The sequence below is a fragment of the Salmo salar genome, chromosome ssa14 (genome assembly GCF_905237065.1).
Source record: "Salmo salar chromosome ssa14, Ssal_v3.1, whole genome shotgun sequence".
Lineage (NCBI taxonomy): Eukaryota > Metazoa > Chordata > Actinopteri > Salmoniformes > Salmonidae > Salmo > Salmo salar.
In genome coordinates, this window is record NC_059455.1 from 79,688,631 (window position 1) to 79,760,719 (window position 72,089).

Here is a 72,089-nt window from a genome sequence, read left to right on the forward strand (position 1 = left end):
CTGGTCCTGCTCACATTGCCCTACCCTATGCTTTGACCTCTTTCTCCCCTCTCTCTCCAGATGAAATCTTGCGACTTGTGACGGCCGGCCGCCCAACAACCTGCCCGCTTGACCCTATCCCCTCGTCTCTTCTCCAGACCATTTCCGGAGACCTTCTCCCTTACCTCACCTCGCTCATCAACTCATCCTTGACCGCTGGCGACGTCCCTTCCGTCTTCAAGAGAGCGAGAGTTGCACCCCTTCTCAAAAAACCTACACTCGATCCCTCCGATGTCAACAACTACAGACCAGTATCCCTTCTTTCTTTCCTCTCCAAAACTCTTGAGCGTGCCGTCCTTGGCCAGCTCTCTTGCTATCTCTCTCAGAATTACCTTCTTGATCCAAATCAGTCAGGTTTCAAGACTGGTCATTCAACTGAGACTGCTCTTCTCTGTGTCACGGAGGCTCTCCGCACTGCTAAAGCTAACTCTCTCTCCTCTGCTCTCATCCTTCTAGACCTATCTGCTGCCTCTGATACTGTGAACCATCAGATCCTCCTCTCCACCCTCTCCGAGTTGGGCATCTCCAGCGCGGCTCACTCTTGGATTGCGTCCTACCTGACAGGTCGCTCCTACCAGGTGGCATGGCGAGAATCCGTGCTCTCACCACTGGTTTCCCCCAGGGCTCAGTTCTAGGCCCTCTCCTATTCTCGCTATACACCAAGTCACTTGGCTCTGTCATATCCTCACTGGATATCATAAGGTGAATGCACCAATTTGTAAGTCGCTCTGGATAAGAGCGTCTGCTAAATGACGTAAATGTAAATGTTAATGTAATAGCAGTAGCGGTAGTAATAGTAGTAGTAGTAGTAGCAGTAGCAGCAGCAGTAGTAGCAGCAGCAGTAGTAGCAGTAGCAGTAGTAGCAGTAGCAGTAGTAGTAGTAGTAGTAGTAGTAGCAGTAGCATTACTAGTAGTACTAGTAGCAGTAGCAGTAATAGCAGTAGTGGTAGCGGTAGTATTAATAGTAGTAGTAGTAGCAGCAGCAGTAGTTGCAGTAATCCAAAGGGGTAGGCAAAAGAATGGTCGTGGACAGGCAAAAAGGTCAAAACCAGATCTGAGTCCAGGAGGCACAGAGTGGCAGACAGGCTCGTGGTCAAGGCAGGCAAAATGGTCAGGTAGGCTGGTACAAAGTCCAGAAACAGGCAACGGTCAAAACCGGGAGGACTAGAAAAAGGAGAATGCAAAAAGCAGGAGAACGGGAAAAACGCTGGTTGACTTGGAAACATACAAGACGAACTGGCACAGAGAGACAGGAAACACAGGGATAAATACACTGGGGAAAATCAGCGACACCTGGAGGGGGTGGAGACAATCACAAGGACAGAAACAGATCAGGGTGTGACAGCAGCAACAGTAGTGGTAGTAATATAGTAGTGTAGTAATATTTAATATAAAAACACTATATGCCATTTAGCAGACACTTTTCTCAAAAGTGACTTACAGTCATGCATGCATACATTTTACATATGGGTGGTCCTGGGAATTGAACCCACTACCCTGGCATTACAAGCACCATGCTTTGAGTAGTAGTAGTCGTAGCTGTAGAAGTAGTCGTGCAACGTAACCTACTAAAGGAATAAGTGCGAATAGAAGTAAAAGTAGTAGTCGTTGTCAACATAGTAGTAGTACTATTATTATTCTGTAGTACACTGAACAAAAATATCAATGCAACATGCAACAATTTCAAAGTTACAGTTCATATAAGGAAATCAGTCAGTTGAAATAAATTCATTAGGCCCTATTCTATGAATTTGACATGACTGGGAATAGAGATAGGCATTTGTTGGTCACAGAGAGCATTAAAAAAAAAGGTAGGGACGTGGATCAGAAAAACAGTCAGTATCCGGTGTGACCACCATTTGCCTCATGCAGCGTGACACATCTCCTTTGCATAGAGTTGATCAAGTTGTTGATTGTGGCCTGTGAAATCTTGTTCTACTCATCTTCAATGACTGTGCGAAGTTTCTGGATGTTGGCTGGAACTATAACACGCTGTCGTACATATCGATACAGATCATCCCAAACATGCTCAATGGGTGACATGTATGGTGAGTATGCAGGCCATGGAAGAATTGGGACATTTTCAGCTTCCAGGAATTGTGTACAGATCCTTGCGAAGTGGTGTCGTGCATTATCATGCTGAAACACGAGGTGATGACGGTGGATTAATGGCACGACAATGGGCCTCAGGATCTCGTCACCATATCTCTGTGCATTCAAATTGCCATCGATAAAATGCAATTGTGTTCGATGTCCATACCTTATGCCTGTCCATATCATAACCCCACTGCCACGATGGGCACTCTGTTCCCACCGTTGACATCAGCAAACCACACAACACTGCCATCTGCTCAGTACATTTGAAACCGGGATTCATCCCCGAAGAGCACACTTCTCTAGCGTGCCAGTAGGCATCGAAGGTGAGCATTTGCCCATTGAAGTCAGTTACGAAGCCGATCTGGTGTCAGGTCAAGGCCTTGGTGAGGATGACGGGTATGCAGATGAGGTTCTCTGAGACGGTTTCTGACATTTTGTGCAGAAATTCTTTGGTTGTGCAAACCCATAGTGGCTGGTCTCAGACGATCCCGTAGGTGAAGAAGCCGGATGCGGAGGTCCTGGGCTGGCATGGTTACACATGGTCTGCGGTTGTAGGGCCGGTTGGACGTACTACCTAGTTCTCTAAAACAATGTTGGAGGCGGCGTATGGTAGAGAAATGAACATTCACTTCTCTGGCAACAGCTCTGGTGGACATTCCTGCAGTCAGCATGGCAATTGCACGCTCCCTCAAAACTTGAGACATCTGTGGCATTGTGTTGTGTGATAAAAGTTTACATTTTTGATTGGCCTTTTATTGTCTCCGGCACAAGGTGCACCTGTGTAATGATCATGCTTCTTGATATGGATTATCTTGGCAAACGAGAAATTCTCACTAACAGGGATGTAAACAAATTTGTGCACAACATTTGAGAGAAATCTACTTTTTGTTGGAATATTTCTGGGATCTATTATTTTATGTTGCATTTATATTTTTGTTCAGAGTAAATGCATTGGCCTATTGTAAATGTCCCGAGCTATGAAAATCAAATGAATCCTATGAATCATGCTGCACCTCATGAATCCACTGACCCACTTCTCCACCTGGGTCAATTACGGGACTATTACTGCAGGCAGCCTGGGTTATAGGGACTGGTATCACTGCAGGCCAGACCTGGGTTCAAATCCTTTAAAAAAAAATTCAAGTACTTTTAGCATTTGCTTCAGCCTGTCTGGAGTGCGAGATGGGCAGGTTTTGCAATTGTGTGACTATTCTATTGGTTCCATTCCATTGCTAAGGTCAGTTACAGTAAACACAGTATTTGAAATGATATCAAATTAGTATTTGTACCCAGGTCTGACTTTTCTGAGCTTGGTTATGGCAAAGACAGAAACAGACTGACGTGGAGGGCCACCGACCTTTCTTCTAATCCCAAGACATCTCCATTAACAGTACAGTATGTGTGTGAGAGACTAACTTTGCACGTTGCTCCTACGGCCTGCCTGAGACAGTGCAACTCAACAACAGATTCTTCATCCAAAGTGACATGCCCTCAACCTAAAGAGGTCCCACTTGAACCATAAAAATGTCATCTAACTGTGTTTGTTGGTATGATTCTCCCTTGAGAATTTCTCAGAGCAAATGGTATGACTTCTCTCCTTACTATTGTCTGTTGAGTATCAAATACAAATCCAGACATTCTAAGTGTGGTGGGTACTGTTCTTCACATTATAAAATTGAGCTGATGTTTTTATTTGACTAGTTTGGTTGTTTGGTGCATATTTTCAGATCCATCCATGAACTTCTAGCTGTCACAGCTATGAGAGATGAGGACGTATATGACAAATGGCGTCTTAAACAACTTCTGACTCAGTTCAGAAAGCCCCCAAAGCCTGAATGTCTTGCAGGCCTAAGTGAGATCCAGCTTATTATGTTATTATAATTTTTTCCCTTTGAATTCCATTGTGGTTGTATGTTTTCTGTTGCCACACCATGTAATGTTTTCCTGAAAAATGTGTTGCATAAATGATTGGCCTAGACTTCATTTATCATTTGAGATGCACGGACAAAAATTCCTTCTTCCCTGCGATGAAAAAATTATGTTATCTTCAATAAGCAAACTCTTTTCCTGGGGGACTTTCAGACTTCATCAGTGGCGCCTTATTGTTGAATTTCCATTCTCTTGGTTTTGAAGATAAAATAAAGGCTGTCTGATGCTGTGTGATGTGGTTTCGTCCAAGAGCAAAACAATCCTTTATTTTTTAAGTAAATCCCATATTCCCAAATGAGTTGATAATTACAAACAGGATTGACGGGATCTGTGGCTTGTGCAGGGCTGAACAATATGGTCGCTTTGTTGGAGGACATGTTTTATGAGCTTGAAAGGGGAAAAATAATTAGAAATCCTTATGACAGTTCTTGAGAGAAAGGGAGAGAAAGGGAGAGAAAAAAAGACAACTCGCAGCTTGACTTTTGACACTGAAGTGCTTTTGACACTGGGCTTGTGTGTGTGTGCACGCATGCACACACATGTGTGAGAGTGAGTGTGTGTGTGTGTGTGCATGCGTGTGGGTGGGGGGCAGTGAAGGAAAAACATTACTTCACCCACTACTTCAGTCATTCCATTGTGTACAGTACCTGTGCGTGTGTTTGCGTTTGTGCGCATAGCGACTCTCCTCACAAGAAGTTCACAGACTAATCCATTGTTGGCTACACTCACCATTTTCTTTAGACACTCTGTCATTGTAAATGAATTTGGTTCAGACTGGATGCTTAAAAACAATGCCTTTTCAGCCTGTCAATACCTCAGAAATAATGCCATTTTAATAAGACTAACAAAATTATATTCTAGCCTTGAACTTTCCTTTCTGCTGGGGCAGCAATAAACTAAGAATGCCTGTTTTTCATTGCATAGATTTTGTGTAGGATGAACTTAACACTGTTGGGAGGTGTGGGAAGAGTTGGAAAAGTTCAAGGCGCAGTTTGTGCACTTGGGGCCAATTCCGATTTAGGAATTTACGCCTTTCCTACATTCGCCTTTCCTATGCACTTCTCTGTTGTGGCTACCTTGCAGGCTCTGAATAAGTTTCATTCAACTGCTGAAAACCCTCCCACTTGCTGGCCAGAAGATCTTCTCATGGAGTTTTCATTCAATAGGGTTTTCAGTACATTTATCTTAAGCCATCCATTTAAATACGGTGTACCTTTAATTACAATTTGGTATAATTAAAGGTCGAGAGTACAGGTTCAGAAAATAGGGATCAATGAAAGAAGGCCATTTATGCATCTTCATCTCAGTTTCAGCACCAAAATTACTCTGATATTGTAGATTATTTTGGCACATTTTAGGGTTAGGAAAGTACAGTATGTATGAATCATAAATATATTGATAAAAAAAAAATACTGTGATATGATTCATCCTGAAAGTTATCATATTCAAGTTCAATCCATGAAATATTGGAAGGTGGAAAAAAAGTGTACAATAGGGGTTGAAAAATAATCCTATAAATCTACCCTAATCCTCACTAATCATGGAACTGTATGACAACAGTCCAGTCATGTGAACCTCGCACTAGGCTCCAGGTTTAACCTTGTACACGTGGTCTGAGTGTGGTGTCAGGAAAATAACCTCACACTCAACGTCAACAAAACAAAGGAGATGATCGTGGACTTCAGGAAACAGCAGAGGGAGCACCCCCCTATCCACATCGACGGGACAGTAGTGGAGAAGGTGGAAAGTTTTAAGTTCCTCGGCATACACATCATGGACAAACTGAAAGGGTCCACCCACACAGACAGCGTGGTGAAGAAGGCGCAACAGCGCCACTTCAACCTCAGGAGGCTGAAGAAATTTGGCTTGTCACCTAAAACACTCACAAACTTTTACAGATGCACAATCGAGAGCATCCTGTCGGCCTGTATTACCGCCTGGTACGGCAACTGCTCCGCCCACAACCGAAAGGCTCTCGGGAGGGTAGTGAGGTCTGCCCAACGCATCACCGGGGGCAAACTACCTGCCCTCCAGGACACCTACACCACCCGATGTCACAAGAAGGCCAAAAGATCATCAAGGACAACAACCACCCGAGCCACTGCCTGTTCAAACCGCAATCATCCAGAAGGTGAGGTCAGTACAGGTGCATCAAAGCTGGGACCGAGAGACTGAAAAACAGCTTCTATCTCAAGGCCATCAGACTGTTAAACAGCTGTCACGTCCTGACCATAGAAAGCTGTTATTTTCTATGGTAGAGTAGGTCAGGGCGTGACAGGGGGGTTTTCTAGTTTAGCTTTTCTATGTTGTTATGTTCTAGTTTTTGTATATCTTTGTTGTTTTTTGGGGGATGATCTCCAATTAGAGGCAGCTGGTCATCGTTGTCTCTAATTGGAGATCATACTTAAGTAGTTGTTTTTCCCACCTGGGTTTGTGGGAGATTGGTTTTGAGTTAGTGTATGTTGCACCTCTTCGTCACGGTTTGTTGTTTTTTGTTCTTTAGTTTATTTGTGTATCTTGCATAGTTTCACAGTTCCAATAAAATATGTGGAACGATACATACGCTGCACTTTGGTCCGCTCGTTTCGACGAACGACGTGACAGAATCTCCCACCACCACCAAAGGACCAAGCAGCGTGCCCAGGAGGAGCAGGGATCCTGGGCTCAGGAGAGAAGAGAGTGGAGGACATCCTGGAGCTGGGGGGAGGTAATGGCAGGGGACAAGACCCTGCCATGGAAGCAGGCGGAGATAGCGAGAGAGGAACGGCGACAATTCGAGGAACTAGCACGGCAACGATGGAAGCCCGAGAGACAGCTCCCCCACCCCAAACAAATGGGGAGATTGCACACGGGGAGATTGACGGAGTCAGATTGTAGACCTGAGCCAACTCACCTTGCTTACTGTAGGGAGCATGTGACAAGTCAGGCACTGAGTTATGCTGTGATGCGCACTATATCACCAGTGCGCATTCATAGCCCGGTGCGATCTGTGCCTGCGCCCCGCATTTGCCGTGCTAGAGTGGGCATTCAGCCAGGACGGATTGTGCCGGCTCAGCGCTCCTGGTCTCCAGTACGCCTCCTCGGTCCAGGATATCCTGCGCCAGCTCTACGCACTGTCGCCAGTACGCCTTCACAGCCCAGTTCGTCCTGTGCCAGCGCCCCGCACTTGCCAGTATATCCTGTCCCGGCTCCTCGCACTCGCCCTGAAGTGCGTGTCACCAGTCTGGGGCCACCTGTCCCGGCTCCACGCACTAGGCCTCCAGTGAGTCTCTCCGGTCCAGTGTGTCCTGTTCCTGCTCCCCGCACTCGCCCTGAGGTGCGTGTTACCAGTCTGGCGCCACCTGTGCCAGCCCCACGCATCAGGCCTCAGGCGACAGTTCCCAGTCCAGAGCTTCCGGCGACAGTTCCCCGTCCAGAGCTTCCGGCGACAGTTCCCAATCCAGAGCTTCCGGCGACAGTTCCCAGTCCAGAGCTTCCGGCGACGGCCTACAGTCCGGAACCTCCTGAGAGTGCCCACAGTCCGGAGCCTCCAGCGACGTCCTCCAGTCCGGAACCTCCAGCCGACGTCCTCCAGTCCGGAACCTCCAGCGGCGGTTTGCAGTCCAGAAGCTCCAGCGGCGGTTAGCAGTCCAGAAGCTCCAGCGGCGGTCTGCAGTCCAGAACCTCCGGTGATGATCCAGGGTCTGGTGACACAAAAGCGGAGGGATCAGCGGGTGGTGCAGGGGCTACGCCCCGAACCGGAGCCGCCTCCTCTGCTGGAGGATCTGCGGAATGAGAAGGTTCTTCATCCTGCACCAGAGCCGCCACCGACATTAGTCACCCACCCTAACCCTCCCTTTTTTTCTTTTTTCCTTTTTTCTTTTTGGTTGCGTTCGGAGTCCGCACCTTTGGGGGAGGGGTACTGTTGTCACGTCCTGACCACAACAGCCATCACTAACATTGAGTGGCTGCTGCCAACATACTGACTCAAATCTCCAGCCACTTAATAATTCAAAATTGGATGTAATAAATGTATCACTAGTCACTTTAAACAATGCCGCTTTATATAATGTTTGCATACCCTACATTACTCATCTCATATGTCTATACTATACTCTATACCATCTACTGCATCTTGCCTATGCCGTTCGGCCATCGCTCATCCATATATTTATATGTACATATTCTTATTCATTCCATTACACTTGTGTGTGTATAAGGTAGTTGTTGTGAAATTGTTTCATTACTTGTTAGATATTACTGCATGGTCAGAACTAGAAGCACAAGCATTTCGCTACACTCTCATTAACATCTGCTAACCATGTGTATGTGACCAATAAAATTTGATTTGATAATGATTCAAATGGGCTACACGTCCCAAATTAGTGCACAATGTCAGCGTAATATGATCCACTAATGCTAGCGACCCTGAGGAACAACTTACACAGACGTGACAGAGGAAAGAAAGGTAAACAGAATGGAATGATTCAAAAGGTAAGCTACAAATTGAAGAAAGCTAACACTAAAGTGACAGTTATAAATGTATGTGGGTATTAGTGATGGTTGCACCTGATAGTGGCTGATATTTAACATGATACAAACTGTAAAATAAAACAAAGAAAAGCCTTGGCATAGGCTATAATTAAAACATTCTAAAGCACATGCATCAACTCAGCAGGCTCAGCCCTACAGAAGTCTATATCCTGGGTGTCCAAATTTCATCCACGCAAATTATGAGGGCACACAATTAAAATTTGGAATAACGGCACAGCTATTTATAACATATTTCACTGTCAAAAATGGACCACAATACGTTTCATGTTGATATGATTTTCAGTTTGCTTCCATACTTCTGGTTTCACATTCATCTCCAGGGATCACAAGGAAAAATGTTCTAAAACAATTTCTATGTGTATTTACAATCCCCTTCTCCAAACGGGTTACTCATTTACCTAGCTCTTATCAATAGCTCATAAACCATTTAGAAATGACAGTGCATGGAGAACGCTGTTATTTCTATCGGGAAAAATAAAGTAGATGCTTTTTCCAATTGGAACAGGCAGGTTCACTCGACCTTATTCATGGTTTCATTGCGTAAAGTTGGTGGAATTATGAGGGAATTAAGTCAAGGTCAGAATACGGCATATCTGTAGACACACCTCCGCCACAGCCTTTATTTCTTAGATCTCCACCCTGAATGAATAGCGGGTGAATAGCATGCTATTCTCGTGCTTATGTTCAAGGTCAGAATACCGAAAGAGAGAAAAGTTCATAAAAAGGGAGTTATGTTCCATTTACTCACGCTCAGCTCGGGTCGGAATTGGGGCCTTGAGGAATAGTGTAGTATACATTGGAAGCTGAAATGGCAATGTAAATGGCAATGTAAATTCAGATTTCGAGTTATTTGTATTTGAACAAGTTTCTCCCTTAGTCTTGACTATCATCATGGTTCCTCTCTGTTCATATTTATGAGCAGAGTACCAAAATAAACGTTTTAACATGGACATAATGCCTTATTAAATGTGTGACGTGACTCCATAATGGCTAAATTTAAAAGACTGTTTAACAAGATGGAAAAGCAGTGCATTAATATTGATGGCTTATTATCATTGTGTGCACGGATGGTAATAGAATAGGTCAAAAGCTCACTATCAGAATATGTTTGTAATTTATTTATTTTTCTATTCTTTTTGAGTTGCAGCCCACAGGTGAATATGATATTATATGAATTTGTATACTGTACCTGTAACCACCCTCCCATGATTTTCTTCTCTCAAAATAAATACAAATTTGGTATGTTGGTACTCCTGAGGTCAAAACTGTCTCAAACATTTTCCTTGGTACTACAAATGAGCAAAGCATGTCAAAAGGAGATAATGTTGAGACTTAAAAAACTGGAGGCCTTCAAGCTAGAACTCCAAGATATTTTCGTGTGACATTTAAAGGACAACAGCCAAGTTTTGCGCCCGGACATCTTTGGGCTTGGGGGCAGTATTTTGTCATCTGGATAACAAGCATGCCCAAAGTAAACTGCCTGTTACTCAGGCCCAGAAGCTAGGATATGCATATAACTGGTAGATTTGGATAGAAAACACTCTTAAGTTTCCAAAACGGTTAAAATAATGTCTGTGAGTATAACATAACTGATATTGCAGGCGAAAACCTGAGGAAAATACATCCAGGAAGTGGGATCTTTTTGATGTGGGTGGTTTTCAATTGAATGCCTATAGAGTATCTAATGGGTTAGGACCCAGATTGCAGTTCCTATGGCTTCCACTAGATGTCAACATTCTTTAGACATTGTTTCAGGCTTGTTTTCTGAAAAATGAAGAAGAATGAGACCTTTGTCAGTGGACTGAGGAAGCATGCAATACTGGTTAGCGCGCATGACCGTGTGTGCGCCCTTTGTTGTTTTTCCTTTCTATTGAATACGCTATTGTCCGGTTTAAATATTATCGATTATTTAGACAATTGACAACCTGAGGATTAACTATAAACATCGTTTGACATGTTTCGACGAACTTTACCGGTACTATTAGGATGTATTTGTCTGCATGTGTTGACCGCCTTTGAGCCAGTGGATTACTGAACAAAACTGAGTTTTTGGGATATAAAGAGGGACTTTATTGAACAAAACAAACATTTATTGTGTAGCTGGGACTCTTGTGACTGCAACCTGATGAAGATCTTCAAAGGTAAGTAATTCATTTTATCGCGATTTCTGACATTCGTGACTCCTCTACTTGGTTGGAAAATGTTTGTATGCTTTTGTAAGCAGGGCGCTGTTCTCAGATAATCGCATGGCATGCTTTTGCCATAAAGCCTTTTTGAAATCTGACAAAGTGGCTGGATTAACAAGAAGTTAGTCTTTAAGCCGATGTATAACACTTGTATTTTTATGAATGTTTATTAAGACTATTTCTGTATTTTGAATTTGGCGCTCTGCAATTTCACAGGATGTTGTCGAGGTGGGTCGCTAGCGGCACACCTGCGCCAGAGAGGCCTTTGTGGCAGTGAAAAACGCAGATGATGTTATGTATAAAGACAAGGTTTTCCTCTCTAGCATGCAATGAGACATGGATCTGTGGTTTTCAGGGAAGAAGCCAGAAACGGATTGACCATAAGTCAGGTCAGAGACAAATGCTAGATGGGCTGGTCCTAAATTGTTGATGTTGTTGCGCAGCATGGTCATTATCTGGCTAATAATGGGGGCCTCAGTTGTGAAAAATGGGCCAATGTGGGGGTCTTGAGGAAACAAATTGGCGGATGTGTGTTTATTTCTGGTCCCAGTCCATTCCTGGAAGAAGTAAGCATGAGTAAATAAAGCAGGGGATGGGAGGGTGCCCTTTAATTGTCACTATGTGTTTTAGCCAAGTGGTGGGAGGTATGAAGGTGACCCTAGCTCGCCGGAGAACCATTTGCTCCCAATCTGATGGGAGATGCTGCAGGTAAAATGAGGTCAGCGCTGGAAATGAAAAAAAAATATTTAAAAAAAGATATACTCTGTCCAAATGTCAGAGTATAGCATCTCTAGAAGGCCAACGGCCCAATGTGAAGGTGTAGTTTAAATAATGCATCCACTGTATAGGGGTGGACATGTAGGTGTATGTGTTGTGTTGCACCCATTGATCTCCAGTGAGGGAAAGGTTGTCACGGCAATCTATGGTTTTCATTTTCTTCGGTTTACATTTTTTTCCCTGAAAATCTCTTGCTAGACATCATGGTCAGGCAGGCATCTCAGATAGTTTGAGGTTTACTGAATTGTTGGATGGACATTTCAGAAGTCTCCAAGAAAGTTGTTGTTCTTGTTATTTTGACTCACCATTTCCCAAAGCCACTGGAACGAGATGAATAACTTCATTATTTCACAACCACACAGCCTATGCTGTATGGCAGGGCTATTCAACTATATTCTTACCCGGGCCAGATGTAAAAAGGTTAATTGCATTTTCCACATGCTATTATTCTTAGGAAGAACTGTATATAAAAAGCAACACACACACACCAATAAAGTACTTTTCTTCAAATGAAATGTTGCTAAAAGTAATAAGGAAAGAAGTGGAGGGCGAAGTTCAGCCAATTTTTTATCATCATTGAAAATGCGCAACGCTCGCTCACCATTTTAGAAAGCTTCTTAAAAGTAAGTTGGTCATTTTTAAATCATCAGAAAACTAAGCATCTCAACAAATAACACAAAGATATGTCAAATCAGGAAATGCCAAATTCCGGTCTGAAGGATGTATGCTTTGAATTAATTTCCCTCAGTCATAAAGTACATTTTTGGTCACACTCCCTTCTAACAAGTACTTGTGAGAATCAGATAGGGAACCTGATGCCTAGTGGCCTAGTGGTTAGAGCATTGGGCTGGTAATCGAAAGGTTGCTGGATCAAATCCCTGACCGGACAAGGTTAAAATCTGTCTTTCTACCCCTGAACAAAGCAGTAAACCCACTGTTCCCTGGTAGGCAGTCACTGTAAATAAGAATTTGTTCTTAACTTACTTGCCTAGTTAAATAAAGGTTAAATTGTTGTATTTTTTTTAAAGGCTGCATTCTGCAATAGGTGCATGGACAGGAGTAACAGCAACCTAATTTTGTTGACAGCATTTTACATAAAACAGTGCTACCATGCTGCTCTTTTTACGGTTTTATCAAATAATCTAAGAACATTCTATCTCTCCGTTCGGCTGCACTCTAATCTTGAGGGGCGTTTCTTTAAACATACATCCAATCCCCTTGATCCCTCACATTACTAGGCCAATCATATGCTTCAATGTGCCGCAGTTCACAGTGCTGTGGCAAGACAGGACAATGATAGAGCTTCTTCTCGTGATGTTGAATTGCACCTGCAGATGCTCTGATTTGAGCACAGTTGAAAAGTTAACGCACTAATGGACTAATTAGAAAAATAAAAGCAGTAGATTTCAATGCATGAGATATAAGGCATGTGCCGTGAGAATGTGAGAAGAGGGTCAAATGCGTGTGTCTCACGGCCAATGCTTGAGAGTTGGCAGATCTGTCATTGAGCGGTCAACTGAGTGACCCGTTTTTATGATTGACGGCATCTGTTGATAGTGTGACCTTGTACCAAGCATTCATTACTGTCATCCATTCTCAAAATGAGTTAGGGTATTCACATCTGGTAGAGAACTATAAATTGAATCCAAACACAAATTCAATATGTGTTCAGTGACAGTCATCATGAGATCAAGTATTGCATTTTTCATGAATCAGAAGCAATAGGCCTTGGCAGAGAAGCCCATTCTCATTTATGACACTGCCGTAGAGTGAGATATGTGATAGTCACTCAAAATGCCAGCTCATTCCTTCAGACTTCCACCTGACTCTGCTTCAGGAGGCTTGTAAGGCCAAGAGCACCACTATAGGATACAGCAGGGCCATTCAACTGGCAGGCCAGATCCGGTCTATTTATTCATTTACACTGGCCATTCTGAACATTACTAAAAGATCCGCCAAAATCCAACATTCAGTGCAAAAAATGTCAAGCACTATGGTGGTAGTCTATAGCAGTGGCTCCCAAACTGTGGGGCGCGCCCCCTATGGGAACTCAGTCCGGCTTTCAACTTACTCCTGAAAGTTGTAATAATAGGATGTGTTACACGTCTCGGACTGAGACGTGGCCAGCAGATAATAGGCCTGAATTAACAGGGTGAATGATGTGATGGAGAAACGTTAGTAGTGTTCAGTATTACATGCTGACCAAACCGGACGCGTGTGTGCATCCACGTGCGCCATCGTGTGCACGTTGATTTTGTTCACACACACAAGTTGACATATCAAAACAAACTCTGAACCAATTATATTAATTTGGGGACAGGTCAAAAAGGATTAAACATTTATGGCAATTTAGCTAGCTAGCTTGCTGTTGCTAGCTAATTTGTCCTGGGATAGAAACATTGGGTTGGTATTTTACCTGAAATGCACAAGGTCCACTACTCCAACAATTAATTCACAGATAAAACGGTAAACCGAATTCGTTTCTCATCATCTCTCCTTCTTCCTTCAGGCTTCTTTTTCTTCTTTGGACTTTATATGAAGGTTGGCAACCAACTTTACGGTGTATTTCTACAACCGACTGGAGTGAGGACCTCAGTTAATCTTTCAATCACCCACGTGGGTATATGCTCCTAAAAACCAATGAGGCGATGGGAGAGGCCAGACTTGTAGCGCTTTGAGTGTCACAAATAGAACCAATTTCTATTTTAGCGCCTGGCCATGCCGACGTTAGGTGGCGCACGCGAGCAGTGTGGGTGCAATGATTGAATAACATTTATTTAGCAAAAAAATATATTTGGCATGTAAAACCATCAAATTGTGCATAAAAAGGTGAATTACATTATACAGAGCTCACTGTACTAGCAGTGTCAATTTCCATAAAGCTAGATATTTTTTATTTTACCTTTATTTAACTAGGCAACCTCCAACCTTTTGACAGCATGTACTAAAGACAATTTAATCCACACTTGCATTAGTCCCCTTGTTTGGTGATTGGCATTTAGGCTGCGACAACAAAAAAATGTAATTTTTGACATTTTAGTATTGTGCACATGCTAGACAGAGATGGTAGGGGGACTTACAACTCATAAATACATAATATGTTTTCTATGTAGAGTCAGATGATGGCAAGGATATTCAATTAGCAAGCATAAACCACCTGAATATTGATATTGAATAGATTTTTATTGAAGGTTGGGTGATTTTGAGAAATGAATTGTTATCACAAGAACATTTTCAAACACCCAGCACTTGTAGATCAGGGGTGGCCAACCTTCCTGGAGAACAAGCAGGATTTTCTTCCAGCCCTATTATAAAGAGATATTTCACCCAAATTGCAAAATGTTTGTGTCCTTACCTTGAAAGCAGGACAAGGAGACTGCAATCTATTATTTTTGTTACCTTCTGCCATCAACAATCAATATAACAAAATTCCTGTGCAGAGTCTTGGTGTAGCTGTAACACTCCCCGACACATCTTGCATACCATTTTCTACCTGAGAACAGGGATCAATCCCACCTTCCCACTGTTTCTAGCACATTTAATCCCCCCCAAATCTCAAAGTACCAAATGTCCAATTTCGAGTGTTTATTTAATGTTCAAAGCAGCCTGAATACACCTGGCCTGTGGATTTATTTATTTGTATTTTCCACCATGGTCATAGGCCTCTGCCAGGTCAAAATATGTAGAATTGAAGGAAATTAGCTTTAAAACAGTACACTTTTCCCTGTACCCCTTCTCTCGATTGTGCCAGGGGGGTAATGAAATTCACATAGCAAATCTCACTCCAAGCTTTTTTCAAAAGTTGCCATCCCTGCAATTATATCATGGCAGAGAGATCTAAGGCATGACTCTATCTCTCTCTCTCATTCTCTATCCCTTTCTTTCTCCCTACCACCCCTACCTCTCTGGCCTTTTTCATTCTAATTCACCACCAGGCCTGTTTCGGGGTAACACCGCCTGTCACACAGCATCACGATCAGGCAGGAAGCTGATTGATGCTCCCTGCGGTCCGCCATGACACAACTAATCTATGCCTGAGACTCTGGAAGGATCCCCCTGAGAATTACTCTGGACCCCCACCACCACCACTGTCTACCCCTCACCAACCTGGCCTGCTCCACTGCAACAGGAGCCACTGTCAGGTAGTATACTGTATGTCAGGGCATAATGATGGCCCCATGGCTTCTGGTACTGCTCTCTTGTCTCCATGGGCTCCAGCCAGGTCTGACTTCAGAGGATGTGGTAGGTCCATTTGCTATCTGGTTGTTATCCTTAGGGGTGGGGCCTGGTGGGGGGCAGGGAGTCGGGGTTCTGAGGGGGCACTTCAGGACTAGACAAACTACTAATATTTTTGCTCGTGAAGTTAGAAACTATTGAGCTCATCATGACTGAGAACGTATTACTCCTTGCAGTGCTGTACAGTACTGTATATGAGCTGATGAAGCCATAATTGCTGGGCAACATTTTACAGGCTTGTTTCCACCCTGGGCCGTGAATACATTCCCTCTGACAGTGTTTACTCTTTGTAAGTAAACAACACGGCTGCTGGTCTCCTCGTTTGCATATTGTTAATTTATCAGGAGTCTCTATGCGCTGCGGTGGCAGTACCACTCAAAACCCCTGTGTCAAACAACATGACGCAATTATTCAGCTCAAGCCTCCATGGCTCCCGCTCGCTGACATGTTAGCATTTGTCTCCAAAATGCCAGGCCACGGATGTGACAACGGTGGACAGGCCGCTGTCGGCCACCGCCTGATGCCTTCCCCGGGTCTGACAGCAGTGATGTGTGTGTGTCGCACCCAGCAGTCCCCACCTCGCCCTCGCCCAATCCCGCAGCGAGAGGCCGCATGTGAACTAGCCTTTGACAAATTGAAAGCCAACACCGACCAGTCACCAACCTTCAGGTGGCAGATTTATTTTATTAAAGATATATGCTGGACTCAATTTGGTAAATGCCTTTCTGATGAGAGAGAGTGTCCGTGAGAGCAGTGGTGGCCTGTGACAAGGAAGGTGAGGGTTAATGTCAATTAGGCTGTAGTGGCCTGCTGTGCACCAACCAAGGACCTTCTGTGAGAGTGGGACAGGACGAACTGCTGGGACAGCTGTGGGACACCTCCCAAACCTGTCGTACCTTTTGTGTTGTTATGTGTTAATAACATTTAGACTACGTTACCCAGCAGGCTAGAGATGGTTAAAGAATGCCTTGCATGGCTAAACATGGAGTTTTCTAGCTGAAGTATATGTTCATTAAAAGTAGTTAAACCTGTCATTATATAAGGAACAAACATAACACCTTTAGTATAAAATTCTCCACTTTTGTGCAGATTCACTGACAGCTAAGAAATGACAAAATACTCTGTAATTAAAAGGGCAACACACTCCATAATCTACAGACTCCTCACACTCCTTAATTAAAAGGGCAACACACTCCATAATCTACAGACTCCTCACACTCCTTAATTAAAAGGGCAACACACTCCATAATCTACAGACTCCTCACACTCCTTAATTAAAAGGGCAACACACTCCATAATTAAAAGGGAAACACACTCCCTAATCGCTCTTGCTAGCCGTTATCTTAATTTGCTTTGGAGGATGCGTTGAAAATACTATGTAGGAGGAAGTTATATTCCCTATCCTTATTTTGAAAATGAATGCTTAAATGTACAACATAACAATTTATCATGAAAAGCAAGAGTTATTCATGCGTCAGTCAAATTGCTCACCAACGTATCTGTAATGTTGTTTATTGTGAAAGGCCTTATTACTTGGTACTAGTGCATTTATAAACAACACAAACCTACCTTAAACCCATCCAGTCAATACTTCCTCTGCCTACTGTGGCTTTAACACACTTGCAACAGACAAGGGTTCAGAGAATTTACGACACAAACATCCCATTTCGTCTGAAACTCATTTTAGACATGTCTCCATTTGGTATTACAGCATTCTTCCTCGACTTCCATTTAAACAGTTTCAGAAGTTACTTATTTCTAAAAGTCTCTCTCTTTCGACAGTTTTGTTGTTGTTTCTTTCCACCTGGTGATTAGTTGTAGTGCTGGCTACACTGGCTGATGCTGAAGGTAGAGTAATGGTACTATAGAGAATCTCCACAAGCAGGACTGTATTGCAGCCATAAACCTGCAATGAAACGCACTTTTCTGTTTGTTGTTATTGACATGTCAAAAGGGTGGAGAGGGTATAATACAATACATTCAGAACAACATGAGAAAAACCTGAGAAAAATAATGTGATGCTGAAGAAAACAACTTGGGTTTTTGTGGTTTTTAAACAGACACCCAATTTTTTTACTAACAAAAAGAGATTGGTGGTATGATTGTTGTTCTGCTATTGATGTCATCAATGACACACAACAACCCAAACACAATCTTTTGAAGTGATCTTTCTTTTTTTCTTTCTTTCTTTCTTTCTTTCTTTCTTTCTTTCTTTCTTTCTTTCTTTCTTTCTTTCTTTCTTTCTTTCAAATAAAAAGCATGTGACCAGAGTGAATTGGGATCAGACAAACACACAGACACAGTCCTCCCTTCTCCTCGGGGAATATAAACACATGTACTGTATGGGCTGGTCTGACTCAGAGCATAGTTGGCCAAGCAGCATCTTTTTACCTCTGACTGTGCTGTGGATTGGCTACAGCCCTTCCCCTGGAGAGACCAGGATCATGATCCCCTGACTGCACTGGAGAGTGGGTACAACCTTTCAACTGGAGAGACCAGGATCATGATCCCCTGACTGCACTGGAGAGTGGGTACAACCTTTCAACTGGAGAGACCAGGATCATGATCTCCTGACTGCACTGGAGAGTGGGTACAACCTTTCAACTGGAGAGACCAGGATCATATTCAGTAAGACACAGCAGCAAAACTATTTGCAAGAGAAAAATGTGTGTTCTTATTGGGCAAGTTTAGGTAGTACCCCTTATTTCAGGGAAGGGCTAAACCCTTAACCCTGACCCTAACCTAAACCCAATTCTAACCCTATTTCACTCTGTTCTATCCTTACTTAACAGGATCCATGGAGACATTGGCCAGTCAACAGGCCAGTTTGCTGAATATGGTCCTTGAGGCCTGACAGAATGGTGGTCTGAATTTGTGACATAATGGTGGTCTGAAGTCATGACATAATGGTGGTCTAAATTTGTGACATAATGGTGGTCTGAAGTCCTGACATAAAGGTGGTCTAAATTTGTGACATAATGGTATTCTGAAGTCCTGACATAATGGTGGTCTGAAGTCCTGACATAATGGTGGTCTGAAGTCCTGACATAATGGCGGTCTGAAGTCCTGACATAATAGCAGTGTAAAGTCCTGACATAATGGTGGTCTGAAGTCCTGACATAATGGTGGTCTAAATTTGTGACATAATGGTGATCTGAAGTCCTGACATAATGGGGGTCTGAAGTCCTCACATAATGGTGGTCTGAAGTCCTGACATAATGGTGGTCTGAAGTCCTGACATAATGGCAGTCTGAAGTCCTGACATAATGGTGGTCTGAAGTCATGACATAATGGTGGTCTGAATTCCTGACATAATGGTGGTCTGAAGTCCTGACATAATGGTGGTCTGAAGTCCTGACATAATGGTGGTCTAAATTTGTGACATAATGGCAGTCTAAATTTGTGATATAATGGCAGTCTGAAGTCCTGACATAATGGTATTCTGAAGTCCTGACATAATGGCGGTCTGAAGTCCTGACATAATGGTTGTCTAAATTTGTGACATAATGGCAGTCTGAAGTCCTGACATAATGGTGGTCTAAATTTGTGACATAATGGTGGTCTGAAGTCCTGACATAATGGTGGTCTGAAGTCCTGACATAATGGTGGCCTGAAGTCCTGACATAATGGTGGTCTGATGTCCTGACATAATGGCGGTCTGAAGTCCTGACATAATGGTGGTCTAAATTTGTGACATAATGGCGGTCTGAAGTCCTGACATAATGGTGGTCTAAATTTGTGACATAATGGCGGTCTGAAGTCCTGACATAACGGTGGTCTGAAGTCCTGACATAATGGTAGTCTAAATTTGTGACATAATGGTGGTCTGAAGTCCTGACATAATGGTGGTCTGAAGTCCTGACATAATGGTGGTCTGCAGTCCTGACATAATGGTATTCTGAAGTCCTGACATAATGGCGGTCTGAAGTCCTGACATAATGGTATTCTGAAGTCCTGACATAATGGCGGTCTGAAGTCCTGACATAATGGTGGTCTGAAGTCCTGACATAATGGTGGTCTGAAGTCCTGACATAATAGTGGTCTGAAGTCCTGACATAATGGCGGTCTGAAGTCCTGACATAATGACGGTCTGAAGTCCTGATATAATGGCGGTCTGAAGTCCTGAAATAATAGCAGTCTAAAGTCCTGACATAATGGTGGTCTGAAGTCCTGACATAATGGTGGTCTGAAGTCCTGACATAATGGTGGTCTTCCCTTCAGGGGGAACAGGATACTGAGGCTCACACTGCATCTTTCTCTACCTGACACAACACTTCCTGTCTGCAGGAGCTCCAAGACAATTGCTTTGTTTTCCACTACTAGAGAGGACAGAGACAGAGTATGGAGTCCACTAGAGAGAAGAGAGAGAAAGAGATGGAGAGTGGGGGGGGGGCATTTGGGGAGGCATTTCGGGATACAAGCTGCAGCTTTTGCTCCATTTAAAACAAAGCAATGTTTAAAACGAAAAAAGTTGACTCTGACTTTAAAACTCCAAATGACCTTAGCATCACTAGAAGGTTCAATATAGAATTTGATCCAGCTGCTTTTAACAGCCAGATTTCCTACAGATCGATACGGGGATGATGATGGCTTTTGGCTCTTTCCTGCTTGTTTCGTCGCCAGTGATTAGTGGACTTAGAGTTTGCAGAGTGTGTTTAATAGTTTAACTTTTTCTGACTTACTTTATATAATTGTCTTAATGTCCTTCCCCCAGACAGAATGTTATTATTGGAAAAAGTCAGTGTAAGTGCCTCACAATGTCTGTCCCCGAGGTCCCGCATGGCTGTATTGTTTTCCTTGATTTATTTGGCTTATGTGAAAAATGATGGGTTTTCCTGCATTCATTCAATTATTTGTCCAAAACCTAAAATTCATGCTCTTAACACAGATTATAAAGGAGGACAATTTATAGCATCAGACTCACAGGGAAATATGGGCTTAAATGCAGACTCCACTGTGATGGAAAGAAATAATAATACTTTTTGGACACAATTGTCCCCCAAAACCCATAAAAAAGCACTATTATTTCCATCATTTAACATTGATGAATGGCACCACAATCGAGTCAATTTGAAAGTGAGCGGCCATTTCTAGCTAGCCATATTTCACAGAAATAATTGTCCCTTTTTCAATATACTTTTTTGCCATTGGTACCCCTCTCTGTGCCATATCCTTTTTCTTGTAATAACCTTCCAAGAGTGGGTTTTGATTAATTAAGGGTGCACAGAAATATCAACGGAGATTGTGTTAGGTAAGCTCGTGCTCTAAATGGGAGGAGTTCTGGAATGGAACCCCAGTGTACTCTGATAAATATAATTGGCAGATTCTGATTATTTTATTTACCAGTGATTGTCAAAGAGCACATAAACCGCTACCACAGCGTCAAAATAATGAACTGTTGGCTTTGATAAGGGGGATATCAGAGCTCAGAGCTCAACAACACAAAGCAAACATGGAGAGACGAGCAGCGGGAGTGTTGAATTCTTATCATTGTCTGGATGGTCCGCGGTAGATGAATTATCGCTTATATTTGGCACCCTGCGCCCACATTGGATCTGGCTAACTGAGTGCAGAGAATATTGGCGAGACAAAATAAATATTACGTATGTAAATATGCTTTGTTTTGTTTTTGTTGTGTTTTTTTCTGCTTTTCCATGAATACTGGCTTCCCTCAAATAGTTTAATTTATAACACAAGGCTTAATTGGGCATCAAAGTGGATCCTGCTTGAAGCCTATAGATGTTCTCTTAGCTCAAAGAACCACTTAATAACCGGACCAAAACTTTTCTTTGATTGTAAGTGCAGAACAGATCCACTGAGGCATTAGAGCCCTCATTATCATCTTCTGAAACCAGACTACTCATGTAAATTACATCTGTATCATTGTCAAATCTTCATCAGATACTTTGCCATGTGAAAACTTTTGCATTCTTCTGGTTTCTTAAGGGCTCAATCCTGCAGGTCTGTGGACTGGAAACAAGTGAGCTGAGGTTTTTAGAAAGTATTTTTCATTCTGATTGAGACTTTCTCTGAGTGCCTGTTTGTAAAGTTTTCTTATTTACGCAGCAGAGAACATCAATGATCCATTTTCTCGGGAAGCGGGAATTGGCATCTTAGAAAACTGTCCAAGTCTGCTGCTTCTGCATTGACTGAAATGTCACTCCAAAGAAGCAGTGTTTGTTTAATGGGCTCCCGAGTGGCACAGTGGTCTAAGACACTGCATCTCAGTGTAAGAGGCATCACTGCAGTACCTGGGTTGAATCCAGGCTGTGATTGGGAGTCCCATAGGGTGGTGCACAATTGGACCAGGGTTGGCTGGGGTAGGCTGTCATTGTAAGTATGAATTTGCTCTTAAATTATTTGCCTAGTTAAATAAAGGTAAAATTAAAAAAACAGATTTCTCACCATTGTAATTAATTAGAACCACACACACTCTCTAAACATAGCTGAGAGTCTTTTAAAGCAGTTGATGTCAGTCCAAATCCAGTTAAAGGAGAGGAGTATGATGATAATGCATAGTAAGAAAAAGTAAATTGCTCACAAAAGTGTCTGTCTCTAAAAGTGTTATCCCTGCCGTTCAAGTCAGGTAGCAGTGTATTACTGTATAGCTATTATCAGCAATGCATTCATCCATTCTTACTTGGATTATCCAAGTCAGTTCATAGACGTGAACTGTGTCTTTACATTACACACAGACAGGTCTTTCAGTTCTTTACACCCCTGTGAATACCAACCTGCTAAAGTCATTAAAGTCTGGGAGATTAAACCGTTCCAGGTCTCAACAATCTGACGATTTAATAGTGATCTATAAAAATGGTGTTTGGCGCTCATGGGGAGAGGGGCTAAGACAGCCCGGCGAGCCCGAGGAGACTCAGTGGCTCTGGGGTTGAGAGAAGGCGTCTGGAGGGCCGTTGTTGGGCTAGAGCCAGGAGACCAGTATAGTATACCACTGGCTAGGCAGACTAGCTGTGTGTGTCTGTCTTTGTCGGGCTCCCGAGTGGTGCAGCGGTCTAAGGCACTGCATCTCAGTGCTAAAGGTGTCACTACAGACCCTGGTTTGATTCCAGGTTGTATCACAACCGGCCGTGATTGGTAGTCCCATAGGGTAGCGCACAATTGGCCCAGCGTCATCTGGGTTTGGCCGGGGTAGGCCGTCATTGTAAATAAGAATTTGTTCTTAACTGACTTGCCTAGTTAAATAAAATAAATAGGCTGTTTTTCTTCTTTGGCTCTCTCTCTTCATTGTTTTTTCTTTCTTACTTTCTTTCTTTCTTTCTCTCTCTCTCTCTCTCTCTCTCTCTCTCTGTTTGTCTCTCTCTTTCCCTAATCAAGTGAAGGATTGAAGCAGACACCTAACATACACTGTGTTAGAAATAAGTAATAAATATACAGAGTGACTGACAGGTAGTAGTACAGATAGGGGTGGTTTCATTAAATGTAGTCACACACACACACAAACATGCACACACGCACACACACACACACACACACAATTAAAAGTTGCAGAGAGAAGGAGCTGTAAAAAACTATCACTCTTACTCAAGCGGATTATATCTCTTAAAGGGCGACTGTGCTTCCTGCTTTGGAGGGTTTGGATGAAATGTTAGTGGCCATGACTGAAGCCAAACGAGAGTTGTGTTGGGGGTGTGGTTTGATATGGGTGTGTTATGTTCGCATGTCATACCCTGGCAGGTAGTGTTGTTTGTCACTCCTGAGTCACCGTAGCAACAACATAGGCATTTCTTCAAAATAGTAACTTCCTTAAAATAGTCCAAATTAATCTAAGGTAAATCAAGAAATCTGTAACTAATTTAGACGTTTTTGCAGAAGAGGTCTTAATCGAGTTAAGGTGTTTCGTGCAGTATTTCTCAAGTAAAAGAATGTGCATGAAAAACTAGTGCACTATCGAGTCGGGAACAATAAGATGTTTACAACTTCATCATCTGCAAGCTGTCAAACTATCGTAAATAAAGCACAAGCTACACGCTGTTAATCAGTGCCCAAAATGACTTGCTAACTGGCTATGTTCCGACTCTGTGTTTTGTCAATGAAGCTAGCAAGTAGGCCTAGTAGCTAGCAGGCACATTGAGCAGCCAGATGCTCGCAAATGCCTGGGTTATGGAAAATGTACCATTTGCAGTTGGGTACAAGTGCGCTCTGATCGTCTCAATTACAATTTTGCCCAAAAAGTGGCAGACTCAAGTGATTTACATTATCAAACACATCAGCAAGTGACAGCGGACTCCATGCTAAAAAGGTAGAGGCCCCTGAAGCTGACAAGCAATTCAGCTAATTAATTAATGGTTAACACACTGAGACAAGTGAAATGTAACACTAATGTTTCCACACTGAAGAGGGGTGAGAATCCCCCTCCTTGTCTGCAGAACTGCCCATTCATAATTCATGTCCAATTTTGGCACCTTTGTTTAATATTGTTTAATAATCCGAGATGGCGTAGCTGTCAGACGTCTTTGTCCTTCGTCTTGTCATGTCCCATGTATATATCTTTTTATATATTTTTCTTCGCATATCTTTTTTATATTTTTCTAAACCTCAACTTCAAAATACTCTCCTGCAACCCGCCTCACCCAATGTGGTGTGGATCTGTTTTTTCTAAAGTATTTTTATTTACCTCGGAACCGGAATCCCCCAACAGAAGCTAGCCAGCTCACTAGCTACTAGCTAGTAGTCAGCTAACCACTGCTAGGGGTCATCAGCTAACCTTTAGCTCGGAAAGCTCTCGCCAGTTTGTACAATGCGACTCAAACCAGAGCATACCGGACCTATTTTCTCTCCATATCCCCGGAATCCTACTGCAAGCTCTGAACCTTTTCACCGATCATAGCAGCTAGCTAGCTGCAACCCGAGTGACTACTCCTGGCTAACGTCTGTCCCGAAGAAAGCACCAATTAGCCTGGAGCTAGCCCATGCTAGGCCCATTCTTCCGGCTAGCTGAAGAGGCCCATCAGCCACTCCTGGGCTACAATACCCGGACCCCATCTACTGCCGGTACGGCGCACAGAACCCCGCCGATCCTTCACGACTGGACTACCGATGTAACCTGCTCGAGGGGGTACTCAACTGGCCCCTACGCCGCAATGTCCCCTGAATGCCCATCTGCTAGTCTGCTAGCAGCGGCCCGCTAGCTGCCAACCTCAGCCCGCTAGCTGTCTAGAGCATATTGGACGGTTAGCTGAATAGATCCATCAGCCAATTTCTTGGACCACTATACCTATTTTGCCAATTGGACTTGGACCCCTCTGCTACTCGGAACCCTACTAATCCATCATGACTGGTCTATCGACGTCATGGCACGCGGAGGCTAAAACAGACATTCCTCCATCGCGTCGTCCTTCTTAGGCCCTTCTGCTAGCTTGCTATCCCCGGCCTGCTAGCTGTCTGAATCGCTGTGTTTGCAGCCAGCCCAACCACTCACTAGACCCCTATGATCACTCAGCTACGGATTCCTCTCCCTAATATCAATATGCTTTGTCCATTACGGTCCTGGTTAGTGATTATTGTCTTACTTCACTGTAGAGCCTCTAGCCCTGCTCAATATGCCTTAACCAACCATTTAGTTCCACCTCCGACATATGCGGTGACATCACCTGGTTTAAACGTCTCTAGAGACAATATCTCTCTCATCATTACTCAATGCCTAGGTTTACCTCCAATGTACTCACATCCTACCATACCTTTGTCTGTACATTATGCCTTACAACTTATTCTATCGCGCCCAGAAACCTGCTCCTTTTACTCTCTGTTCCGAACGTACTAGACAACCAGTTCTGTTAGCCTTTAGCCGTACCCTTATCCTACTCTTCCTCTGTTCCTCTGGTGATGTAGAGGTTAATCCAGGCCCTGCAGTGCCTAGCTCCACTCCTACTCACCAGGTGCTCTCATTTGTTGACTTCTGTAACCGTAAAAGCCTTGGTTTCATGTATGTTAACATTAGAAGCCTCCTCCCTAAGTTTGTTTTATTCACTGCTTTAGCACACTCTGCCAACCCGGATGTCCTAGCCGTGTCTGAATCCTGGCTTAGGAAGACCACCAAAAACCCAGAAATTTCCATCCCTAATTACAACATCTTCCGACAAGATAGAACTGCCAAAGGGGGCGGAGTTGCAATCTACTGCAGAGCTAGCCTGCAGAGTTCTGGCTTACTATCCAGGTCTGTACCCAAACAATTCAAGCTTCTACTTGAAAAATCCACCTTTCCAGAAACAAGTCTCTCACCGTTGCCGCTTGCTATAGACCACCCTCTGCCCCCAGCTGTGCCCTGGACACCATATGTGAATTGATTGCCCCCCATAAATCTTCAGAGCTCGTGCTGTTAGGTGACCTAAACTGGGACATGCTTAACACCCCGGCCATCCTACAATCTAAGCTTCATGCCCTCAATCTCACACAAATTATCAATGAACCCACCAGGTACAACCCCAAATCCGTAAACACGGGCACCCTCATAGGTGCAAATACATCTCTGCTGTTTTCAACCAAGATCTCAGCGATCACTGCGTCATTGCCTGCATCCGTAATGGGTCTGCGGTCAAACGACCACCCCTCATCACTGTCAAACGCTCCCTAAAACACTTCAGCGAGCAGGCCTTTTTAATCGACCTGGCCCGGGTATCCTGGAAGGATATTGACCTCATCCCATCAGTAGAGGCTGCATGGATATTCTTTAAAAGTGCCTTCCTCACAATCTTAAATAAGCATGCCCCATTCAAAAAATGTAGAACCAGGAACAGATATAGCCCTTGGTTCTCTCCAGACCTGACTGCCCTTGACCAGCACAAAAACATCCTGTGGCGTTCTGCATTAGCATCGAATAGCCGCCGTGATATGCAACTTTTCAGGGAAGTTAGAAACCAATATACACACGCAGTTAGGAAAGCTAAGGCTAGCTTTTTCAAGCAGAAATTTTCATCCTGTAGCACAAACTCAAAAATGTTCTGGGACACTGTAAAGCCCATAGAGAATAAGAACACCTCCTCCCAGCTGCCCACTGCACTGAGGCTAGGAAACACTGTCACCATCGATAAATCCACTATAATTGAGAATTTCAATAAGCATTTTTCTACGGCTGGCCATGCTTTCCACCTGGCTACCCCTACCCCAAACAACAGCCCTGCACCCCACACAGCAACTCGCCCAAGTCTCCCCCATTTCTCCTTCACCCAAATCCAGATAGCTGATGTTCTGAAAGAACCGTAAAATCTGGACCCCTGCAATCTGGACCCTCTCTTTCTAAAATGATCTGCCAAAATTGTTGCAACCCCTATTACAAGCCTGTTCAACCTCTCTTTCGTACCGTCTGAGATTCCCAAAGATTGGAAAGTTGCCACAGTCATCCCCCTCTTCAAAGGGGGAGACACTCTAGACCCAAACTGCTATAGACCTATATCTATCCTACCCTGCCTTTCTAAGGTCTTGAAATCCAAGTAAACAAACAGATTACCGACCATTTCGAATCCCACAGTACCTTCTACGCTATGCAATCTGGTTTCAGAGCTGGTCATGGGTGCACTTCAGCCACGCTCAAGGTCCTAAACGATATCATAACCGCCATCGATAAGAGACATTACTGTGCAGCCGTATTCATCAACCTGGCCAAGGCTTTCGACTCTGTCAATCACCACATTCTTATTGGCAGACTCAACAGCCTTGGTTTCTCAAATGATTGCCTCGCCTGGTTCACCAACTAATTCTCTGATAGAGTTCAGTGTGTCAAATCGGAGGGCCTGTTGTCCGGACCTCTGGCAGTCACTATGGGTGTGCCACAGGGTTCAAGTCTCGGGCCGACTCTCTTCTCTGTATACATCAATGATGTTGCCCTTGCTGCTGTTGATTCTCTGATCCACCTCTACGCAGACGACACCATTCTGTATACCTCTGGCCCTTCTTTTGACACTGTGTTAACTAACCTCCAGTCGAACTTCAATGTCATACAACTCTCCTTCCGTGGCCTCCAACTGCTCATAAATGCAAGTAAAACTAAATGCATGCTATTCAACCGATCGCTGCCTGATCCTGCCCGCCCGTCCAGCATCACTACTCTGGACGGTTCTGACTTAGAATATGTGGACAACTACAAATACCTACATGTCTACTTAGACTGTAAACTCTCCTTCCGGTCACAACTTGCAGACTTGTTTACGTGCTGCTGTGTGTTTTGTTGCCGAGCTTGCTTTGCTACCTGACTACTTCACGGTTTTTACTTTTTAATTACCGTTTATAATTTAAGTTTTTCCCTCACTCAACTTTTTTCATTCAACTTTTTCACCCCGGAAGTTTTATCTGGACATGGTTCGTCAGGACTTCAAACAGCCGAAGCTAAGTAACATTAACATGATGCCTTCTAATTCCAGTCGTTGTACTTATAATATACAGGAGAACGATCGCCTTACGGCGAGGATAGCTATGCTGCAAGCCCAGCTTCAGACGCAATCGTTAGGCAAGGGCAATTTCAGTGTAGGAAAGGATGAAACAGCCACCAGTAAGTACAGATAGTAACGTTAGTATAAACCCCCTCGCACGGTCCCTGCAGCCGGACAACTTTCTCATGGCTTCTGGAGGGAAACGCTGTAGGAATGCTCAACCAGTGTCGCTTATTCAGCCGACAGAAACTTTCAACCGGTTCTCCCCATTAAGCGAGTCGGAGTCAGAGGCCGAGACTTCTCTGGTCTCTGCTCCTCCCGTTGTGGGGTCTGAGACGCCGAAGCCTCTCACCATTAGCTCTGACAAATTGAAAACCCTAGTCATTGGCGACTCCATTACCCGCAGTATTAGACTAAAAACGAATCATCCAGCGATCATACACTGTTTACCAGGGGGCAGGGCTACCGACGTTAAGGCTAATCTAAAGACGGTGCTGGCTAAAGCTAAAACTGGCAAGTGTAGAGAGTATAGAGATATTGTTATCCACCAACGATGTTAGGATGAAACAGTCAGAGGTCACCAAGCGCAACATAGCTTCAGTGTGTAAATGAGCTAGAAAGATGTGTCGGCATCGATTAATTGTCTCTGGCCCCCTCCCAGTTAGGGGGAGTGATGAGCTCTACAGCAGAGTCTCACAACTCAATCGCTTGTTGAAAACTGTTTTCTGCCCCTCCCAAAACATATAATTTATAAATAATTGGCCCTCTTTCTGGGACTCACCCACAAACAGGACCAAGCCTGGCCTGTTGAGGAGTGACGGACTCCATCCTAGCTGGAGGGGTGCTCTCATCTTATCTACGAACATAGACAGGGCTCTAACTCCCCTAGCTCCACAATGAAATAGGGTGCAGGCCAGACAGCAGGCTGTTAGCCAGCCTGCCAGCTTAGTGGAGTCTGCCACTAGCACAGTCAGTGTAGTCAGCTCAGCTATCCCCATTGAGACCGTGTCTGTGCCTCGATCTAGGTTGGGCAAAATTAAAGATGGCGGTGTTCGCTTTAGCAATCTCACTAGTATAAATACCTCCTCCATCCCTGCCATTATTGAAAGAGATTGTGATACCTCACATCTCAAAATAGGGCTACTTAATGTTAGATCCCTCACTTCAAAGGCAGTTATAGTCAATGAACTAATCACTGATCATAATCTTGATGTGATTGGCCTGACTGAAACATGGCTTAAGCCTGATGAATTTACTGTGTTAAATGAGGCCTCACCCCCTGGTTACACTAGTGACCATATCCCCCGCGCATCCCGCAAAGGCGGAGGTGTTGCTAACATTTATGATAGCAAATGTAAATTTACCCCCCAAAAAACAACAACAACGTTTTCGTCTTTTGAGCTTCTAGTCATGAAATCTATGCAGCCTACTCAATCACTTTTTATAGCTACTGTTTACAGGCCTCCTGGGCCATATGCAGCGTTCCTCACTGAGTTCCCTGAATTCCTATCAGACCTTGCAGTCATCGCAGAAAATATTCAAATTTTTGGTGACTTTAATATTCACATGGAAAAGTCCACAGACCCACTCCAAAAGGCTTTCGGAGCCATCATCGACTCAGTGGGTTTTGTCCAACATGTCTCTGGACCTACTCACTGCCACAGTCATACTCTGGACCTAGTTTTGTCCCATGGAATAAATGTTGTGGATCTTAATGTTTTTCCTCATAACCCTGGACTATCGGACCACCATTTTATTACGTTCGCAATCGCAACAAATAATCTGCTCAGACCCAAACCAAGAAGCATTAAAAGTCGTGCTATAAATTCTCAGACAACCCAAAGATTCCTTGATGCCCTTCCAGACTACCTCTGCCTACCCAAGGACGTCAGAGGACAAAAATCAGTTAACCACCTAACCGCAATACCCTAGATGCAGTTGCACCACTAAAAACTAAAAACATTTGTCATAAGAAACTAGCTCCCTGGTATACAGAAAATACACGAGCTCTGAAGCAAGCTTCCAGAAAATTGGAACGGAAATGGCGCCACACCAAACTGGAAGTCTTCCGACTAGCTTGGAAAGACAGTACCGTGCAGTATCGAAGAGTCCTCACTGCTGCTCGATCATCCTATTTTTCCAACTTAATTGAGGAAAATAAGAACAATCCGAAATTTATTTTTGATACTGTCGCAAAGTTAACTAAAAAGCAGCATTCCCCAAGAGAGGATGGCTCTCACTTCAGCAGTGATGAATTCATTAACTTCTTTGAGGAAAAGATCATGATCATTAGAAAGCAAATTACAGACTCCTCTTTAAATCTGCGTGTTCCTCCAAAGCTCCGTTGTCCTGAGTCTGCACAACCCTGCCAGGACCTAGGATCAAGGGAGACACTAAAGTGCTTTAGTACTATATCTCTTGACACAATGATGAAAATAATCATGGCCTCTAAACCTTCAAGCTGCATACTGGACCCTATTCCAACTAAACTACTGAAAGAGCTGCTTTCTGTGCTTGGCCCTCCTATGTTGAACATAATAAACGGCTCTCTATCCACCGGATGTGTACCAAACTCACTAAAAGTGGCAGTAATAAAGCCTCTCTTGAAAAAGCCAAATCTTGACCCAGAAATTCTAAAAAAACTATCGGCCTATATCGAATCTTCCATTCCTCTCAAAAAAAATTGAAAAAGCTGCTGCGCAGCAACTCACTGCCTTCCTGAAGACAAACAATGTACACGAAACGCTCCAGTCTGGTTTTAGACCCCATCATAGCACTGAGACCGCACTTGTGAAGGTGGTAAATGACCTTTTAATGACGTCAGACCGAGGTTCTGCATCTGTCCTCGTGCTCCTAGATCTTAGTGCTGCTTTTGATACCATCGATCACCACATTCTTTTGGAGAGATTGGAAACCCAAATTGGTCTACATGGACAAGTTCTGGCCTGGTTTAGGTCTTATCTGTCGGAAAGATATCAGTTTGTCTCTGTGAATGGTTTGTCCTCTGACAAATCAACTGTAAATTTCGGTGTTCCTCAAGGTTCCGTTTTAGGACCACTATTGTTTTCACTATATATTTTACCTCTTGGGGATGTCATTCGAAAACATAATGTTACATTTCACTGCTATGCGGATGACACACAGCTGTACATTTCAATGAAACATGGTGAAGCCCCAAAATTGCCCTCGCTAGAAGCCTGTGTCTCAGACATAAGGAAGTGGATGGCTGCAAACTTTCTACTCTTAAACTCGGACAAAACAGAGATGCTTGTTCTAGGTCCCAAGAAACAAAGAGATCTTCTGTTGAATCTGACAATTAATCTGGATGGTTGTACAGTCGTCTCAAATAAAACTGTGAAGGACCTCGGCGTTACTCTTGACCCTGATCTCTCTTTTGAAGAACATATCAAGACTGTTTCAAGGACAGCTTTTTTCCATCTACGTAACATTGCAAAAATCAGAAACTTTCTGTCCAAAAATGACGCAGAAAAATGTATCCATGCCTTTGTTACTTCTAGGTTGGACTACTGCAATACTCTACTTTCCGGCTACCCGGATAAAGCACTAAATAAACTTCAGTTAGTGCTAAATACGGCTGCTAGAATCCCGACTAGAACCAAAAATGTGATCATATTACTCCAGTGCTAGCCTCCCTACACTGGCTTCCTGTTAAGGCAAGGGCTGATTTCAAGGTTTTACTGCTAACCTACAAAGCATTACATGGGCTTGCTCCTACCTATCTTTCCGATTTGGTCCTGCCGTACATACCTACGCGTACGCTACGGTCACAAGACGCGGGCCTCCTAATTGTTCCTAGAATTTCTAAGCAAACAGCTGGAGGCAGGGCTTTCTCCTATAGAGCTCCATTTTTATGGAATAGTCTGCCTACCCATGTGAGAGACGCAGACTCAGTCTCAACCTTTAAGTCTTTACTGAAGACACATCTCTTCAGTAGGTCCTATGATTAAGTGTAGTCTGGCCCAGGGGTGTGAAGGTGAACGGAAAGGCTGGAGCAACGAAACGCCCTTGCTGTCTCTGCCTGGCCGGTTTCCCCTCTTTCCACTGGGATTCTCTGCCTCTACCCCTATTACGGGGGCTGAGTCACTGGCTTACTGGTGTTCTTCCATGCCGTCCCTGGGAGGGGTGCGTCACTTGAGTGGGTTGAGTCACTGACATGGTCTTCCTGTCTGGGTTGGTGCCCCCTCTTGGGCTGTGCCTTGCGGAGATCTTTGTGGGCTATACTCGGCCTTGTCCCGGGATGGTATGTTGGTGGCTGGAGATATCCCTCCAGTGGTGTGGAGGCTGTGCTTTGGCAAAGTGGGTGGGGTTATATCCTACCTGTTTGGCCCTGTCCGGGGGTTCATCGGATGGGGCCACAGTGTCTCCTGACCCTCCTGTCTCAGCCTCCAGTATTTATTTTTGCTGCAGTAGTTTATGTGTCGGGGGGCTAGGGTCAGTCTGTCACATCTGGAGTATTTCTCTTGTCTTTTCCGGTGTCCTGTGTGAATTTAAATATGCTCTCTCTAATTCTCTCTTTCTCTTTCTTTCTTTCTCTCTCTCGGAGGACCTGAGCCCTAGGACCATGCCTCAGGACTACCTGGCTTGATGACTCCTTGCTGTCCCCAGTTCACCTGGCCGTGCTGCTGCTCCAGTTCCAACTGTTCTGCCTGCAGCTATGGAACCCTGACCTGTTCACCGGACGTGCTACCTGTCCCAGACCTGTTGTCCCAGACCTGCTGGAACCCTGACCTATTCACCGGATGTGCTACCTGTCCCAGACCTGCTGTTTTAAACTCTCTAGAGACAGCAGGAGCGGTAGAGATACTCTCAAAGATCGGCTATGAAAAAGCCAACTGACACTTACTCTTGTGTTACTGACTTGTTGCACCCTCGACAACTACTATGATTATTATTATTTGACAATGCTGGTCATTTATGAACATTTGAACATCTAGGCCATGTGCTGTTATAATCTCCACCCGGCACAGCCAGAAGTGGACTGGCCACCCCTCATAGCCTGGTTCCTCTCTAGGTTTCTTCTTAGGTTTTGGCCTTTCTAGGGAGTTTTTCCTAGCCACCGTGCTTCTACACCTGCATTGCTTGCTTTTTGGGGTTTTAGGCTGGGTTTCTGTACAGCACTTTGAGATATCAGCTGATGTAAGAAGGGCTATATAAATAAATTTGATTTGATTTTGATCCTTCCAGACACACGGCTTCCTATTTCGCAAGAAAGCATCCTTCACTCATACTGCCAAACATACCCTAGTAAAACTGACCATCCTACCGATCCTCGACTTTGGCGATGTCATTTACAAAATAGCCTCCAACACTCTACTCAACAAATTGGATGCAGTCTATCACAGTGCCATCCGTTTTGTCACCAAAGCCCCATATACTACCCACCACTGCGACCTGTACGCTCTCGTTGGCTGGCCCTCGCTTCATACTCGCCGCCAAACACACTGGCTCCAGGTCATCTACAAGACTTCTAGACCTATCTGCTGCCTTTGATACTGTGAACCATCAGATCCTCCTCTCCACCCTCTCCGAGTTGGGCATCTCCGGCGCGGCCCACGCTTGGATTGCGTCCTACCTGACAGGTCGCTCCTACCAGGTGGCGTGGCGAGAATCTGTCTCCGCACCATGCGCTCTCACCACTGGTGTCCCCCAGGGCTCTGTTCTAGGCCCTCTCCTATTCTCGCTATACACCAAGTCACTTGGCTCTGTCATATCCTCACATGGTCTCTCCTATCATTGCTATGCAGACGACACACAATTAATCTTCTCCTTTCCCCCTTCTGATAACCAGGCGGCGAATCGCATCTCTGCATGTCTGTCAGACATATCAGTGTGGATGACGGATCACCAGCTCAAGCTGAACCTCGGCAAGACGGAGCTGCTCTTCCTCCCAGGGAAGGACTGCCCGTTCCATGATCTCGCCATCACGGTTGACAACTCCCTTGTGTCCTCCTCCCAGAGTGCTAAGAACCTTGGCGTGATCCTGGACAACACCCTGTCGTTCTCCACTAACATCAAGGCGGTGACCCGATCCTGTAGGTTCATGCTCTACAACATTCGCAGAGTACGACCCTGCCTCACACAGGAAGCGGCGCAGGTCCTAATCCAGGCACTTGTCATCTCCCGTCTGGATTACTGCAACTCGCTGTTGGCTGGGCTCCCTGCCTGTGCCATTAAACCCCTACAACTCATCCAGAACGCCGCAGCCCGTCTGGTGTTCAACCTTCCCAAGTTCTCTCACGTCACCCCGCTCCTCCGCTCTCTCCACTGGCTTCCAGTTGAAGCTCGCATCCGCTACAAGACCATGGTGATTGCCTACGGAGTTGTGAAGGGAACGGCACCTCCATACCTTCAGGCTCTGATCAGGCCCTACACCCAAACAAGGGCACTGCGTTCATCCACCACTGGCCTGCTGGCCCCCCTACCTCTGAGGAAGCACAGTTCCCGCTCAGCCCAGTCAAAACTGTTCGCTGCTCTGGCACCCCAATGGTGGAACAAGCTCCCTCACGACGCCAGGACAGCGGAGTCAATCACCACCTTCCGGAGACACCTGAAACCCCACCTCTTTAAGGAATACCTAGGATAGGATAAAGTAATCCTTCTAACCCCCCCCCTTAAAATATTTAGATGCACTATTGTAAAGTGGTTGCTCCACTGGATATCATAAGGTGAATGCACCATTTTGTAAGTCGCTCTGGATAAGAGCGTCTGCTAAATGACTTAAATGTAAATGTAAATGTAAGACCCTGCTAGGTAAACCCCCGCCTTATCTCAGCTCACTGGTCATATCTCCCTCACTAGCTTTAAGCACCAGCTGTCAGAGCATCTCATAGATCACTGCACCTGTACATAGCCCATCTGTAAGTAGCCCATCCAACTATCTCATCCCCATACTGTATTTATGTATTTATCTTGCTCCTTTGCACCCCAGTATCTCTACTTGCACATTCATCTTCTGCACATCTACCATTCCAGTGTTTAATTGCTATATTGTAATTACTTCGCCACCATGGCCTATTTATTGCCTTACCTCCCTTATCCTACCTCATTTGCACACACTGTATATAGACTTTTTCTACTCTATTATTGACTCTATGTTTGTTTATTCCATGTGTAACTCTGTGTTGTTGTATGTGTCGAATTGCTTTGCTTTATTTTGGTCAGGTCACAGTTGTAAATGAGAACTTGTTCTCTTAAATGAAGGTGAAATGAAAAAAAAAAATAATAATAATAATATTACTGTCTCTTTCCCATACTTGACAGACAGACTGGGAGGAGGCCTCCTTTGTCACTCAAAACACTGCACAGTACGCAATGTGCTGTGCTTGATAATAGCCTAAAACAAAAGATTTTATGTGTAGCTAACTTACTCATCATGGATGGCAAAAGTGATCCACTCTTTATAAAATACCACAATTCAGCAATCCATTAAGTCTAGGACCCTTTTTCTTTAGGGTCTTACAGTCCATTAATGTGCGATTCAATCTTTATGAACATTTGAAATAGAAAAACCCAGTACTGAAAGTGAATAGATTATTATCACGGTCAATAATAACATCAGTTATACTTTTGTCTTGCTGCTCATTCAATCTCATGCTGACACTATAATATATGTGAACTCCTGGAAATATGGCATTCATTTCCTTTTTATACAATATCCTTTATTTCAGAGGGAAGCCCCAACTGCTCTGTTGATTTGTCTGTTTTCTGAGGAAAAGTTGAGACCCTGTCAGACATTTACCATGGGATCAATTTCGCCTGGCGCTGTAGGTTCATAACTCACTGGATAATGGCTACAGAAGAGACGTGACGCGTTATAGACCTCCTCCCCTTTCCTCTATTGCTCTCTCTCTCTCTCAATCTCTCTCTCTCTCTCAATCTCTCTCTCTCTCTCTCTCTCTCTCTCTCTCTCTCTCTCTCATTCCATTCTTTCTCCCCTCGCGCACCGGACCTCATTAGGCTATCACTAGGATGAATTAGCTGGATTGCTGCACAAGTGAATAATCACGGTCTAAAAGACGTCATCCTGGTGTTTATCATTAATTGAGGAGGGATTGATCGCTGCGAGGCGTGGTGGAAGAAGGAAGCAAAGCCTAGTTTGTCTGGAAGTTGGCAGGCTCACCGCTCGATTGATGCGAGAGACTGCCTGAGTGTTGAGTAGGAACACCTCACTGACCCACCTCACACACCCTCCCGAAGAAGTCCGCAGGAAGGAGTGCCTGCTGAGAATTTATTAACACCCTCTTCTAGTCCGATCGACACTGTTGCTTCACTCCCCATCAGCACACAAAGTAGGACGTGAACTCTGAAGATAATCACACATTTATACCTCACAGAACTCATTCTGATAAGTTGTTGTTGACACCCACCAGTATTGACCAGCATCTTGGTTCTCCTCATCAATTATTAGTATAAGTGCTTGACCAAGGCGCCGTCAGTGTGTTGGTTACACTTACTGTAAGACAACACAACACAGAACAACACGAGTAAACATCTTACTTGGGTTCGTAAGCTATACTGTATGCCATGATTACAACACAGTGCTAACCCAGACTCAGCTCTGGTCTACAGACTCCTTACCAGCCTGAATAAGTCAATATCAACCGGCCGCTGGTTAAATGAAACCCAACTCTTACCCCTGAAGCCTGCCTGGAAAATATTAGCGCCCTCTCTATGGCCCACCTGTCAGCCAGTTGCTCTCTTTAAAAAAAAAAGTGTGCTACACCAGCATAACATGCCAAGATACATTTATCACCGTCTTAATCTGCATGGAATAGGGCACTTTTTATGACATAGTTAGGGTTACCATGGTGAGAGAGGGAGAGCAGCGCAGGGCTGGATGGTTGGACTGTCAGCTTTAATTAAGCCAGTAGCTCTTCAATTGCCTGCCATGTACACACAATCCCAGACCAGTGGCGGTTAGTGCCGTTCAAGATTAGGGAGGATTATTATATTTTTTTTGCATGGCCTTCTTTCTATTACAGCATATTGGATGACTGTCATTTATATTCCATTCACCCAGTTCAATGTAACATCGTTAGGTTTAAGCTACTACATGACACTCGAATTTGCCCCATACCCATCATGAGGTTGTTTGTATTTGTATTTATTATGGATCCCCATTAGCTGTTGCCAAGGCAGCAGCTACTCTTCCTGGAGTCCAGCAAAACTAAAGCAGTTAAACAATTTTACAAACATAACAATAAATTCACAACAAATGTCACAACACATTAAGTGTGTGAACTCAGGCCACTACTCTAATACCACATATCTATACAAAATCCATGTGTACGTGTTTGTATGTTATGATGTGTGTGTGTATGCATGTGCCTGTGCCTGTGTGTGTGTATTTCACAGTCTCCGCTGTTCCATAAGGTGTATTTGTATATTTTTTTAAATCTGATTTTACTGCTTGCATCCATTACTTGATGTGAAATAGAGTTCCATGTAGTCATGGCTCTATGTAGTACTGTGCACCTCCCATTGTCTGTTCTGGATTTGGGGACTGTGAAGAGATTAGTGGCATGTCTTGTGGGATATGCATGGGTGTCTGAGTTGTGTGCCAGTGGTTCAAACAGACAGCCCGGTGTGTTCAACATGTCAATATCTCTCACAAGTACAAGTAGTGATGAAGTCAATCTCTCCTCCACTTTGAGCCAGCAAAGATTGACATGCATACTAATTAAATGTTAGCTCTCAGTGTACTTCCAAGGGCCAGCCATGCTGCCCTGTTATGAGCCAATTGCAAATTTCCTAAGTCCCTCTTTGCGGCACCTGACCACACGACTGAACAGTAGTTCAGGTGCGACAAAACTATAGCCTGTTGGACATGCCTTGTTGATAGTGCTGTTAAGAAGACAGCGCAGTACTTCATTATGGATAGACTTCTCCCCATCTTAGCTACTAATGTATCAATATGTGATTATTTTCCGGATACTAGGCGTATGTCACGCGTCACTACTTCACAGGAGCGGCATTTGAACGTAAACTTTTGGCCAGATATGCCTTCTGGAACATGTGAACATTCATGTGACTTAATAACAAACTTGTATGTCATCTGTTAATACAAATGAAATTGTTCAATTACGAGCCGAGTTGGTTTAGCCACGGAAAAAGTTAGCAACCTTCCCGGAAGCTATGATTGGCTGAGATAATGAGTGGGCTGGACATGCCGAGAGATTCAGATTGGTCTGCCTGTTTTTTTTTAAACAGTGGTTAGAGCGTTGGGCATGTAACCGACAGGTTGCTGGATCAAATCCCCGAGCTGACAAGGTAAAAATCTGCGTTCTGCCCCTTAACCCACTGTTCCCAGGTAGGCCGTCATTGTAAATAAGAATTTGTTCTTAACTGACCTGCCTAGTTAAACAAAGGTAAAAAGAAGTGTTGCTCTCCATTTCCTGGAGGACTGAGTTGTGGAATTAGAGTATGATAGCTAAGGAGACAGAGAAAATTCTGGCGCTTGATTGCAAATATACAGATGGAGTCAAAAAGAGAACACCTGTCTCCGGATTACATCTTCAAACTAAGGGCAATCATGGCAACCATGACAGGGAGGTAGAAGTGTCCATCAATGTACACACGGGTAAGAGAGTATAGATAGCTACATTTTCAGATATGACACGTTTCTAATTTTGTCAGAAAGTCCTTTTCATTTGAAGTTAAAGTTTACTGTTAGCTAGCTAGCTAATGTTAGCTGGCTGGCTAGCTAGCTAACGTTATGTGTATGATCTGTGGAGTAATATTATTTGTATCTCAGACCCATTTGCATTTTTAGTTATCCCCTTAAGGATCATACCCTTTTTTTCAATTTTCACCTAAAATGACATGACCCAAATCGAACTGCCTGTAGCTAGCTCAGGACCTGAAGCAAGGATATGCATATTCGTGATAACATTTGAAAGGAAACACTTTGAAGTTTGTGGAAATGTGAAATTATTGTAGGAGAATATAACACATTAGATCTGGTAAAAGATAATACGAAGAAAAGAAACATGCATTTATTTATGTTTTTTTGTTCCATCATCTTTGAAATGCAAGAGAAAGTTGATACTTTCAGATAGGCCACCAGATGGCAGCAATGTTTGTGCAAAGTTCCTTCTGATCCAGTGAAGAATTACATTACTGCACAATATTTTGTATCAAGTCTGCAAGGAATTTGCCCAATTGTGCCGAATTAGTCAATTCAAATCAAATCAAATCACAATGTATTAGTCACATGTGCAGTATACAACAGGTGTAGACCTTACAGTGAAATGCTTACGAGCAACAACAATGCAGGTAAAAAATAAGAAAAATCAGAATAAGAAAAATAAATAAAAGTAACAAGTAATTAAAGAGCAGCAGTAAAATAACAATAGCGAGACTATATACAGTGCAGGGGCACCAGTTAGTCGAGGTAATTGAGTTAATATGTACATACAGTTGAAGTCTGACGTTTACATACACCTTAGCCAAATACATTTAAACTCAGTTTTTCACAATTAGTGACATTTAATCTGTCACGTCCTGGCCAGTATAAGGGTTAATTGGTATTGTAGTTTGGTCAGGACGTGGCAGAGGGTATTTGTTTTATGTGGTTCAGGGTGGTGTTTTTGTAGTAAGGGCATTTGATTTAGTATTCCGGGGTTTTTGGGCACTGTTATAGATTCATGTATTTCGATTTTGATCCAGTTAGTTGTATGTCTATGTTTGGTTAATTGGGGTGGACTTCCAATTGAAGGCAGCTGTGTGGTGTTGCCTTTGATTGGAAGTCCTATATTATTTGGGTGTGTTTGTCTGTTTAATTGTGGGAGATTGTTCCGTGTTTAGTGTGTGTAAACCTAACAGGACTGTCAGTGTAGCGTGCGTTCGTTTTTGTTAATTTGTATGTTTGTTTTGGAATTTATTAAAAGTTCAAAATGAACCATCTCAACTCTGCTGCATATTGGTCCTCATTTTCCGATGATGATTTCGCCATATCGTCCTCCGAAGAAGAAATCCCTGACAGAATCATAGTAAAATCTACCTGTCTTAGGTCAGTTAGGATCACCACTTTATTTTAAGAATGTGAAATGTCAGAATAATAGTAGAGAGAATGATTTATTTCAGCTTTTATTTCTTTCATCACATTCCCAGTGGGTCAGAAGTTTACATAGTAATTAAGTGTATTTGGTAGCATTGACTTTAAATTGTTTCACTTGGGTCAACCGTTTCAGGTAGCCTTCCACAAGCTTCCCACAATAAGTTGGGTGAATTTTGGCCCATTCCTTCTGACAGAGCTGGTGTAACTGAGTCAGGTTTGTTGGCCTCCTTGCTCGCACACGCTTTTTCAGTTCTGCCCACAATTTTTCTATAGGATTGAGATCAGGGCATTGTGATGGCAACTCCGATACCTTGACTTTGTTGTCCTTAAGCCATTTTGCCACAACTTTGGAAGTAGGCTTGGGGTCATTGTCCTTTTGGAAGACCCATTTGCCACCAAGCTTTAACTTCCTGACTGATGTCTTGAGATGTTCCTTCAATATATCCACATAATTGTCCTCACTCATGATGCCATCTATTTTGTGAAGTGCCCCAGTCCCTCCTGCAGCAAAGCACCCCCATAACATGATGCTGCAACCCCGTGCTTCATGGTTGGGATGGTGTTCTTTGGCTTGCAAGCCTCCCCCTTTTTCCTCCAAACATAACAATGGTCATTATGGCCAAACAGTTCTATTTTTGTTTCCTGAGACCAGAGGACATTTCTCGAAAAAGGTACGATCTTTGTTCCCATGTGCAGTTGCAAACCGTAGTCTGGCTTTTTTATGGCGGTTTTGGAGCAGTTGCTTCTTCCTTGCTGAGCGGACTTTCAGATTATGTCGATATTGGACTCATTTTACTGTGGATATAGATTCTTTTGTACCTGTTTCCTCCAGCATCTTCACAAGGTCCTTTGCTGTTGTTCTGGGATTGATTTGCACTTTTCGCACCAAAGTACGTTAATCTCTAGGAGACAGAACGTGTCTCCTTCCTGAGCGGTATGACAACTGTGTGGTCCCATGGTGTTTATACTTGTGTACTATTGTTTGCACAGATGAACATGGTACCTTCAGGCATTTGGAAATTGCTCCCAAGGATGAACCACACTTTTGGAGGTCTACAATTTTTTTCTGAGGTCTTGGCTGATTTCTTTTGATTTTCTCATGATGTCAAGCAAAGAGGCACTGAGTTTGAAGGTAGGCCTTGAAATACATCCACAGGTACACCTCCAATTGACTCAATTATGTCAATTAGCCTATCAGAAGCTTCTAAAGCCATGACATAATTTTCTGGAATTTTACAAGCTGTTTAAAGGCACAGTCAACTTAGTGTATGTAAACTTCTGACCCACTGGAATTGTGATACAGTGAATTATAAGTGAAATAATCTGTCTGTAAACAATTCTTGGAAAAATGACTAGTGTCATGCACAAAGTAGATGTCCTAACCGACTTGCCAAAACTATAGTTTGTTAACAAGAAATTTGTATAGGGGTTGAAAACGAGTTTTAATGACTCCAAACTAAGTGTATGTAACCTTCCGACTTCAACTGTAGGTAGAGTTATTAAAGTGATGATAACAACAGAGAGTAGCAGCGGTGTAAAAAGTGTGGCAATGCAAATAGTCTGGGTAGCCATTTGATTAGATGTTCAGGAGTCTTATGGCTTCGGTGTAGAAGCTGTTTAGAAGCCTCTTGGACCTAGAATTGGCGCTACGGTACCGCTTGCCCTGTGGTAGTGGAGAGAACAGTCTATGACTAGGGTGGCTGTTGTCTTTGACAATTTTTAGGGCCTTTCTCTGACACTGCCTGGTATAGAGGTCCTGGATGGCAGGAAGCTTTGCCCCAATGATGTACTTGCCCGTACACACTACCCTCTGTAGTGCCTTGCGGTCGGAGGCAGAGCAGTTGCTAAACCAGGCAGTGATGCAACCAGTCAGGATGCTCACGATGGTGCAGCTGTAGAGCCTTTTGAGGATCTGAGGACCCATGCCAAGTCTTTTCAGTCTCCTGAGGGGGAATAGGTTTTGTTGTGCCTCTTCACGACTGTCTTGGTGTGCTTGGACTATGTTAGTTTGTTGGTGATGTGGACAACAAGGAACTTGAAGCTCTCAACCTGCTCCACTACAGCCCTGTCGATGAGAATGGGGGCGTGCTCGGTCCTCTTTTTCCTGTAGTCCCCAATCATCTCCTTTGTCTTGATCACTTGAGGGAGAGGTTGTTGTCCTGGCACCACACAGCCAGGTCTCTGACCTCCTCCCAATAGTCTGTCTAGTTGTCGGTGATCAGGCCTGCCACTGTTGTGTCATCAGCAAAATTAATGATGGTGTTGGAGGCGTGCCTGGCCATGCAGTCATGAGTGAACAGGGAGTACAGGAGGGGACTGAGCAGGCACACCTGAGGGGGCCCTGTGTTGAGGATCAGTGTGGCGGATCTGTTGTTATCTACCCTTACCACCTGGGGAAGCGGTCCGCCAGGAAGGCCAGGATCCAGTTGCAGAGGGAGGTGTTTAGTCCCAGGGTCCGTAGCTTATTGATGAGCTTTGAGGGCGCTATAGTGTTGAACACTGAGCTGTGGTCAATGAATAGCATTCTCACATAGGTGTTCTTTTTGTCCAGGTGGGAAAGGGCAGTGTGGAGCGCAATAGAGATTGCGTCATCTGTGGATCTGTTGGTATTCATAGTATTGGATGGATGGTATTCAAATTGGAGTGGGTCTAGGGTTTCTGGGATAATGTTGATGTGAGCCATGAACAGCCTTTCAAAGCACTTCATTGCTACAGATGTGAGTGCTACGGGTCAGTAATCATTTAGGCAGGTTACCTTAGTGTTCTTGGGCACAGGGACTATGGTGGTCTACTTGAAACATGTTGGTATTACAGACTCGGACAGGGAGAAGTTGAAAATGTCAGTGAAGACACAATTGATACATTTTCAAGTACATAACTGTAGAGAAGATACAAAATGCTACTGTAATAAAAAATTGAAGTTTACACATTCCCAGGAATGTCATTCATGATGGATAATTAGCTTATACACTAACTTTCACACATCTAGATGGCCGGGCGGGGTGGGTGTGGAGCCAGAGACAGCAGTGGGTTCAAACTGTGGACCTCAGTTCCTACACTTGAACATAAAATGCATTTTATCAAACAAAACTATGCTCCATTTTATCTCTGGGACCCTCAGGATGACAAATCAGAGCAAGATTACTGATTGTACACTACCGTTCAAAAGTTTGGGGTCACTTAGAAATGTCCTTGTTTTTGAAAGAAAAGCACATTTTCTGTCCATTAAAATAACATCAAATTGATCATAAATACAGTGTAGACATTGTTAATGTTCTAAATGACTATTGTAGCTGGAAATGGCAGATTTTTTATGGAATATCTACGTAGGCGTACAGAGGCCCATTATCAGCAACCATCACTCCTGTGTTCCAATGGCATGTTGTGTTAGCCTTTTAAAATTATAAACTTGAATTAGCTAATTGATCATTAGAAAACCCGTTTGCAATTATGGTAGCACAGCTGAAAACTGTTGTTCTGATGAAAGAAGCAATACAACTGGCCTTCTTTAGACTAGTTGAATATCTGGAGCATCAGCATTTGTGGGTTCGATTACAGGCTCACAATGGTCAGAAACAAAGGACTTTCTTCTGAAACTCGTCAGTCTATTCTTGTTCTGAGAAATGAAGGCTATTCCATGTGAGAAATTACAAAGAAGCTGAAGATCTCGTACAACGCTGTGTACTACTCCCTTCACAGAACAGCGCAAACTGGCTCTAACCAGAATAGAAATAGGTGTGTGAGGCCCCGGTGCACAACTGAGCAAGAGGACAAGTACATTAGAGTGTCTAGTTTGAGAAACAGACGCCTCTCTAGACAGGTAACTCTTTGTCCACAATATAGCAGGGGGTATAAAGCCATAACACATAGGTTTTTCCAGCAGCAGACAATGATCGATAATGTCAAAAGCTACACTGAAGTCTAACAAAAATCAGCCCCACAGTCTTTTTATTATCAATTTCTCTCAGCCAATCGTCAGCCATTTGTGTAAGTGCTGTGCTTGTTAAATGTCCTTCCCTATAAGCGTGCTAAAAGTCTGTTGTTCATTTGTTTACTGTAAAATACTAAATTACTAAGTTTAAAAAAGTTTACTAAGGGTTGGTAACAGGCTGATTAGTCAGCTAATTAAGCCAGTAAAGGGGGCGTAATAACTTTTGCTTTCCTCCAGGCCTGAGGGCACACACTTTTGAGTAGGCTTAAATAGAATATATGGCAAATAGGAGTGGCAATATCGTCCGCTATTATCCTCAGTAATTTTCAGTCCAAGTTGTCAGACCCCGGTCGCTTGTCATTGTTGATGGACAACAATAATTTTACTACCTAGTCTAAAAAATGTACGTTTATAACGTAGGTTGCCAGGCCGAGAGACAAATTGGAGTAATCAAGGTGACAGACAGTGACACATTAAGTATCTCTTTGCAAACTCTTGCCTGCTTATAGCTGATCTAGGGTGTAATAATTTGTGTAACGTTTCTATATGACAAATTCATGTATGACCATTTCATTCTGTTTGCTTCCATTTAAGAAATGTTTCGCAACTGAATCGGTGGAATGAATACTCCACTGATCACCCGCACACACAGTTCACTTTCATAGCAGCCAGATACAGCATCATCACTTTGCATACAGCATCACACACACACACACACACACACACACACACACACACACACACACACACACACACACAAGAGACCACTGCATCCCCCACAGCTTTATTGTAAGCCCTGCGAACCATGGAACTCCCCTACTTATTGCGTGAGAGTGGAACTCGCCAAAATTCTATCAGTGGATCTGTCACTCCAATGGTAAGCGCAGGAATCGACCGTAGATGACCACAGGGAGTCATGGTCTCGTTAACCACAAAATCAACAGGGCCACTGGAAATGGTACAGTACTGTAGATGCCATTTAAACCTAAAGGAGACATTACTATAAGAGATCTAGGGTGTAATAATTTGTGTAACGTTTCTATATGACAAATTCATGTATGACCATTTCATTCTGTTTGCTTCCATTTAAGAAATGTTTCGCAACTGAATCGGTGGAATGAATACTCCACTGATCACCCGCACACACAGTTCACTTTCATAGCAGCCAGATACAGCATCATCACTTTGCATACAGCATCACTCACACACACACACACACACACACACACACACACACACACACACACACACACACACACACACACACACACACACACACACACACACACACACACACACACACACACACACACACAGAGACCACTGCATCCCCCACAGCTTTATTGTAAGCCCTGCGAACCATGGAACTCCCCTACTTATTGCGTGAGAGTGGAACTCGCCAAAATTCTATCAGTGGATCTGTCACTCCAATGGTAAGCGCAGGAATCGACCGTAGATGACCACAGGGAGTCATGGTCTCGTTAACCACAAAATCAACAGGGCCACTGGAAATGGTACAGTACTGTAGATGCCATTTAAACCTAAAGGAGACATTACTATAAGAGAACATTGGGTGTGCGAAGGTGTTTATGTTATACAGTAACATACAAATTAACCAAATAATACAAAAAATGCACAGATAAATGTAAGTTTGTGAATGAAATGAAAAATTCTCCACAGAGCTTTTTCCCATGACCTTTTTAGAACATATAAATCAACTATAGGGCTACACAGCTTTTGTTCCATCGTTCTATCATGTTTCTCCTCATTACATGACTGCACACTGCCAGCCATATAAGTAGCACTCATTGATTTGGGATGCCTGCTTTGATATGTATGTGCTGTACATGCTGTAACAGCCGCTCCTCATGCCTATCACTGCAATTACCATGTGTTTCAATACAATCCCCATGTCTGTCCCTGCAATCCCCATGTCTGTCATCCTTGAGATGTTTCTACAACTTGATTGGAATCCACCTATGGTAAATTCAATTGATTGGACATGATTTGGAAAGGCACACACCTGTCTATATAAGGTCCCACAGTTGACAGTGCATGCTAGAGCAAAAACCAAGCCATTAGGTCGAAGGAATTGTCCGTAGAGCTCCGAGACAGGATTGTGTTGAGGCAGAGATCTGGGGAAGGGCATCATGCTGTGGGGATGTTTTTCAGCTGCAGGGACTGGGAGACTAGTCAGGATCGAGGGAAAGATGAACGGAACAAAGTACAGAGAGATCCTGAAAAACCTGCTCTAGAGCGCTCAGGACTTCAGACTGGGGCGAAGGTTCACCTTCTAACAGGACAATAACCCTAAGCACACAACTAAGACAATGCAGGAGTGACTTCAGGGAAAGTCTCTGAATTTGAACCCAATCAATCATCTCTGCAGAGACCTGAAAATAGCTGTGCAGCGGCACTCCCCAACCAACCTGACAAAGTTTGAGAGGATCTGCAGAGAAGAATGGAAGAAAATCCACAAATATAGGTTTGCCAAGCTTGTAGCATCATACCCAAGAAGACTCAAGGCTTTAATCACTGCCAAAGTTGCTTCAACAAAGTACTGAGTAAAGGGTCTGAATACTTCTTTAAATGTCATATTTATACATTCGCAAAGATTTCTAAAAAACTGTTTTTGTTTTGTCATTTTGGGGGTATTTACTGTGTGTAGATTGATGAGGGGAAAAAACGATTTAATCCATTTTAAAATAAGGCTGTAACGTAACCAAATGTGAAAAAAGTCAAGGGGTCTGAATACATTCCGAATGCACTGTGTTTGCGGTATGACGCCATCATGTTCAACAGATCTGGCCATCCCTTTATGTATGAACTTTGTACTCTCTCTCCCTCTCTCTCCTTCTCTCTCTCCTTCTCGCTCTATCTCTGTCTCTCTCTCACTTTCTCTCTGAGGTGGGGAATGAAGCGTCTCACAAGGGCATCAGAGCCCACCCCCGTTTCTCTCTCTTTTTCTCTCTCTATCTCTCTCACCCGCTCTCTCTCTGAGGTGTGGAATGAAGCATCCCACAAGGGCATCCAACCCCCCCATTCTCTCTCTCTCTCTCTCTCTCTCTCTCTCTCTCTCGCTCTCTCTCTCTATCTCTCACCCTCACTCTCTGAACCATGCAGTGCTTTCAATTAGGATAGGTTGAATGTTTCATTATGGTCGAGGCATTATGTGTGACATTGTTGGGTGGAAATACGAATTGGAGCATTAAACCAAACACAATCTATTGACAATAGAGAGATGAAAACCCATTTGTTATGGACCAAAGATGTTATAAAATGCTAGAATAAATCCCTACGATCGACATTGTGCACAAACCTGTGCGAGATCACAACAATAAAACATTATTGCCCTCGGGTGGTCTGCACTCAATTAAATATTCTGGCTTGAGTTAGTTATGAATGGTAAATAACTATTGGCTGAGGGAAAAGCACTTTCTGAATTTGCTATCTCAACTCTCAGTAGTGCACTGACCAGGATGGTGTGTGTTTTATGTTTCCTCACATGCGTTTACATGACTCTAGCTAATGGATGGTCTAGATGGTACTGGAGATAATATGTTTCTGCTCGGGTGTTTATGATTGGGAGATTGGAGAGAATCTTGATAATGAATTGTAAACAAGTCCCTCAGAAAGGACAGTATCTCTACTGTGTATGTGACTACTTGACACACAAATACAAATGGACGTGTCAGTCAATGTCTTTCCTATCTACCTTTAAATGATGTGAATAATAATGCAGTTAGCTAGCTAAGGGAGATTTAAAAGATCATTAGATGTGGCCTAGCACACGCCCCGAAAAAAACTAAATCAGTAATTGCTTTATTAGTTTGCAGGAGGATTCAATCTCCACCTACAGTATATCAATTCTTTGGACTTTGTGATTTGGAGGCTCCGGGCAGAGGCCAGTCTGCCCCAGGCAGAGGCCAGTCCGCCCCAGGCAGCGGCCATTCCCCCCACGCAGAGGACAGTCCCCCTCAGGCAGATTCCAGTCTGCACTAGGCAGAGGCCAGTCCCCCGCAGGCAGAGGTCTGTCCCCAGTGGGCAGAGACCAGTCCCCCCCAGGCAGAGACCAGTCCCCCCCAGGTAGAGTCCAGTCCCCCCCAGGCAGAGGCCAGTCCGCCCCAGGCAGAGACCAGTCCGCCCCAGGCAGAGAGCAGTCCCCCCCAGGCAGAGAGCAGTCCCCCCAGGCAGAGACCAGTCCCCCCCAGGCAGAGAGCAGTCCCCCCCAGGCAGAGACCAGTCCGCCCCAGGCAGAGACCAGTCCGCCCAGGCAGAGACCAGTCCGCCCCAGGCAGAGACCAGTCCGCCCCAGGCAGAGACCAGTCCCCCCAGGCAGAGACCAGTCCCCCCAGACAGAGGCCAGTCCCCCCAGGCAGAAGCCAGTCCCCCCAGGCAGAGACCAGTCCCCCCAGGCAGAGACCAGTCCCCCCCAGGCAGAGGCCAGTCCGCCCCAGGCAGAGACCAGTCCGCCCCAGGCAGAGAGCAGTCCCCCCAGGCAGAGAGCAGTCCCCCCCAGGCAGAGACTAGTCCCCCCAGGCAGAGGCCAGTCCGCCCCAGGCAGAGACCAGTCCGCCCCAGGCAGAGAGCAGTCCCCCCAGGCAGAGACCAGTCCACCCCAGGCAGAGACCAGTCTGCCCCAGGCAGAGACCAGTCCCCCCCAGGCAGAGACCAGTCCCCCCAGGCAGAGGCCAGTCCCCCCCAGGCAGAGACCAGTCCCCCCAGGCAGAGACCAGTCCCCCCCAGGCAGAGGCCAGTCCCCCCCAGGCAGAGACCAGTCCGCCCCAGGCAGAGACCAGTCCGCCCCAGGCAGAGAGCAGTCCCCCCCAGGCAGAGGCCAGTCCCCCCAGGCAGAGACCAGTCCCCCCAGGCAGAGACCAGTCTGCCCCAAGCAGAGACCAGTCCCCCCAGGCAGAGGCAAGTCCCCCCAGGCAGAGGCCAGTCCCCCCAGGCAGAGAGCAGTCCCCCCAGGCAGAGACCAGTCCCCCCAGGCAGAGGCCAGTCCCCCCAGGCAGAGACCAGTCCGCCCCAGGCAGAGAGCAGTCCCCCCAGGCAGAGGCCAGTCCCCTCCAGGCAGAGGCCAGTCCCCCAGGCAGAGGCCAGTCCCCCCCAGGCAGAGACCAGTCCCCCCCAGGCAGAGGCCAGTCCCCCCCAGGCAGAGACCAGTCCCCCCAGGCAGAGACCAGTCCCCCCCAGGCAGAGACCAGTCCCCCCCAGGCAGAGGCCAGTCCCCCCAGGCAGAGACCAGTCCCCCCAGGCAGAGGCCAGTCCCCCCAGGCAGAGACCAGTCCCCCCAGGCAGAAGCCAGTCCCCCCAGGCAGAGACCAGTCCCCCCCAGGCAGAAGCCAGCTCCCCACATCCTATTTTAGATGAATGTGCGAAGGTAACCGACTTTTTGAAGTGATTTGTTTGACAGTCAGATTAGAACATCATAAATGGTTGTGTTCATTGGACATTAAAGCGGAGCAGAGGAGGGCCTCAAGCGGAGAAATAATAATTCAAAAATATTACTAGTATTATTATTTTTAATTATGCCTAGTTCACAAGGCCCCTTCTGCCTAATGGTAAGTCCGCCACTGGGCCTACACTGCAGACTACAACACCTTTATATGGTAGCCGGGACATCTGAGACAAATCGATTGAGACACTTAGGTGTAATCTTGGCTTTACCATGACATATTAACCGGTTATGAGACATTCAGTCAGACTCTCCCACCCCTCCACCCCTTCCCTTTCATCACATATAGCTCTCGGACCAGACTTAGGAAGATGGAAAAAAAATATCCTGGACGGAGGAGGAAAAATAACAACACAAAGAGCTGATTGTATGGGTCATTCAGTTAACTAGTCTATTTTTCTCCAGAAACGTACTACGGCTCTCTGCTCCTAGTTAAGGTGAGGTAATGTTTATGTATCATTATACCACGCCACTTACAAAAATGAAATGAATACAATAGACATATTCACACACAATTTCTCTCAGAAAATGAAAGAGGGAGGGAAGGGGGAAAAAAGTCTTCAAATAAACGAAACAAATCCTATATTTCTCAGTCTAATAGGCATAATTATATTGGTGATATGGTAATGCTGCACTGTTCTCCCCCCAGTCTGGTGCAGTAGAGGAACAAAGAGGTGGTTGTCAGACGTTTTCGAAATCAGATGTTAATGATATTTCAGGACTTTGTTGAGTCTGGACAGAGAGGCTGGAGCACCTAGAGGGGAAATGACTTCCATGCCTAACCTATTTCAGCCTGTCTGTCTGCGCTGCTGCGATACAGTGGAGAGACGGGGTTGGCCCAGGCCTGCATGGGAATGGGGAAGGGTGGGGGTGTTGGCAGCACAGCTCGCCTTTTTTACAATCTGAGTAAAGTGTGAAATAAGGCTTTCAAGGCGACTATTGACACATTTTTTCCAGGCATCGCAAAATTCTGAAGATTTTGGTTCACTAATGTTTAATTTGTTCTTTTTTTTTATTTTACCCAATTAGGAAAAAAGCTTCAAACAAGTAAAGTACATACACTATGTAGTTTAGTCAAATAGCTATTACTGTGTTATTTTTTTCCAGCGTTCATTTTCATTTGGCACAACGTCATTAAGGCCTCGGAAAGTGCCAGATGGATTTTCCACAGTACTTCCCTTGATGGGGCATAGCAATACAGATCAAGCCAAAGGGCCAAATCCAGGGTGAATTTACATACCACAAAGAGCACTATTGTTTCAGAAAGAGACAAGTTTCCCCTTAAACAAGAAGAAAATGCAAGCTGAAATACATCAGGAATGTGATGGTTTCATATGTTACCTATGGTATCTAGGCAACCGTTTTCTTTTTAACACTTTCCACAGTTATTTTTTGTCCTACTGTAGTACAGGCCTAAGTGACCGAAAATACGTAATTTCTCTCGCAGCACACTCTCAAGATTGAATCCAAGATTTTTTTTTTTTATGTCTTACATGTGTACCATAATTAGGGGGAATTAACAGGAATGAAACAGACAGAAGGGTGGATACAAACTGTCTGTTTAAACTGGTCCTTGCAACACCTGCTACACATGGTTTAATTCTCATGCACAAATTACTTTTCTGTGGTCCTCTTTATCAGTTTGATTGAGCTGGGTGATGCTTTTAGTTTAAATAAAAGTGTCGTTATACAAATAGCAAAGCACAATAATATAATCTCAGGCAAACAATCAAACCAATCAATTGTTTTTAAGCCATTGATGCCAAGTAATCTGTGAGTGTGTATAGTTCCAAACAGGCGTTGCATTTTAACAGTTGGTCCCTAGCCTTGGGTGCCAGTCTATTTCTGCTACCTTGGCAACTTCTTAAGGAATTGTCATGTGAAACATGGCTTGACAATGACAATGGAGTAGGCAAAAGCACAAACAGATCTGGGACCATGCTAATTCTTCTCATGCCTTGAACATCGTTTATCTGCCAACCAGCTGAAAGACCACGTTACAACTCCACTAAAATCCATTAAAGGATTTTGCAGGAAGAGTCTGTGGGAAGTGACTGAGTAGAGAGTGGGTATTTAATCAAAAACAGTGACTCACTTCTAAATACATTGAGGAAGGTAAAAAATACACATCTCCAAAAAGCTGTGTGGGTTTTAGTAGCATGACCATCCACAGATTATAATAATTTTCATTACATTTAAAAGTGATTCATATTGACTTAGATTCATATTTACACAACCAACGCTGCTGTATAGCAACATACTGTATGTAGAAACGACAACAGTATGACATATGGTCCTTAGCTTTGTGATGGAGTGTGTTTACATCTATGATTAGGATGGAGTCAGGCCCTAGTCAAAAGTAGTGCACTACAGATGGAATAGGGTGACAGTTGGTACACAGTTTAAATAGTAGAGGCTGTTATTAATCCCTTACTAAGGTATGGAAGAGCAGCATCACAACAAAGACAGACAGACAGAGAGAGAGAGAGAGAGAGAGAGAGAGAGAGAGAGAGAGAAACCGGGTGACTGACGTTTAGTGTGGAGGAGTGCTGGTTAAAGGCCTTATTTGTATCCGTGATCCCGATTCACAGAACGGCATTGTGGCACATACTCTCCTTTCCCCCTGCTCCAGCCACCTGGAGGCTCTTACAGTAGCAGTGTGGGAGCCTGTTCGTCTGGTCTGTGATGTCACTAGGAAGTCATATCAGATCACCATCTTGTTAAATCCACAGGACAGAAGCAGGATAGAAGGACAATGCTCAAACGAGCTGAGCCTGTACCACTTCAGAGAGCAAACACTAATTATTATCTATCCTTAGTCTTAACGGCCAACGGCAGGGATAAGATATTCCATATGCTTGTGTTTAAATGCTCTTAGTGGGTGACTGTAGCTTACTAGAGACCTTCCCAATGAGTGATTGTGGCCACTCGGTGATGCCTCATAATATAATGCATCATACCTTCATCAAATAACCTCTGACCCTGGCTATAGGGGTAGGAGGCTTTCTAATCTCTTGTGGACAGACTACGTAACATAAATGGTTCTGCGCATCTGACCATTTTGCGCAAGATTTTAGTTCTTGGTTTACAGAGATAAGAGGCTTTCTACGTCTCTCATTCAGCCTGTCCTGAGTTTTTTTTTTTTTTTTTTTTACCTTTCAAGTATTTCCATGGTCCACTTGTTCTGAAGGATATAACATTTATTATTTTTTCAAACATGGTGATTTTTTGTTGTTGATCACATTAACAAATTCCCTCCATTGTCAGCAAGTAGATTTTAGTTTGAAGTAGGGAGATCTTTTACAAATATGTTAAGAGGTATTTTATTGAAGTTTGTTGATATGGTTCTGTGTGCCACTTCTCCTGTGGCTTTTAACATTATGCAGAGCTAACAACTGTAACATTCAATTATTTACAACGCTGGGCACACTATGCGTTCATGATCTGTTTGAGGTGATGTAATAACATTTGATAATTGAAAAATTATCTGATTTGTTGATAGCCATTGAAGTGTGTCACTTTAACTGTAAGTACTTTGAAGGAATGCCTCTTTTGAAATAAAGACTCAAGGACTTTCCATAACAAGACAGTATCATTTTATTTCCATTGTGAGAAGTGAAAGTGAACTTATGTAGAGAAGTGAACTTATGTAGACACAGCTCACTGGCTACATTCTATGTTCTGTTCATTACTCAAACATTGCAGCTTACTACCGGTATACAGTATTGTTATTACATGATGCTCTGTTGCTCTCAGTTGCTCTCCCAATTCTAATCTCTGCCTCATATTTGAATGACTGATTGATTTATTTTATTTACCAGTTAAAACTGTTTAATATACACACACAGAAGTAAATGCCTTTTAAAAACTTGACAGGGATAACACTAAAAAGATAATTAGTTATTTTCATTCTGGTTCCTTCAAGTGAATGGTGCAAAACATTACACAGGTCTACTTCACCTGAGGAGTTTCAGAACTCATATACCACTTCTGATATGACTCACTATCAGCCTTCTGTACTCTGCAAGGAGGCTTACTGTCACGATCGTCGTAATAATTGGACCAAGGCGCAGCGTGAGTAGTGTTCCACATTATTTATTAAAATGAAAACTTAGAACAAAACAAATAAAGAAACAACGAACCATGACTACAGAGGTGCTACGTGCACTAACTCAAAACAATATCGCATAAACACAGGTGGGGGAAAATGCTACCTAAATATGATCCCCAATTAGAGACGATTCCCAGCAACCTCTAATTGGGAATCATACAAATCACCAACATAGAAAATAATAAACTAGAACCCCACATAGAATATATAAACTAGACTAACACCCCAGTCACGCCCTGACCTACTCCACCATAGAAAATAAGGACTCTCTATGGTCAGGACGTGACACTTACTCCCCTTCTACTTCCCTTTCTGCTTTTACTTTGTAAATGAATCTTTCATGTGGTGTATTGTCAAACACTCGGTGGAAACTGAAATGCATTACACCATATGTTACTGCTGCAATTCATTACTTCACTGTCTGCCTTCAAAAGAAGTGCAACAGATTGATCCTCCTCTCTATGCTTGGGCTGAATCGCAACGGAAGCAGGATTTCTGGAAGAAATGAATAGGATCTGAAAGCATATTAATCTACTACATGATGATAATTTTCTGTTACCATCAAAAATGCTGCTATGGTAATACCTTTGATTCATCTATGGTTCATCTATGGTTTTGAACACAAAAAAAATCCCAGTCCTTTTGAGCGTTTGTGTCTCTGATGTAGTCCTAGCACCTTGAACAGTATCCCTGTTGTCTTTATTCCCACTACCTACTCTGAATACGATAGATATAGAAGATTGTTTTGGTTTAAAAGGACATTTCACATGATGGAAAATACCTGAAGCTGAATCAGTTTTGGGATCTGTTAATAATTGATGTGCTCTTAGGAAAGGACAGCACTTCTAGGATTCAGTGCATGACCATGCATTCTCAGATACAGAGGATGCCAGTGTAATGTGTGTGTGTGTGTGTGTGTGTGTGTGTATGTGTATGTACAGATCATTTAAATGTGCTTTAGAGCTGCTCTGAACTGACTTGTCAGAGACAGATGAGTTGGATACCCACAGGTTGTGGGGCTCTTCTGCCTTCCCATCTGGTATATCTTAAAGCCATTGTTACTCTGCTACTTTTACAGGCCTATTCATTTTGGGTGAGAAAAATCATGTGTAACACCTTATGACAGTAAAAGTCTCCAAGATTTTTGACTGCTATACTTTCACAAGTGAATGACTGCTGTGTGGAATAGCCTAGCATTGCAGGTCTCTCAAACTGTTAAAAGTCAGTTGAATTTCACATCATCATTCTCAATGCAGTTGAACCATATGTTGGCACTGCTCATGTTGTCTTCCACGTTCTTCCAAAACAGTCTTCCATGGTTAACAGTTTTTCTTACGAATAACATTTTGACCTGAGTTATTCTATCACAGGGACAACGGTGTGAGAGATGACATGAGTTTACATAATATGTGATCATGCAAAATTATCTCATTGGAATATGTAAAAATAGTACCATTTAACCATTGATGTTATATTGCATGCCACAAAAGCTGACATATTAGTTACATGTCACTTGCGGTGACATTCTGGAGCACATGCTGGTACGTAGGTGTGTGTGTGTGTGTGTGTGTGTGTGTGTGTGTGTGTGTGTGTGTGTGTGTGTGTGTGTGTGTGTGTGTGTGTGTGTGTGTGTGTGTGTGTGTGTGTGTGTGTGTGTGTGTGTGTGTGTGTGTGTGTGTGTGTGTGTGTGTGTGTGTGTGTGTGTGTGTGTGTGTGCTATATCAGTGGGACATTCCTCCAGCCCTAGATTTATACAGTGTTTACATTGAAGCAGATGGTTCAGTGTGTTCTGCTGATGTTGCCTGCTGTTTACCAGGGGCCCAGGGGAGGAGCTCTGTATAATAGATTCTTCTTCAACAGAACAATAGGCAGTAAAATCTGAATAAACCAATACCCCCCCCCCCACACACACACACACACACACACACACACAAAATAAGTTCATCTTCATAAATGTATCAGCTTCAGCCCTGGGTTAATTTTCTGATTGATATTACAGCTGTCTAGTCTGTCTACTCTGGATCTAGTGGGCATTCTCAACAGCTGGCATTGGACAGCACAGATCTGTGAAAAGGTGATGAGCAGTTAGAATGAAGAGATGAACAAGAGGTGAACAATTGTGAAAACATTCTCACAAATTACATTGACCACGATTTAGGGCAGAGGGTTGACATGTTCAGGCATCTGGCCCCAGAATATGATTTTCTCTTCTTTTTGATTAGAAAACTCGAATCAGCCGCCATCCAGTCTTGCTCGATTTATTCCAGAAATGTGGCTCTCGCTTTTATGTCTTTACACGCACAACTGGGCTCTCTCCAGGCCGCGTCTCTGACGTGGCATATCTGTCTGTGCATCCCCCATGAGTAACATATGTGTCCTATTTGTGAGGCCGTACAGTAACATGCCATCTGTGTCTAGGCTTGTAATTGTATGATTAATATTGGAAGTAACATCAGACACTCTGGCTGAGGGATTTAGGCAGCACTATCAGCATGGATCCGTCTCTCACTTTGATGCACAGCTCTGCAAATTGAATCCAAATGCACTAATGATGTGTTTTTTGAAAATCGGTCTTATCTTCTCATATGCGGTTATTGTCTAAAAAACATTGAGGGGTCATATGAGGTTGCTTTTTCGTCTTTCCATGATTCTGTCCAGGTAAAAAAAAAATGTTGCTTCTTTGTCCGACATCTCCGCTCACTTTTCCAAAGATAACAAGGCGTGCCAGTCGTGTACAACACATATTTAAGTCCATCAAAACACTTAAGAAGGAAAGTGTAGCCTGTCGGGAAATCATTTTATGGTCCTGGAGTAATGTAGAACTACATGTTTAAATGATGACTGTCTACAGTAGGCGTCCAAGCAGTGAGCAGCCATCATAAAAGCCCCAGAAAGGTGCTATGGGATATGACATATTCAAAAAGTGACTCAACCTCAGATGGATTGGACAATAACAAAAGGACATGGATAATAAAAAAAACAGAGTCACACTAAATATCAATTTAATGACGTGCCAGCAAACAAGCCGAAACCCCTGTGTTATAGTTTATGGTAAACCTTTTGATGTAAATCTCTGTGTTTAATTGCTTTTGAACAATTAAAATGAGCATCAGCATCTGACGGGAACATTAGCGAGACTGAGCACTGTGCAATCACCAATGTAATTACTGCTCTTACACAAATGGCTATTTACGAGGGGATTAAACAAAGGCCGGCCGCAAAACTGTATGATTGAGATACTTGTTACTAGTTGCACATAGAATATGTCTTTAAAAGTAAAAGTGTTACGAAACCATCAAACCATCACATAAAAAAATACAGATATGAAACTGTCACATAATATTAAGTTGTTGTTTATCTTATCCCCTAATGTGCTTGAATTAAAAGTTCAATAATGAATGTAGGCGGACTAAATGGCTCTTAGCCATTAAAGGCCCAGTGCAGCTAAACGTATGTTTTTCCTGTGTTTTATATCATATTGTACAACAGCTAATGAGATTAGCACTGTAAAAGTGTGAAAAAAATCGGGTCAGTGTAATTTCCTGAATTTTTTTTTTTTTGCTGGTTGAAAATACAATCTACACAGGACCTTCAAATTTGCAGATTTGCACGGACGGGAGTTTCGACTTTCAATGGTGATATCACCATGAGGTTAATCAGTTAATAGAGCAATAACAAAGAGAGTTCCAAGCTTCTCTGCCAATAACAGCTAGTTCTCAGTTTTCCCCTCCCCACTCAGACCACTCCCAGACAGTCCTAGCAAAGTTCTTGCTTGAGAAATAGTTTTTTGCTAAAAATGTATTTTTGGCCGTTTTAATGGAAATCTTAATTGTTGGCGAGAAATTATTTGATATCAATATAAAAACGGTTGCATTGGCCTTTAATGAATTCATAATAAGTACTCAGAACTTAGAGCTTCTACAGGGTAATATATTGTATTAGAGAAGTGCAGATTATCAACAACCAGAGAGGTGTGGTGTCGTCCAAACTTTAATGAAAGTCCCTATTGTCAGTCTTAGTTTCTCAAATGGGGCTAAAGGAAATACACACACATTCAGCATTACACACACACACACACACACACACACATGCACACACACACGCACAAACACAGACACACACAACATCACACACACACACACGCACACATATTCAGCCTTACACACACACACACACACACACACACACACACACACACACACACACACACACACACACACACACACACACACACACACACACACACACACACACACACACACACACACACAAGCACACACACACACAAATAAACACACAATATCACACAGTCCGCCATTTCCGTCACCATTTCACATTCTCCCACCATGGGGTGCTATTACTGAAGTGGTAATTATCTAGTGGTTAAAGTTATTTAAGTGATTCATTTGTTTAGTGTTATAGGCTACGCCGAGAAATGATCACACAGCGATTCTTTATTGCGTGCTGTTATGTTGTAACATTAACCCACAGTGTGAACCAGGGCATAGCTGGGGCCATGCATGGTGTTCTTTGATTGAATGCCCTATGTACAGTAGTACTACAGTGTTATTACCAGCACAAGCTCTAATGGATTACGTGCCGTCAACCCATTTTGCCCTGTATGTATGAGTAACCTTATCTTTCGAGAACATAGTCACTGACTCTTTCCAAACTCCTGTGAAAGAGCAGGGCTGCATCCCAAATGACACGCTATTCCCTATATAGTGCACTTATTTGACCAAAAGTAGTGCACTACATATATAATAGGGTACCATTTGGGACGCAGAACAGGGCTGCCTGCTGGTGCCACTCAGCATTCCCCATGCAAACATGATGTTCCTCTGGAATTCATCCTCTTTGTTCACTCCAGTAGTTTTTTACTTTGAAAGTGGGGTAAGGAGGGGGGACTTGATTGTTGGGCACATGTTTGCCAGCCCTATCGCGTTTCTAAGAAACCTCAGAGAACATCTAAACCATGTTCTGTTCTGTCCCCCTTCTTCCCACCCTGCATTGTGTCCTCAGGGCTCATGGTGCATGATATCTTCTCTGGGGAAGAAGATCACAAATGCACCCTATTCCCTATATAGTGTAATAATTTTGACCAGGGCCCATAGGCCCATGTAGTGCTACCTTGATGTCACAGGAGGATATTCTTTTGGGGGGAATAGTTTTTTACTTTTTTGTATGTATGTTTACAGTGTTTAAGTGAATTAGTTGTAGGGAGGCATCAATATTCTCCTATGGCGCCCATGATCCTAGAAATTGAACACACATGCAGAGACACAGACAAGCACACACGCATGCACACACAGACAAGCACACACACGCACCGATTCACACACGCAAAAAACGTCTTATATAACCGACCTTGTGGGGACACACAATTCAGTCCCATTACCTAACCAGGCTGTATCACAACTGACCATGATTGGGAGTCCCATAGTGCAACGAACAATTGGCCCAGCATTGTTCAGGTTTGGCTGGTGTAGGCCCTCATTGTAGATAGGAATTTGTTCTTAACTGACTTGCCTAGTTAAATAAAGGTTAAATTAAAACAAATTCAATCCTTACACTAACCTTAACCAAAAACCTCACCTTAACCTTAAACATAACCCTAGCTCCTTACCCTAACTCTAAAATGAACCCTAGCTCTAAATCCTAAACCTAATTCTAACCCTAACACTAATTCTAACCTTAACCCTGAACCCCCTAGAAGTAGCATTTGACCTTGTGGGGACTAACAGTTCGTCAAATTTTTGTTAATTTACTATTCTTGTGGGGACTTCGGGTCCCCACAATTATAGTTTAACACGTCCACTTCAGACTACAGCCCTTGGCAGCTGGGAGAGCTCTGAATTATTAACCTGCAAAACGCCTTGTTAACTTACAAATCATGTCTGGCTGAGAGAGAATGTCAGGACTTATGCTGACTACTCGGGAAGTATCTGACACTCAGAAAATATGTGATGTTACTAGACTACTGCAGTCTATGAGGTAATGATCATGTGATGTGTGGTAAGGCACATCTTAACGTGTTATAAAAAACAATGTTGCTTGTGCTATACGCTGCCCAATGCAGAGGAAATGAGGGCCAAGTTTACAAGTTCATCTCAAGGTATTCTCCATGATTATGAAATATAGATTGTCCAACAAATGTATTAATTTTCTGCCAGAACTGTGTGGAGAATATCTAGCAGGAAAATAATACCGCAGCAACATGAAATGTGAATTATTACGGATTATAATTCATTTACATTTCTGTAGGGGTTGATGCATTTTCTGTAAGGGAAATTACAAACTTCAGAAACCTTTTTAAACCATGAATGCACTGCAAGTTGTACATTTCCTGCATTGCAGTAAAATTATTCTGCAACAGGGTGATCAAATTAAGATCCTACATCTGTAGTACCGAATGTCTCTAAACTAAGCGATAACAACTGGCTGATCGACTTTTATTATCAATTACGCCAAAAGAAAATAATTGTTCTCTTTTATTTTGCTCCAGGAATATAATGATGAAAGTCAAGCAGTAATTCCTTCATGTTTTATTGTAATGAATTTCATAGCTCAGGACAATCAGTGGTGCATTACATTGGGTATCAACAAACACTGTTCCTAAATTGAATAATAGTGTACATTTCAAAGCTAACTTTGAAGATGATGCCTTCTCTTGAACATCATTTTTTTTGTGACTGGGCATTCGATCACATGATGTTCTTTATTAATTCCAGACCTAACACGGACCGGCCGCGGGAATCAATGGTGAAACAGAAAATCTGCATTCGGAGATTGGTAACAAACATCTGGGTCTCTGTGGCGGGTCTGATAAAAAAATACTTTGGAGCCACATTCCATGTTCAATGATTATGCCCTGATGCTTTGATTCCCATTTCATATACACTATATATACAACAGTATGTGGACACCCCTTCAAATGAGTGGATTCAGCTATTTCAGTCACACCCGTTGACATGTGTATACATCAAGCACATAGCCATGCAATCTCCATAAAGCAACATTGTCAGTAGAATGGCACGTACTGAAGAGCTCAGTGACTTTCAATGTGGCACCGTCATTGAATGCCACCTTTCCAACAAGTCAGCTCGTCAAATGTCTGCCCTGCTAGTGCTGCCCTGGTGAACTTTAAGTGATGTTATTGTAAAGTGGAAACATCTAGGAACAACAACGTCTAAGCCGTGAAGTGGTAGGCCAATCAAGCTTACAGAACGGGACCGCCGAGTGCTGAAGCGCGTAGCGCATACATTTTTTGGCCCTCTTGCAACACTCACTACCAAGTTCCAAACTGCCTCTGGAAGCCATGTCAGTACAATAACTGTTTGTCGGAAGCTTCATGAAATGTGTTTCCATGGCCGAGCAGCCGCACACAAGCCTAAAATCACCATGCGCAATGCCAAGCTTCGGCTGGAGTGGTGTGTAGCTCACCGCCATTGGACTCTGAAGTAGTGGAAACCCGTTCTCTGGAGTGACCAATCTGGGTCTGCCAGGAGAACGCTAACTGCCCCAATGCATAATGCCAACTATAAAGTTTGGTGGAGGAGGAATGATGGTCTGGGGCTGTTATTCACAGTTTGAGCTAGGCCCCTTAGTTCCAGTGAAGGGAAATCTTAACGCATACAATTACATTCTAGACGATTCTGTGCTTCCACCTTTGTGGCAACAGTTTGGGGAAGGCCCTTTCCTGTTTCAGCAAGACAATGCCCCTGTGCACAAAGCGTGGTCCATACAGAAATTATCTGTAGAGATTGATGTGGAAGAACTTGACTGGCCTGCACAGAGCCCTGACCTCAACCCCATCGAACGCCTTTGGGATGAATTGGAATGCCTGACCTCACAAATGCTCTTGAGGCTGAATGGAAGCAAGTCCCCGCAGCAATGTTGCAACATCTAGTGGAAAGTCTTCACAGAAGAGTGGAGGCTGTTATAGAAGCAAACGGGGACCAACTCCGTATTAATGCCCATGAGCTTGCAATGAGATGTTCGATGAGCAGGTGTCCGCATACTTTTGATCATTTAGTGTATTTCCTTGAGAAAAAACCCTTCATACATAGGAGCGCAACCATTTCATTGGAGACGGTGTAGGATCTTTCTGCGGAGGAGGGAAATCTTCCTTCTCATCGTTACGTGCTGATTGGTTGATTGAGGTTGTGTACCAATGGAAAAAGACATCTGACAAACACCCCAAACATTGCAATTAGTGGATGTCTTCTCTTGTTGCCTGTGCTGTTGCTGATATGGGGGGAATTTTATACCGTGTGCTAATGAAAAGCCTAATCATGGCCCATGTGTGTGACGAACTGCTAAATAGAAGCTGTCAGTCTTTATGCATTCGTTTTCCACAGCAGACATATCAATTATCCCATTATCTGTGGATGAGAGCACAGTACGTGGGCCAGAAGAGATAGTTTGTGTATTGTAACAGTAATCACAAGGTTGTGATCAATAAAAGAGGATCTGTGGATGCAGCCTGTTAGGCAGATGCCAGCGACAGATTTTGGAAAGGGAGGAGGTAATACTGAGTTGGAATGGTGAATATATGGTGAATATATGGTGAACTGGGTATGGTGGTAGGTGCCAGGCGCACCGGTCTGAATGTATCAAGAACTGCAATTCTTCTGAGTTTTTCATACTCAATAGTTTCCTGTGTGTCAAGAATGGTCCCCCACCCAAATGACTTCCAGCTAACTTGACACAACTGCGGGAAGCATTGGAGTCAACATTGGCCAGCATCCCTGTGCAATGCCTTGTAGAGTCCATACCCTGACGAATTGAGACTGTTCGGAGGGCAAAAGGGGGGCCACTCAATATTAGGAAGTTGTTCTTAATGTTTTGTACACTCAGTGTATATTGTAAATATATTATGGACTAGTGAGTACAGGGTTAGGATATTATGTAAATATCTAATAAATACATGGTGAATATAAGGTGAAGGGAATTGCAATATCACACACCGACACACACCGACACTCCCCAAATACTATTTTTAAACAGAGAGGATTCAAGTTTTATTATTGTTTAGAATATTTTACATGTCTGCAAACAACCAGCATGTCAGGAGCACTTTGCTTGAAATAGTACTTTTTCCAAAGAATCTTACGTTTCCACTCACACCAACAGGTTACACATTCTTCATGGTGTTGTCTCTCATTGCGTTCAACGTCAGTTCTTTCGCTATGTGCCCAGACAAAAAACAAAACTACTCTTTGTTTAAGTTTAGTGTGTCCACTTAAGACCTCTAACAATGTCCTTTTACATCTAGTCTCACTTTTTCTTCTGTTGACGCAAACGCATAAAAAGTAGCAGTGCAGTCTCCTCTCCAGGGGGCCCCTGTGTGTATTGTTATGCACCGGCTCACTTTACTAGGCCTTTTAGTAGACGTGTTGTCATGCTCTCACAGGGGGAGGTGGGGGCCGGGGTGCAGCAGGGCTGTCGGCACTGTGCGGCGACTGACTGTTAATACGGAGGAGTGAATGACTGTATGAATGACTCTCCCTTCCTCTCCTCTTTCCTCTCCTCTTTCCTCTCGTCTCGTCTCCTTTCCTGCTCTGATTAAAGAGCCTTCTGTCCCCGCTTGTTCATTTCTCTGTTTTATCTAGTGTCACCGCACTACAGGACTCCTATTCCTCTACCTGGTGGGATTCCACTAGACGCAGAATTCATTTGAAGAAAGGAGACTCTAGCGCCTCTGTCCTGAGGGATGTTTCTCAATCTCGCCCTCCTCGCTTGCTAGTTACCAATGACGCATTGATGGTAATAATGTGGGGTTGGTTCTCTCTCTTGCGTGCCCTCCTCGTTAAGAGCTTCCCATGATGCACTTATGGTAATAATGATAGACACTCTAGCGCCCCTGTCATCTTGTTCTTCTCACTAGCACTAGAGGCAACCAATGATGCATTCATGGAAGGGTCCCCAAGCTTCTTCTTCCTTAGGGGCACTATGTGCATAAAGGCAAGATTACAATTGTATCACCATCTGCTATGGAGTGAAGAAGTATTCTGCCTCTCATTGGTCCCTTTCAAAAATGTTGAAGGGTAGACTTGGCCAGCCGCTTTGGGGACAAATAAATGTATTTATTTTTTTGCTGTTTCTATGGCTACGGTCGGTCTGCCCAATGTGCACCTGAGAGTTTTCTTCATTTCCTTCACCCCAACAGTTCGAAGTCATCTGTCCTCACTCTCCTCCCTGATGTTAGATCAGAAACACGTAAGCAGCGGTCCCCAGGGCCACAAACACAGGACTGCTTTAATTTTTTTTTTTAAATAAGAAAAAATAATTTATATTTCTTTTTGTACAATGGCCAAGCTCATCAATCATTCTCTCAGTGATTTCAGAGGCATATGAAGTCAATTTAGCATCAGAGCTACAAAGGCAGGCAGTCAGAGCAACTACCCTACCGTCTTCAGACTCTCTCTCAGGCATGGAGAGCCTAAGCTGCCTGATACACTATACAGCGTAAAATAACAACCAATTTATTCAATTTGATTGATTTGTAAAGATTTTCCATACAGGTTTTTTTTCCCCAGAAGGAAATCAAGTCTGTGCTGAAAAAGGCAGAAATCCACTTAAGCCAGGGTGCAGTGGATGGCTATTGTTGAAGTGAAAGAAAACAGATGACAGAGGGTCTAGATGATATTTGTCAGCAGGACAGTACAAAGCACAAATCCACAAATGAACACAGAGCCAGCTCTACACTGATGGAATAAAAAGAGTGTTTGATGCCTTACAGAGAATGCATTTCAACTAGAGTTGCAAAACTCTGGCATCTTTCCCAAAATTCCCATGTTTTCCGGAAATCCTGTTTGGAAGATTCTGGATTTTCTGCTTATTCCCCTCTTATTACGAGAATCGTAAACCTGGGAAATCTGGTAAAGTTACCAGAATTTTTCAAAAGAAAAATAGCTGATAGTGTCACATCCTGACCAGTATAGGGGTTATTTGTTATTGTAGTTTGGTCAGGACGTGGCAGGGGGTGTTTGTTTTATGTGGTTCAGGGTGTGTTTTGTGTATGTGTTTAGGTAGAGGGGGTATTTGATTTATTAGTCCGGGGTTTGTTAGTCATTGTTCTATGTTAGTATATTTCTATGTTCTATCTAGTCTTTTGTAGTTCTATGTTTAGTTAATTGGGGTTGGACCTTCAATTGGAGGCAGCTGGTTATTGTTGCCTCTGATTGAGTGTCCTATAATTAGGAGTTTGTTTTTCATGGGATTTTGTGGGAGATTGTGCTTGTTTAGCTGTGTGCCTGACAAGACTCTCCAGTTCGTTTGTGTTTTGTATACGTTTATTGTGTTTCCCTTCTTCACCAAATAAAAAGAAGATGAGTATATATTTTCCCGCTGCGTCTTGGTCTTTACCCTACGACAACCGTGACAGATAGCTGATTTCTCTCTTCTACCGCACAGCAAGCAGTACCGATGCACCAATTCTGGAACCAACGAGACCCTGTACAGCTTCTACAGCAAAACAAAAAGACTGTTAAATAGTTAGTTGAACAGTTAGCCTATCTGCATGACCCATTTTGCACTAACTTTTTTGGCTCATCACATATGCTGCTGCTACTACTGTTTATTATCTAGCACTTTATTCCTAGATATATGTTCATATCTACCTCAGTTACATTGTACCGCTGCACATCGACTAGGTACTGGTACCCTGTGTTTATACCCAAGTTATTGTTACTCTGTGTATTTATTATAACTTTTATTACATGTTTTACTTTTCTATTATTTCTCTATTTTCTTTCTCTCTGCATTGTTGGGAATGGCCACATAAGTCAGCATTCACTGTTAGTCTACACCTGTTGCTTACAAAACATATGACAAATAACATTTTATTTTATTTAGGAAAATGTGCTTACAACTGTGATATGTTGTTGTTTCTCGTAGCTACTTTGAATGCACTAACTGTAAGTTGTTTTGGATAAGATTGTCTGCTAAATGGCCAAAATGTAAATACACTGAGTGCACAAAACATTAAGGACACCTGCTCTTTCCATTACATAGAAAGACCAGGTGAATCCAGGTGAAAGCTATGATCCCTTATTGATGTCACTTGTTAAATCTATTTCAATCAGTGTAGATGAAGGGGAGGAGTCAAGTTAAAGAAGGATTTTTAAGCCTTGAGACAATTGAGACATGGATTGTGTTTGTGTGCCATTCAGAAGGTGAATGGGTAAGATAAAATATTTAAGAACTGTCAAGAATTGCAACGCTGCTGTGATTTTCACGCTCAACAGTTTGCCGTGTGTATCAAGGATGGTCCACCACCCAAAGGACATCCAGCCAACTTGACACAACTGTGGGAAGCATTGGAGTCAACAAGGGCCAGCATCCCTGTGGAACGCTTTGAGGCTAAGAGGGCCAGGGTGGTGGTGTTAGTCAGGAGAGGGACTGGGCAGTGCACGTTCCATTGGTGTACAATCACACATCCTTTGCTAAAGACTCTCACTCACAATAGGAAGGCCAATACTCTAGTACTCTATGCCTAAAGTACTATATAATAACAATGCTGTTACTATAGTAATTACATCATACTGTAAGAGCAACTCAAATTATTACCGAAGCTTTTACCTTATCTCTAAGTTTGCACCATTTTTCGGGGGAGGGGGAAAGGTTGGTCACATCTTGTAACGGACATTTTGAAAAAATGGTGGAAACTAACCAAACACTCACAGACACAAACTTTGTTGGACACAGATGCTAGAACAGCTTGGAATGTTCTGATGTCTCCCAGCATGGCCTTGTCCTTTCCCTGGCCCCGGCATCCACATTGATTTTCCTGCTGAAATGTTCATCAAAAGGCCTCATGCGAGCACCACTACCCTCAACCAATCAGCCATTGGTGATGGTTCTGATTGGACATGGAGCGGAGTTTGACCATTGGACCTCGGCAGCACCAGACGGTGGCGGCAAAGGACGGGGGGGCGGTTTCAGACAACGTTTTCAATCCGGTGAGAGAAGCATCCTGAGGACATGGAGAATAAGAAGCAAAGGCAGGTTAATTCACAGAGTTGGCAGTACGGAGGTTCCAATTTGAAAGTTAAACCCTATGTAGCCGACAGCCCTGCTGTCTGATAAACAATGATTTCTCCTGTGCAGGTTTCCTTGGAGATGAACTGACGCAACACACAGTTCAAGCGGAACGCCACGGTGTCCAGCGGCAGCCGGAGATCAAAGTCTGGGCTCTGCAACTGGGGTCTTTTGTTCTCCTGAAGCCATGTTAAATGCACTGTCACAGGAAGAGAGGGAGAGCAGGAAAAGAGCATAAGAGAAAGCTTTTAAAAGAAATGAACGGGAGGGACTCTACCCTCATCTTCTCTTCTCCCCTCTTTCCCCCCCTTTCTCTCGCTCTGCCCCACCCACTCTCTCTCTTTCCCTCTCCTGCTCTCTCTCTCTCTGCTGAAAACATTCCCCTGTTCTATATTTCATTTTGTATGGATGAAAGGGAGCGCGAATCACCAGGAGGGTGTTCTCCTGTCTGAAGCTTCTCTCTCTCAATGTAGTCAGATTCTACCTCATATAGGCTTATAGTATATATGATGTATTAGTAAGCGAGGATGCAGGTGGACTCATTCTGCTCTGCGTTGACTGCGGACTGTTTATGCATTATTTTTATATATTGAAGCAAATTACATACAGTACCATCTCATTTACGTTAAGAAACTTGCAAAACTCTGAAAGGAAGGAGAGATATCTCTGGCTGTCTATGACTTGCCAATGGATTACAAATCAATAAACCATGACTTTAGTGAGAACAGTGAAGGCTGTACATGTACATATGAGGTATTGCGGGAAAATGTAGAGTACATAAAAGGCATTTATACCCAGTGATATACTGTATGTTGACAACACACACATTAGACTTCAAAGTACAGTGTCAACATAAGTGGGCAAAATCATGTGAGGCCAATTTACTCCTCTCTCTGTTTTCTCTCTCCTCTCCCTGTTTTCTCTCTGTCTTTTTCCTTCTCTCTGTCGCTTGTCTCCTGCTTGGCATGGCCTGCCATAGAGGCCTGACATGCCGATGAGGATTTGTAAACAGTGTGACAGGACGAGCGTGAGCTCTCGTCTTGTCAGCCTCACCATGTGGCTCACACTCAGATCGTTTAATGTACTGGGACCTGACAGAGTCGACAGGCAAAGGTTAGAAAGCTCATTATTTGCTAAAGATCAAGCTTTTAGCATGCGTGCAGGAAAAGCATTGCTGTTAAGTAATGAGAAAATGGAATCCATTTAGAGTGGGGATAAAGCTTTGCTCCATCTGTCAGGAGCGAGGCGAGTGATAGAATGAGAATAATTTGTTTAAACACATTGAAGTGGGTTTTGTTGGTGTGTGTGTGTGTGTGTGTGTGTGTGTGTGTGTGTGTGTGTGTGTGTGTGTGTGTGTGTGTGTGTGTGTGTGTGTGTGTGTGTGTGTCGTGTGTGCGTCCGTGTGTGCATCCGTGTGTGTGTGTGTGTGTGTGTGTGTGTGTGTGTGTGTGTGTGTGTGTGTGTGTGTGTGTGTGTGTGTGTGTGTGTGTGTGTGAGAGATAAATGTGTGTGCATTAGGTAAATTAGCAAGGGAAGAGAGTTGAACTGTCACACCCGCTGTCAAATCTGAGTACTAAAGTCATTAGCAAGCAGTGGCGATGGGTCCTGAATTATGAAGTGTTAACTGTCCATCTAAGTGTGTCCCAAATGACAGCCTAATCCCTATAGCAGTGTTTCCCAACTCCAGTCCTCCAGTACCCCCAACAGACCAACTCCAGTCCTCCAGTACCCCCAACAGACCATCTCCAGTTCTCCAGCACCCCCAACAGACCAACTCCTGTCCTCCAGTATCCCCAACAGACCAACTCCAGTCCTCCAGTACCCCCAACAGACCAACTCCAGTCCTCCAGTACCCCCAACAGACCAACTCCTGTCCTCCAGTACCCCCAACAGACCAACTCCAGTCCTCCAGTACCCCCAACAGACCAACTCCAGTCCTCCAGTACCCCCAACAGACCAACTCCTGTCCTCCAGTACCCCCAACAACACATATTTATGTTGTAGCCCTGGACAAAAACACCTGATTCAAGTTGTCAACTAATATTCAAGCCCTCATTGAGTTGAATCAGGGGTTTTTGTCCAGGGTGATGCACTACAGAGCCCTAGTCAAAAGTAGTGCAATCAATAAGGAATAAGGTGCAGTCTTGGCAACAGTCTAAAAGCATCAGCTAGTGTTCATCACGCAAATTCTTATGTATTTTTTTTATTTAACCGGGCAAGTCAGTTAAGAACAAACTCTTATTTACAATGATGGCCTAGGAACAGTGGGTTAACTGCCTTGTTCAGGGGCAGAATGACATATTTTCACCTTGGGAATTCGATCTAGCAACCTTTTGGTTACTGGCCCAGTGCTCTAACCACTAGGCTACCTGCCACCCCTGTAAATGCCTGTGCAGGGAGCATGGCCAGGCCAAAGGGTGTCACACTGGGCATAGTCTTTAAAACCCAAACCTAGGCAACAGTGACTATGGTCTGGTTTCAATGATGGACTCCTTTGGCAACTTCAATATGGGAAAAAAAGAATTCTGGGGCGGGTCCTCTTCAGACAGTCAACTCTCCCAACAAATCACAAGGCAGATATGCAAGAACATGACAATTCATAATCAAAGTGCAGTCAAAACCTTTGCCATGGCTTTAGTGAAGGTAGTGAAATGCACTCATTAAAAATAACCTCTGCGATCTCCGTCTTGCTAGCTACTATTTTGTATTTTATTCAAGTGGGTAAAGTAGTTACATAGGCAGTGATGTAGTTCCTCTATTCCAAAAGAGTCCATCATTGAAACCATAACCTAGTCAAGACTACACTGGGCAAGGGTACCTGACATCCATGGACAACAAAGAGTCCATGCCTGGAGCACTTTAATAATGACCAAATAATATAAATGAAATACTAACGATTAGATTTACAGCTTATAACCTGTATCCTTCTGCTGTAGAAGTCATTTGACAACAGTGTTATGCCCCATCGTTATTACCACGATTTAAAATAGACTTTAGTATATACGAACTGTAGGAGTCTTTCCTGACTATGTGTCCAAGAAAAACTCAGAGCCCATAAGTAGGGTCATTACTAGTTACCACAGCCACAAATGGCTAAATCCCTCCTATTTATATAATTTCTCTTCAGAAAATCCGACATTACACCTAATCCTAACCTTAACCCTAAACTTAACCACACTGCTAACCTTATGCCTAACCTTACATTTTTGTTTCCATGAATTTTTATGCTACAGACAATTTTGACTTTGTGGCTGTGGTAACTAGTGACAACACATAAGTAGGGCCCAGAGTGTTTCCTGGTCAGTTCACATGGTCACCAAAACCTCTGCCGCAAAACCACAGGAGGCTCTGAACTGAACAACCTTTTGAACCTCTGCAACCACTCCTGTCGACCTCATAGACAATACCATTAGAATACACTTAAAGCGGCAATCAGAAATTGCCCATTGATTCTTGAAGAATGTACCTGGTAAATGCTTCATGAGCTTAGTTCAACTGACATACCCCATCAGAACCCAAAATATAAGCTTGTTTTACTCCATTGTTTGTAAACAATGTAATTGTAAACTAACACTATATAGCCTCAGAAGATGGTTACAACTATAATTTTGATATCATGGATGGTCAGTCCATGCATCCATAGCTCTGCCTCTGAATTAGAGAGTGGTTACATGAATCCAGCCCCATCTCTCAGCTTTTTACCCATTCAGTTGCGAGTGACAGCTTTGTTATTGTTCGAACTGCAGATTAACCCATTAACAAGACACTCTCATCAGCAATACAGCGGTAGTGACAACAGTACTATGATGTGCCATAACACTTTTTGTCATGGCATATTTCCTGCCTAATGGATGTTAAATCTGTTTTCTAATTGACATCCCATGACAGATATAACAGATATGGGCTGCTTTCACACAGACAGCCCAATTCTGATGTTTTTTCCACTAATCGGTCTTTTGACCAATCACATCACATCTTAAAAGACCAATTAGGGGGAGAAAAAAGTTGAGGATTTGGGCTGCCTTTCTAAACGTAGCCATGATGACACAGGGAAAATATACCTGGTGATTTTGGAGCCATGACAAAGCTGTTTCTGGTGAAAAAAAGACCACAGTCGTACCTGTTTCGTACAGATGGATATGAATATGAAAAGCACTGTATTCATTATTGACATCTAACTATTCATGAATTAATATGCATGCCAGAACTGTGATATTAAAAGCTGTCCTTCCCTCATCAAATAGCAGTAATATTGCAAAGACTGTTTTGGCAGAAGGCAATGTTTGGCAGTAAGGCAGTGCAATGTTTTTACAGAACTCAATGTTATGCACCGGTTAAGTGATACCAAAAGAGATTTGTTCGAGTCATTCATAATATCAACCTTTCAAACTGTTACAGAATGACCAGACACCTTCAAGAGGGACTATTGTGATGGACTATGATATTTCGTTGTGTGGCTGACATTAAGTCCTGCTGTGTCTGAGATTGAAGAATATTATTTTAGACATAGTTCTCAGTGAGATATCCTGGGCACTTCGTTACGCTGTATATGTAAGTCTGTCCCAAGCTTTGTAAACAAAATACCACGAAACACCACACATTTACCAGGTTAGTATTCCATCGGCCCAGCTGTGGGCTTTTGGAGTAAAACCAAAGACTATCATCAGAACAATTCTGATTGAATGTGATGAAGAGAGTTGGGACAGTGGGTAAGACTGAACAACGGTAGTTAGGAGATATAGGAAGATTTGTTTTTATCAGGTCAAGCCAAAGTAGGTTAAAAACGGTTTAATTACTGCAGTGGGCTAAGTCAGGGTCACACAGAGTTTTTCTTGGTAGTCTTAAACAAATCTATTTGAATCAAAAGTATACACCTCACACACATGGTTATGGGATCAACAAAAAGAAGACTCCTCTACCATGTCAGATATAGAGTTGAAATGTATTACATTTTGAGTTTGCATTCCAATATTACACTTTATTTACATCACAAAAGACTGAAATATAACAAAACTGTTTGACATAGAAACACCGGATTTTCCAAATGTTTTACTTTTTTATGTTTATTAATTATGAAAAATATGAATAACATTCCACTCATGAGACCACTAGGTGAGTTGACTGAAGGAAAGGGCTACCCAATCTCACCCTAGAAATGTAAGTGCAGGAAAGCATTCTTCCTCCATACAACCCCAGTCCTTTTTGGAAAATATAGATCTTGCCATACAAAAGCTGTTAACTATTTTCTATTCACCTCACATATTTCTGACATATATCTGTTCATATTTC

General features: G+C 43.4%; 1 protein-coding gene across 1 annotated transcript; it reads left to right on the plus strand.

The window, feature by feature from the left end:
- Window positions 1-16,263: 16,263 nt before the first annotated feature.
- On the plus strand, window positions 16,264-49,556 carry LOC106570412 (basic salivary proline-rich protein 2-like). Its single transcript, XM_045693703.1, has 2 exons — window positions 16,264-16,411; window positions 48,079-49,556. The coding sequence occupies exons 1-2, from the start codon at window positions 16,264-16,266 to the stop codon at window positions 49,554-49,556; spliced, it is 1,626 nt and encodes a 541-aa protein (XP_045549659.1).
- The last annotated feature ends 22,533 nt before the right edge of the window (window positions 49,557-72,089 follow it).

Bases quoted from the DNA above. Each gene is read 5' to 3' on its own strand.
- LOC106570412 (XM_045693703.1), top strand. From the start codon at position 16,264: ATGCCAGGCCACGGATGTGACAACGGTGGACAGGCCGCTGTCGGCCAC. The intron at 16,412-48,078 runs GTGAACTAGCCT...TGTGATTTGGAG, and splicing joins CCCGCAGCGAGAGGCCGCAT to GCTCCGGGCAGAGGCCAGTC.